Source organism: Elaeis guineensis, chromosome 4, assembly GCF_000442705.2.
Source record: "Elaeis guineensis isolate ETL-2024a chromosome 4, EG11, whole genome shotgun sequence".
NCBI lineage: Eukaryota > Viridiplantae > Streptophyta > Magnoliopsida > Arecales > Arecaceae > Elaeis > Elaeis guineensis.
The window spans coordinates 96,973,831-97,045,919 of NC_025996.2; positions in this window are offsets into that span (position 1 = coordinate 96,973,831).

Sequence of the window (72,089 nt, forward strand, 5' to 3'; positions counted from 1 at the left end):
ATGTGATGAAAAAGCTAAATAATTTTTATTAATAAAAAATTATATATATTTATAAAAGTGAGCATAATTATCAACAAGCTAATGATTGGCTTTGAGACATATTTTTTAATAACTCTTAATTGGACTAAAGCCAATCAGTACAGTATCATATACCCATCTTCAACTTGTGATCATCGAACTCTTTTTTTTTAAGGCTTTAGTAAATAGGTCAGCTAGGTTCTCCTTTCCGTCGATCTTCTAAAGGTCGATGTCACCTCAATCCATGATCTTTCAGATAAGGTGATAGTGGCATAGAATATGCTTAGTATGCTGATGGGACTTCAGCTCCTTGGCTTGAATAATGGTGCCAGTGCTGTTGCAATATAACAGAATGGGGCCATCAATGAAGGGTGCGACTTCGAGTCTGTTGATGAACTTTTGTAACTATACAGCTTTTTTTGCAGCATCGGATGCTGCAATATATTCTGCCTCGCAAACAGAGTCAGCCATAGTATGCTGCTTGAAACTTTTCTAACAGAGTGCTTCACCATTCAGGATAAAAATATAATCCGACACATTCTTGCTATCATCATGATCTGACTGAAAGTTGAAGTCAGTGAACTCCACTAGTTTCAAGTCAGTTTCACTATAAATAAGCCACTGGTCTTAAGTATTTCTTAAATACTTAAGAATGATCTTTACGACCTTTCAGTAGTTCTCTTCTAGATCAGATTGGTACCTACTCACTACCTCTAGTGAGTATGTCACTTTGGTCTTGTACATATCATGACGTACATTATAGAACCCACTTTGGTCTTAAAGAGTTGTCGGACAATCTCTCTTCGAGAGAGAAATTTCATGGCCTATTAGGATATAGCCTTTCCTAAAATTCTTCATGCTAAACCATTTTAGCATAGTGTCTATGTATGTGGACTGGGACAATCCAAGCAACCTTTTCCATCTATCTCTATAGATTTTCATCCTAAGGATGTAGGATACTTCTCTCAAGTCTTTCATAGAAAACTAAGATGATAACTCGACTTTAATTCCATATAATGCAAGGATGTTATTCTTGATTAAGAGAATATCATCCACATACAGAATGAAGAATACAACCACAGAGTCATTTACCTATTTGTAAATGCAAGATTCTTCTTCATTCCTAACAAAACTATACATTCTGATAACCTTATCAAAATGCATGTTTCAATTCCTAGATGATTGCTTCAATCCATAAATGGATCTCTGAAACTTGCACACTTTAGACTCATCTGTAGATATGAAATCTTCAGGCTGTATTATATACACCTCTTTTTCTAGCTCTCCATTTAGAAAAGCTATTTTCATATCCATTTGTCAGATTCATAGTCCATGCGTGCCATTATCGTAAGCATAATCCGAATGGACTTGAGCATTGCCATAGGAGAAAAAATCTCGTCATAGTCAATACCATAATACTGACGATAATCCTTGATAATCGAATAGGCCTTATAGGTCTCCACCTTCCTGTCTGTGCCCCTCTTCCTTTTGAAGACCCACTTACATCCTATGGATTTAACCTAATCCCTTCAAGTGGGTCAACTAATGTCTACACATCATTGACCTTCATGGACTCTATTTCAGATTTCATGGCTTCAAGCCATTTATCAGAGTCAGACCTCTGCATTACATCCATATAGGTGATGGGATCCTCACTATTCTCATCAAGTTCAACAAGATCTCCATCTCGAACCAAGAAACTATAGTATCTATCCAGTTGACGTGATACTGTATTGGATCTCCTTAATGCTGCCTCTAAAATAGGTTTCAGATTTGACATCATCAAATCCGATTCTGTGGGTTCACTAGACTATGTCAGTTTTATCTGTTGAACTGAATCAAGTTCAACCTTAGAGGCATTAATCCCTTCCTCAAGAAATTTTTTTTTTAAAAAGACTGTCCTAAGGTTGACAAATACTTTTTGTTCATCAGCAAGGTAGAAGTAATACCTCTTAGTTTCTTTAAAATATCCTATAAAATTATATTTATTAAACCTGGCTCTGAATTTGTTTGTTTTCAAATGTTTGACATAAATCGGACACCCTCAAATCCTAAGGTGAGAGAGCCCTAGCTTACGTCCCGTCCATATCTCATATGGTGTTTTACTTATAGATTTACTAGGAATCCTATTAAGTACATAACAAACTGACTCCAGTGCATATCCCTAAAAAGATATCGACAGACTAAAAAAGTCCATCATGGATCGAACCATATCCAATAGAGTTCGATTTCTCCTTTACGACACACTATTATGTTGTGGCATTTCAGAAGGAATCTATTGGATGTATGCTCTAGAAATCAATCTTGACTGACACATTTCATATCTCTAAGATATCATTTTATACTTATTAGATAATTATAGTACCATTCATATTTATGTATCCATGAATCATCCAAAGGATTAATAAGATAATGACATATATTCTCAAAGAGTTGAGAATTTGAGGCATGTGTCATTAATAGTTGATTACTAAATTGTTCCTGATCATAGGATCATCATGAAGATGGTAATTGATCCGGATAGACTAGTGCACAGATCACTTCCTTCAAACAGATGGATCTCGAGTCCGCAGTGTAGAGATGCTAGAGTAAGAGTGCATGTGGTTGTTAGAGAACAACTAGCACTAAGTGTGACCAACACGAGAAGTCATATAGATGTCAGCTCACCATTAGTGACTTTCTCAATGCTACAGTTATATGACTGGTCTTTTGACCTGAGATGACACTACTGCTCACAATGAGGCTGCTGGAGTTTGACTGACACATCAACATGGTTCTCAAGGAGTCCTTGTAGTAGATGTTGGTAATAGTTGGTCCACTGTAGGAGTGGGGTGTACATCAAGATGGGATCTATCGACCCTAGTAGAAAGAAGTAGTCCTATGAGATTTAAGAGGTTGAGTCCTTAAGTCTATGGCCATAGCAGTGTGATTGATGAAAAGAGTTTTCATAGAATCATATATGGACTCGAGCTGATTGAATCTATCATATGACCGATGTTGAGATTTGATGATTCATCCATGATCTGCCATCTAGTTGGGACTCATAATAGAGAGACTGTATCATGCGCTAACTGCACCTAGAGGTTCATATTTTATTCTATTGGGTTGCCACTATATACTGCTAGATGTCACTGATGGATTGTGAGACTCATGAGGATCATCATGATGATCAATGATCCTTGATGGGCAGAGTTGAAATTATTTTAATCCATTGAAAAGTGTTTCAATGATATTGTGATAGAGATCATAATATATCTAACTATCAGATAGAATGGAACCTATGGGGTCATATACAAAAGAGGCTTTTGACTGATCAGATGGTTGAATTACGATTATGAATCATAAAAAGAAATTGATTATCAATTTGATTGATAATTGATCTAATACAAATACTGCATTATATAACTTACTAAAAAGTTAGTGAGTTATAGAAGGATTAATTAGCAATAGAATTACTAATTGGCTTAATTTGATTGAGCAATGGGGCTTGTATCAAGTCCAATTTGATTGAATTTAATTTGACTCATTTTGGATTTGATTTAATCAATCCTATAGGATTATAGGATAACCCCAAAAAGATTGGATGATTAGTTTCAGTTGAATTAGGATTTAGGTTTGACCCGATTTCTAATTAGACTGGGATATATGTATTCCTAATTAGACTAGAAATCTTTATTTTCATGCTACACCAAATCCGAATAGGATTAGGATTGAAATTGAGCACCAAGAAAGAATCCAATAGGACTAGGATTCCTCTTTCAATTAGGAGACATCCAATCTAAATTAATTGAGCTCCAAATCAGATTTAGATTCTTATTTATTTGAGTCTAATCTGGTTCTAATTTGATTAGGATTCATTGAGATTTTATTTGACTTAAACAGCCACTTAATTGAGTCCCATATAACTTCCTATTCATGCACCAACAAGGAGTCCCATGGACCAGATTTTGTGTGCCCAAATAAAGCCATGCCAAAACATGTTTGATGCCCTTTTAACTCCCTTTTGTGCATGTAAGAAAGAAGGAATTTGATCCTTATTCAGCATGCAAAAATCTGGGTGAATTCCATGATGTGAGCGGCATCCAATTTTTGGTAGAGTCCTAAGCATTGAAGACTCTATCTCCTACTTATCTTAGGACATCCCTTTTAGCCTTTAAATACCCCATCATATGGGATGGTTTGGGTGTGAGGACCAGCAAGTTGGGATGTCCAAAAGAGTGGTTTTGGCATGGATAAAAAAAATTCAAGGGGAGATATACACGATGAAGAGGACCATGGCGCAAGGTAAGGTTGTTATGATCTCTTCTTTCTTGCAAACAACAAATTGTTGGTTGTTTGGACATCATCTTCTTTCTCTTTTGTCCATGTTTGGACATGGATGTATCCTCCTCTTTTTGTCCAAAAGTTAGACAAAATTATTACATCTCTATTATAGAGATTTGGTGCATGAATTTTAGGAAGAAAAGAGAAGAAAGGGTTTTTCTCATGATCTCTAGTATAGAGATCAAGATCCTCCTACATCTTCTTGTTCTCTAAGAGTGTCTTAGGAGAAAAAAAGATTTTCAACCATCAAGATGCAATCTCTGCAAGGGAGCTAGCACCTCGATAAGATCAAAAGGCTTTTGATCAGATCAGAGTCTCATGTGGATACCTGTGAGGCCGGATGCTTATGCGGCTATAAAGGATCTTCGAAAAACATCCATGATCATATGTTCGTGTTGAAGATTGATCCATGTCTAGGTATATTTTATATTTATTTTTTTCTATTTGATTTTTGTATCTGAATCTTATCTCACATATGATAATTTTGATTATGGTTTAAACATATAATCTTATGCATACTTAGATTAAATTAGATTTAATCTAAAAAATTTTAAAATTCTGCTGCGTACTTTTTGTAAAACATGCATGCATGAAATCATAAAACTCCAACAGAGTCTATTAAGAAAGAATCCCATTCTCCTCAAGGTATGTTAGAAATTCATCAGAAAGATATCCACCTCCTCGATCTGATTGAAGAGTTTTAATAATCTTTCTGATTTGTTTTTCTACCTCATTACAAAACCGTTTGAATATTTCAAATGATTTGGACTTATGTTTCATCAAGTAGAGGTATCCATACCTAAATAGGTCATCTATGAACATAGTGAAATAGTGGTATCCTCCTCTGATACTTATGCTCATGGGTCCACATACATCAGTATGTACTAGACCCAGAATATCACTGGCTCGTTCATCTTTTTCAGTAAAAGATGACTTGATCATCTTTTCAAGTAAGACTCACAAGTAGGCAACGATTCATAATCATTTTCATCAAGAATTTTTTTTTGAGCTAATCTATTCATCCTGTTCTTGTTGATATGACCTAGCCTACAATGCCAAAGGTAGGCATCTGTGACATCGACTATCCTAGAGCATTTATTAGAAGTGTACATTACATTAGGCTATGATGCAACATAGATCCCATTGTTCAACTGTCTACGCATTATAGTAACACCATTCAAAATGATATCATAAAAGCTTTTCTTTATTGAAATTTCATAATTCGATTTGGTCAAATAGCCTATAGAAATAACATTCAAAAAAAAACTTGGACAGTAATAAAATTTATTAAAAATAATAAAATAAAACTCGAATACAAGCTTGATAATTTTTAAAGCTAGAACTGAAACTGATCTTCTATCTTCAACATTCAGGAACTCTCACCATCTCCAAATCTCCTACTGACCTGAAGACCCTACAATAAATTAAAAATATTAATAGGGCTATCAGTATCCAATACTCCAATCACTGTATCAAAAATAGAGAAGCTACAAGGTATTATCATATAATTATTTTGTCCAGTAATCAATTGCTTCTTTTTTTTGGCCTATTTGGATCAAGAGAAGCTAAGTACTAAGGACAGTTCCTCTTCTAGTGACCCTACTTCTTACAATAGAAGTACTCTACCTGACTTTGATCGGCCTTGAACTTGGGCTTCTGGGTCTGACTCCCAACACTTTGCATCTTTTTACTTTTTTTTTCTTTTTCTTTCTTAAAGGTACAACGCCCACCTGAAGAAGATCCTCCCACTATATTCACTGTCCTCTTGTAGAGCTGGTGATCCTTCTCAAAAGTTTGTAGCAATCCCAACAGACCATGATAGTTGACTACAGGCTTTATCATTCTAAAATGATAGAAACGGCAGGTAAAATTTGGGCAAAGAGTTCAAGATCGCATCCTTCCCCAGCTATTCGTGTAAGGGGAAGTCGAGCTTGCTCAGTTGCTTGATCTATTCAATCATGTACAATACATGATCGGTGACCAACGCTCTCTCTCTCATTCGAGCATTGACAAAAGGCGTAACTAGTCTTGTGCCGCTCAACATCATCGGGAGTACCAAAGGACTCTCTCAACACCTTGAGCATGTCTTCTGACTGAACTTCTTCAAATTTTTGATTGAACTCATCATTCATTGTAGCCCACATTATACAAAACACTATGGTACGATCATTAAGCCACTTCAAATAAGCATCTCAAACTGTGCCATGGGCATTGGGAGCAGGCTCCTCAGATGCCGGATCTGTAATGACATACAAAATCCGCTCGTGCTTCATGATGATTTTAAGTTTTCAATACCAATTATCAAAATTGGTTCCCATCAACTTTTCACTGTCCAACAGTGATCGGAGCAATAAGTTTGAGACCATATCTGCACAAAAAAAAATCAAAACCTAATCAGTATATGAATTAATTATGCCTAAAGATATGGATTTTAGTCTAAAAGTTTTCTCACTATTTTGTATGAATTGGTAGCCTGTACCTCCAACTCGAGAAATTACTTTAATTTCTTAGCAGATACTAGAATTCACATAGACTGCACACAAGCCCGATTTTGGTCGGCTCACCCATGTACATCTATAGGTAGGTTCATTAACCAATTATTTCATCAAATAATTTTTAATATTTGGTTTAGCCTCAGATAACTTTTTAATTGACTTTGGTCTTCTCTGTAAGTCCTGGTTAGGTCTAACCATTAACATGATTATACTTGTGAATCTAACTATCAAATGATCAGGCCTAACTTTGGCTGGCTAACCTGAACACTAGCTAGAGAGACTAGACTAAGTCATCATATTATGAATGATAATTCTAATAGCAGATGAGTACCAGCCTTTGGGCCTCCAATGATCTTCATACTATTGGACCCATTATCACCCAATTTAATGAGAGGCTATGATTTAGTTATCATCATAACTATCTCATTTAAGGGAACTAATAATTTAGAGGATTTAATTTGTGAATTAAGAGAAGAGAAAAGAAAAGATCAACCAGTAAACTACAATCCTCCCACTAACTTTACCAAGTCATTGAATCGGATTAGGGTCATGCTAGTTGAAATGACACCTAAATCAGTTACATTGATCAACCATAATGGCTAGGGTTAACTCGAATCACTTAGCGATCTAATCAAGACATAATTCACCAAATTGACCAGGTAAGTGAGATCGGTGGGAGGGTCTGCTAAGCTTGCCTTAGACACCATCAAAATAACTAGGTAAGCTACTTCCAATTAAAAATCATCGATCAAAATACCAAACTTACCTAAGACACTAATTGATTAATTAGTTTCGATTCAATTTGACCAACCTAATGATTCGGATTCAACCACTGAGCCACAATCAAGGTCCATTTGATCTAATTATAGATATGGACTTGACCATTTACAACTATTGATTAAAAAAATTTTGATTTAATCTAATTTAATATTTGGTTAGACTTAATCAATTTCTCTACATGGTCAATTAATTCTTTAATTCTAACCTTAGGTCTAACCCAATTAAGAGAACATGATTTGAGCTAACCCAAGCCCCATATTTTATACAATATCATTAGATCTTAAATCATAATTCTAGATTTAATCAATTTAACACTTAATTCTTAATTAAGTTTAGCATCAATATGGTTTAGGTTTTGAAATAATTTCTCATGTAAACTTTTTACATTTAATGATAAATTTTTTTTAGATCATATCTAAATTTTTATGATTTTAAATTAAAATAATTTTGAATATGAAGATTAGATATAACTACTTTTCTATGTAACTTGCATCACATACAACAAATCCTAGGGTATCAAGATCTAGGATTTTGCAAGAAAGTAAGCTTTTTCTTTTCACTTTCTTCTCCACAAGACCTCACAGTAGCACCCCTGTACACCATGAAGAGCACCCCATTGAATGGGAGGAGAGGGTCATGTAACCCTACTTTCTCCTATGATCGGACGGCCTGGTGATTACCCAATCCAAGTACTTTGCCACTCAGATCATCTAATCTAACATATAAAAAATCAGATCTAAAAAATAAAATATATTTAGATATAATCTAAATAGTAAATAATCAGATCTAAAGATATATTATCAAATCTAAAAGTGTATTAAATCATATCATAAAGGAACATGACTCTAATACCAATGGAAGGAAACATAGGCAGTACTATGCATGCAATTTTAAAAATTTTGTTGCCCAGCTATGCAACCCAAGAGGGGGGGGGGTGAATTGAGTTTCTAAAAATTTTAGGCTTAATCAATTACTTATGATGAATGAGAACAAAGATTTTAAATCAAGATTAATTTCCTAAAGCAAGAATGCAAGGATATGATAAAGAAATAAAGCGAAACAATAAAGCACACCACAAACACAAGGATTTATAGTGGTCGTGCTAACCTTGCACCTACATCCACTCCCCAAGCTCCTACTTGGGAATTCTAATCCACTATACTTGTATTCAACCCGAATACAAATGTCGGAAACTCTGACACTAGCTATCACAAGCTAGTCTACTTGTTTCCCGGGTACAAGTCAACCCAAAACACTCCGATTTCAGGTTCGGATCAACCTTCCCTTATTTTGGAAATCCTCCAAAAACAAGAACAAATACTCACAAAGAGTAAAATAGCTTAGAGCACAAATTAATACAATAACAGCTCCTTAAATGAGCGAATATAACAATAAAAACACTTTATTCAAATGAAGAATCCCCTTTTTGGATTTTCTCAAGGTGGATGAACGCTTGAATGAACGCTTGAGAAGAAGATGATCTTTGATTCAAGACTTCTTGAAGACTTTGAAAGATCTCTTGATCAAGGTTGAACAATAAGCGTGAAAGATCCTCTCTTTGAATGCTCTTGCTTTTCTCTTTCACAATCTCTCTTGTATATTGTGGATCACCTGTCTCTCTCGTGTTGATTTTGGATCCTCTTTTCTTCTTCTCTCGAGTATCTCATTGATCACTTCGTATATTTTGGATCCTCTCAATTGTTTTATCTTGTGTATCTCGATCCTCTTTTTATATATGTTTGATCTACAATTTCTTTTCACCATTTGAAACCTTTTATAGCAATAAGAAACAAGAAAAACATATTAGGCAGATAAAGAGCCGTTAGAGCATTTTTAGGAAGCATAAAAGGCAATTAAAATGGGCAAAAAACTAGCCGTTGCGGACGATTTCAGTCGCAGGGGTCGACTCATGAGTCGACTCATGCTTCAGGGGTCGACTCATGAGTCGACCTCTGTTGCAAAGACCAGAGATTTGATTTCTGGAATTTTTTGGCTCAAATCAGCAGAGGTCGACTCATGAGTCGACTCATGCCTTGTGGGTTGACTCATGAGTCGACTCACAGGTCGTGCCAAGCCAAAAATCCAGCATGCCATGGGTAATTTTTGCGTGCCAATCAGCTCATAGTGTCATGAGTTGACTCATGAGTCGACTCATGCACTTCAAACCTTTATAACTTCAGAAATATAAGTCCAAAAATAATGAAATTTTTATCGATAGATTTCAAATCATTTGTTCTACCAAATGGTACTATCAAATCAGGATTTTAGCAAAATTATGATTTTACCCTTGAAGAGCATAAGGATTTTTTCAATTTAAAATTATTTGTATCCCTTCAATCTGCTTTGTAATCATCAAAATCAATCTAGGATCAACAATCTCTCCCTTTTTGATGATGACAAAATATTTGAACAAAAGCATTTATGTGAAACACTAATTTCAAAAGAATGCATTATAGGTGTATATGCTTGAAAAGAGTATGATTCTTTTGGCATGTAATATAAATGGTCATTTAAAAATAATTTATCCATTTGCTTAAAGATTTGATGATATGCTCATTGGATTATGTAATTTTGGTGTTAGAGCGAAAAACTTATTTTTGTTATTAGATTAAGCTATATTTTGAAAATTTCATTCTCATTTGATTTTAGTTTTAGCATCAGAGCAAAAAAATACTTATGTGCTTTAATTACTTTTTGATACAAAAAAAATAATTATGTGTGCCAAAGCATATTTAAGAGTTGATTTGGAAACTGTATTAGATCATTTTGAGTTTAAGATGTATCAAAGCAAGAGAAAAATAAATTTTGCAATGTATCAGAGCAAGAAAAATAATTTTACAAAGTTATCAGAAAAAATTTTACAATGTATCAGAGAAAATTTTATAATGTATCAGAGCAAAATTTTATAATGTATCAGAGCAAGTTTTTATAATGTATCAGAGCAAGTTAAAAAAAAATTTAAGATGTATCAGAGTAAGATAAATTTCTTAAGATGTATCAAGGTAAATAAAATTTCAAGAGATGTAACAGAGCAAGTTGTAATTTTAAAGTATATCAGAACATATTTAAATTTTTAATGCAAATCAGAGCATATATAAAGAAGTAATTTAAAAGTTACTTATTTGCATTGTACTTAGCATTGTATTTTTGATATTGTTCTTTAAATTTTCAATTCATTCATTAATTTCTCATAATTTGTGGTTTTGATTATTTTTTCTATAATTGCTCATAATTTATGGTTTTGCTTTTGATGGATGGCTTTTTGTTTAATTTCTGTCTGATATCAAATTTTTCTTTAATTTTTGTTTAATAATTTCTCCCCCTTTTTGACATCATCAAACATGGTTAACTTCTCCTTTTTCTGAAACATTTTTTAATTTCTTCCCCTTTAGGGTTTATCACAGATGTTTGCTCCCCCTTAATGCAGCAATTATTAACAGCAAATAACAACAAAGAGAAGACAATATTTCAACAAGGAGAATATATATATAACCAAAATATGATCGTCATCATTACAAAAGGTAGAAGTAAAAGTAAAAGATGATTCCATAAAACCATAATTGTTTCAATACATAGTTCATAATATAAAAATTAACCAGCTAATTGTCAATACATGGCCCCCAGATACAGATCCTAGAACAAGACACTAACACCTAGGATCTAGTAATGATCAAGACAAATCATGGATCGGAGTCATCAGATATGGTATGAGAAGCTGATGGATCAGAAGTGCGTCCTCTACCCCTTCTGCCTCTGACACGAGCAGGAGAGCGAGATGAACTGGGTGGCTGAGAACGCTGAGAGGCTAAGGACTGAACAGAAAGGGTGAGTCTGATGGAATCAAGTACGTTCAATGCTCTGGAAACTGATTGGAGTAGAGCAGTGAACTGAGTGGTAGCATGCTCACTCGATCCTCGGATTTCTTTCCTCAGTAACTCATATCCTCCCTCTAGTGCTCCTCTGAGCCTTCCAGCCTCTACAGTGAGGTCTGTGACCTCAATAGTAGACTCCTGTGGCTGAGGATGGGCCAATGCAAGGACTTGCCCCTGCAAGTCAAGAACTCTACCAGTCAATCTCCAGACAGTGTCTTCAAGTTGCTGAATCCGGATGGACTGATCTGACATCATCTGAATCATAGTGGATATGTGGGGAGTCATGGTCTGATCAGAAGAAGTAGCTCCAGGTGCAAAAGTAGTACTACTCCACTGGCTAGATAGCAAGGCAGCCACACGCTGTGAAATATGCTCTATCTGATCGTCAGCCAGTCTGAACTCTGAATGAGGTACTCTGCTCTCTGGCTGATACACTGGTGTGGGCATCCTAGTAAACTCTGAAGGGCCAGCCTCTGTATTAGGAAAGAACTGGATATCTGGTGATGCTGCCCTGAAGTCATGTACAGGAGAAGATGGACCTTCTTCTTCTACTCTGCCTTCAGTTCTGTCTTCAGCTCTTGTTTCAGCTCTATCTTCAGCTCTTTCTTCAGAGCCCTTGATCCAACCACCATCAGTCTTTGTAAATCCCATTCGGTGCAGGCTGTGTTGGTTGAAAGTGTCCACATGAGATAGCTTGGTAGGTGCCTCCCCCTCACAGCTAACTCCAAACCTCTTAAATACTCTAGTAAGGGCCATACCATAAGGCAAGTGTGCCTTGGATCTGTTCAAAGTTTCTCTCATGGCCTCTATCATAAGTGCAGGGAGGTTCAGGGAGGTCTGAGTGATGACATGAAACATGATACATACATCTCTGCCAGACAGTAGATCATGCCTACCACTCCTAGGAAAGAAGAGCTTTGTTACCATCTGATGTAGGATCCTCATCTCAATTGACAAAATCTTTGCTTCCAATTTATTTAAGCTTCCTGAATAATTTTCTCCTAAAATAATTCTGATCCCCTCTTCTTTTACTGGGAGTTCCATATAAGAATAACCTTCACTAGGCAAATGTAATATTTCTCCCAATATCCTAGAATCTAAGCAGATATCAATTCCCTTGACTGTTGAAGTCACTGACCCATTTTCATAATGTAGGTTCTGGTAGAATTCTCTAACTAGGTCAACATAGGTGACTTCCTTAAGGGAGCAGTAGAAATCCCATCCTTGGTTTTTAATCTTGGTAGAAAAAATAAAGCTCTCTTTCTCAAAGAACCGAAAATCTATATTCTTCCCGGTTTCTACTTTTCTATCAGAAAGAGGATTCACACTGGGGCTTATGGAGGATTGAGGGAGATCTTGAGCAGATTCTGAAGTGGGAGCAGTGGAAGACTGACTAGCTTGCCTTTTCTTTCGGACAATTTCTTCAGGCTCACGGATTGACTTTCTTCTTTGGGGAAGCTTCATCTTCGGAGCCATATTCACTTCAATAGCAGGGCAAGGAGACTTGGAGGTTCAAGTGAATGAGTGGAGGAGGGATCACAAGAGAGTGATGAGGGATTTTGGTGGAGAAAAGAAGTGGATTTGGGAAGAACGGTGGAGTGCTAGGGCACGTTCCAACCGTGCCAAACAATGCGAGAAAGCACAAAAAATTTCTTTCCAAGGTAGCGATTTTTGGTGGAGAGGAGGAGGGAGAAGTGCTTCGAATTGGATCCTTGGATTTGGAGCATAAGAATTGGAGAAGACGGCTTTTGGAAGGAGGACGATGAGAAGATGAGTCGTCTCACTAACAGGGACCCTTATAAAAATAATGAACCCGTTTGAAGTTGGTGGGATTTACAAGTTTGCCATTGAGTCGACTCATGGGGGTCGACTCATGAAGTTCAGAAAATCAGGAAAAATATGAATAAATTCCAGAAAAATTTGAAATTTTGGGAGAAGGAGTTTTGCTCAAAGATAAGTTTTTTTAGAATGATAAATTTGAGCTTTTGGGACCAGGATAGATGTTGAAAATTGAGCTCTAAGAGTTTTTGACATCAATTCTTTGGAAATTAAGAAATTTTAGGTATATGGATCTAGAATTCCTAGATTTATCCTAATTTCACAAAATCTATCCTCACTAAGGGCCTTTGTAAAGATATCAGCTAATTGATTTTCAGTGCAAACATATTCAAGAATTACATTTTTGTTTTGAACATGTTCTCTTATAAAATGATGTCTTATTTCAATATGTTTGGATCTTGAGTGTTGAATTAGATTTTTAGATAGATTTATGGCACTTGTGTTGTCACATCTTATTGGTGTTTCATTAAGTTTGATTCCAAAGTCTTCGAGTTGGTGCTTAATCCACAAGATTTGAGCACAACAACTTCCGGCTGCAATGTATTCGGCCTCAGCCGTAGACAGTGCCACCGAATTTTGTTTCTTGCTAAACCATGAGATTAGGTTAACTCCAAGAAATTGGCAAGTTCCACTTGTGCTTTTTCTATCTAATTTGCATCCAGCAAAATCAGCATCTGAATATCCTAATAAATTAATTTGTGAGTCCTTAGAGTACCATAACCCTAGAGTTTGAGTACCATTTAAGTATCTAAGGATTCTTTTAACGGCATTCAAATGAGATTCTTTAGGATTAGATTGATATCTAGCACATAAGCAAACACTAAACATGATATCAGGCCTACTTGCAGTTAAATATAATAATGAGCCAATCATACCTCTATAGTATTTTAAGTCTACACATTTATCTTCATCATCCTTGTCAAGCTTACATGAGGGACTCATTGGTGTGCCAATTGGTTTGCAGTTCTCCATTCCAAATCTTTTGAGTAGTTCTTTGGTGTACTTGCTTTGGGTGATGGAGATTCTCTCTTTTGATTGTTTGATTTGAAGTCCGAGGAAGAAGGTGAGTTCTCCCATCATGCTCATCTCGAACTCTCCCTGCATAAGCTTAGCAAAGTCTTGACAAAGAGATTCATTAGTAGACCCAAAAATTATGTCATCAACATAAATTTGTATAATTAGCATATCATTTTGATTTCTTTTAATAAATAGGGTTGTATCTACATTACCTCTTGTAAAACCATTATTTAGTAAAAATTTGCTTAGCCTTTCATACCATGCTCTAGGTGCTTGTTTTAATCCATATAAAGCTTTATTTAATCTAAAGACATAATTAGGAAAAGCATGATTTTCAAATCCAGGGGGTTGTTCTACATATACTTCTTCAGCAATATATCCATTTAAAAATGCACTTTTAACATCCATTTGAAATAACTTGAATTTCATAAAGCAAGCATATGCAAGTAGAAGTCTAATAGCTTCTAATCTAGCAACAGGTGCAAAGGTTTCATCAAAATCAATTCCTTCTTCTTGATTATATCCCTTAGCAACCAGTCTTGCTTTATTTCTAATTACATTTTCATGCTCATCTAATTTGTTTCTAAAGACCCATTTTGTGCCAATTATTGAATAATCTTTAGGTCTTGATACTAAGGTCCAAACATTATTTCTTTGAAATTGATTAAGTTCCTCTTGCATAGCATTAATCCAATTATGATCATTTTCAGCTTCTTCAAAAGTTTTAGGTTCAAGATGAGATACAAAAGCACAATGATTAACTACATCTCTAAGTGAAGAACGGATTTTTACCCCATGCATAGGATCACCAATAATTAACTCCTTAGGGTGGTTGTGAACATACCTTCATTCCTTGGGGAGGTCATTTGTACCTTGAGGTTGTTCTTGAAATTCTTCACCTCTCTCATCTTGTTTGTTTTCTTGATCCTTGTCTTCTGGAGTTGCAGAATCTTTCAGAGTGATCTCCTTCATACCTTCTATTAGTGGATCTGCATCATCAACACCCTCATTCTTCCTTGAAGGAAGATCGTTAGATTCATCAAAAACAACATGTATGGACTCCTCAACTACTAAAGTTCTTTTGTTGAAAACTCTAAATGCTTTACTAGTGGAGGAGTAACCTAGAAAGATTGCTTCATCTGATTTTGCATCAAATTTACGAAGTTTTTCTTTGCCATTATTTAATACAAAACATCGGCAACCAAAAATATGAAAATATGCAATATTTGGTTTTCTTCCTTTCCAAAGTTCATAGGGGGTTTTCTTTAAAAATTGTCTAATCAAAGCACGATTTAAAATGTAACATGCTGTGTTAATTGCTTCCGCCCAAAAATATCTTGGAAGGTTGCTTTCACAAAGCATGGTACGGGCCATTTCTTCTAAGGTTCTATTTTTTCTTTCAACTACCCCATTCTGTTGGGGTGTCCTAGGAGCAGAGAAGTTATGGCCAATTCCATTTTCATCACAAAAATTTTCAAAATCTTGATTTTCAAATTCAGTTCTATGATCACTTCTAATATTTTGAATTGAAAACCCTTTTTCATTAGTGACTTTTCGATGAAATTTAGTGAAAATATGAAAAGTTTCATTTTTGTGTGCCAAAAAGAAAACCCAAGTAAAACGAGAGTAATCATCTATAATTACAAAGCCATATCGTTTTCCTCCTAGACTAGTGGTTCTAGTTGGTCCAAATAAGTCCATATGCAAGAGCTCTAAAGGTCTAGAAGTTGAAACAGTATTTTTGGATTTAAATGAAACTCTAGTTTGTTTACCTAATTGGCATGCATTACAAATTCTATCCTTTTCAAAATTCAATTTTGGCAAATCAAGAACTAATTCCTTTTTAATTAATTTTGAAAGAGAATGCATGCTAATATGTGCAAGTCTACGATGCCACAGCCAACTAGTCTCATTAATTTTAGCATTCAAGGATACTAGGCATTGCATGTCTAATTTGGCTAAGTTATTCAAATCTACCAATAAACATTGCCATGCCTATGTCCTATAAATTTGATGCCATCGTTAATAGGACTAGTCACAATGCAAACAGATGATTCAAAAACTACTTTATATCCTTTATCACAGAATTGACTAATGCTAAGTAAGTTATGCTTTAAACCTTTAACTAATAAAACATTCTCAATGTATTTGGAGGGAGTGATACCAATGTTACCTATCCCGATGATCTTTCCTTTGCCATTATCTCCAAAGGTGACCATCCCTCCATCCTTAGCATCAAGCGTGATAAATTGTGATTCATCACCAGTCATGTGTCTCGAGCATCCACTGTCAAGATACCATTTCTTGTTTCCTCCTTGGGATGCTAGACACACCTGCAAGCAAAGGTCAAGTTTCTGTCTTAGGTACCCAAGCTTTCTTGGGTCCTTTTAGGTTAGTCAGAATGGTTCCTTTTGGAACCCATATTTTCTTTATAGTTGTGTTTGCAGATTTGAGGCATGTGTATGATTTATGTCCTATTCTACCACATTTGAAACAAGTAATATTTGCAGACTTGTTACTTGAATAATTTACATAAATATTCTTCAAAATTTTTGTTTCTTCAAGGGATTATATCCCAGTCCAGCCTTATCATATACAGCTTTTTGATTATCAAGAATCATATTTAATTTGTTTGAACTTAAGGTGAACTTATCTACTATAGGTTTCAGCTTGTTAATTTCATTCTTTAAGCTTTGATTTTCTTGAATCAAGATGGATTTTTCAATTGAAAGGTTTTCAGCTTGTTTCACTAAGGACTGATTTTCCAATTTCAGTTCTTTGTTTTTCATCCCTAGTTTCTTTAATTCATCAATCAAATCATAGAATGCTTCATGCAATTCTTCAAAAGTAAATTCACTAGTGGATTCAGAAGTTATCTCATTTTCGTGTGCCATCAGGCACAGGTTGGCTTGTTCTGTTGAGGTTTCCTCGTCGGAGCTTGAGTCATCACTCGCACTCCAAGTCGCCATCATTGCTTTCTTTTTGAACCTTTTTGGACCTTTCTTCAGTTGTGGACATTCGGATTTGAAATATCCCAGCTTCTTGCACTTGTAGCATATAAGGGGTTGATCTTTCTCTTTCTCTTTGCTTTGTTCCCCTTTTGTGAACTTCTTTCTTATCCCCTGTTTCCTTTTTCTTAGAAACTTCTTGAATCTCCGGGTGATGAGTGCCATTTCTTCATCCTGTTCTTCATCTTCAGTGTCATCCATTTCATAATCAGGCGATGCTGTGGATTTAAGGGCAATGGTTCTTTTCTTTTTGACTTCATCCTCTTGATGTTGTTTCATGTTGAGTTCATGAGTCATCAAGGATCCAAGAAGCTCTTCTAGAGGTAGAGTGTTCAAGTCCTTTGCTTCTTGGATGGCAGTCACCTTGGCTTCCCAAGTTCTTGGCAATGACCTGAGAATCTTCCTTACTAGTTCACTGTTAGTATAAGATTTGCCAAGACTCTTCAAACCATTAATTATATCAGTAAAACGAGTAAACATAGCAGTTATGGACTCATCATGCTCTATTTTGAACAATTCATATTTATGCACTAGCATATTTATTTTAGTCTCTTTTACTTGATTTGTTCCCTCATGGGTTACTTCTAACCTATCCCATATTTCTTTAGCAGACGCACAAGTAGAAATGCGATTAAATTCATTTGCATCTAGTGCACAATAAAGAACATTCATAGCTTTGGCATTTAATTGTGCCAATTTCTTATCAACCTCATCCCATTCTTTCTCGGGTTTGGTTGACTCCTCACCATCTATAATCTTGGTGGGTGTGTGAGGATCGTTCACTATGATACTTCACATATCATAGTCGAGTGCTTGTATGAATATCTTCATCTGAGCTTTCCAATAGGTGTAATTAGACCCATTGAAAAGTGGAGGTCGGTTTGTAGATTGCCCCTCGGCTAGAGAAGTACCGACATGGGTTGCCATAGATCTTTGGCTCTTTGATTGTTAGATCAAAGAAGGGCTAGAGCACCGGGCTCTGATACCACTTGTTGCCCAGCTATGCAACCCAAGAGGGGGGGGGGTGAATTGGGTTTCTAAAAATTTTAGGCTTAATCAATTACTTATGATGAATGAGAACAAAGATTTTAAATCAAGATTAATTTCCTAAAGCAAGAATGCAAGGATATGATAAAGAAATAAAGCGAAACAATAAAGCACACCACAAACACAAGGATTTATAGTGGTTCGGTGCTAACCTTGCACCTACATCCACTCCCCAAGCTCCTACTTGGGAATTCTAATCCACTATACTTGTATTCAACCCGAATACAAACATCGAAAACTCTGACACTAGCTATCACAAGCTAGTCTACTTGTTTCTCGGGTACAAGTCAACCCAAAACACTCCGATTTCAGGTTCGGATCAACCTTCCCTTGTTTTGGAAATCCTCCAAAAACAAGAACAAATACTCACAAAGAGTAAAATAGCTTAGAGCACAAATTAATATAATAACAGCTCCTTAAATGAGCGAATATAACAATAAAAATACTTTACTCAAATGAAGAATCCCCTTTTTGGATTTTTTCAAGGTGGATGAACGCTTGAATGAACGCTTGAGAAGAAGATGATCTTTGATTCAGGACTTCTTGAAGACTTTGAAAGATCTCTTGATCAAGGTTAAACAATAGGCGTGAAAGATCCTCTCTTTGAATGCTCTTGCTTTTCTCTTTCACAATCTCTCTTGTATATTGTGGATCACCTGTCTCTCTCGTGTTGATTTTGGATCCTCTTTTCTTCTTCTCTCGAGTATCTCGTTGATCACTTCGTGTATTTTGGATCCTCTCAATTGTTTTATCTTGTGTATCTCGATCCTCTTTTTATATATGTTTGATCTACAATTTTTTTCACCATTTGAAACCTTTTATAGCAATAAGAAACAAGAGAAAACATATTAGGCAGATAAAGAGCCGTTAGAGCATTTTTAGGAAGCATAAAAGGCAATTAAAAGGGCAAAAAACTAGCCGTTGCGGACGATTTCAGTCGCAGGGGTCGACTCATGAGTCGACTCATGCTTCAGGGGTCGACTCATGAGTCGACCTCTGTTGCAAAGACCAGAGATTTGGTTTCTGGAATTTTTTGGCTCAAATCAGCAGAGGTCGACTCATGAGTCGACTCATGCCTTGTGGGTCGACTCATGAGTCGACTCACAGGTCGTGCCAAGCCAAAAATCCAGCATGCCATGGGTAATTTTTGCGTGCCAATCAGCTCATAGTGTCATGAGTTGACTCATGAGTCGACTCATGCACTTCAAACCTTCATAACTTCAAAAATATAAGTCCAAAAATAATAAATTTTCACCGATAGATTTCAAATCATTTGTTCTACCAAATGGTACTATCAAATTAGGATTTTAGCAAAATTATGATTTTACCCTTGAAGAGCATAAGGACTTTTTCAATTTAAAATTATTTGTATCCCTTCAATCTGCTTTGTAATCATCAAAATCAATCTAGGAGCAACAAATTTATACAACAAAACTATTAGATTAAATGATTTAATCTAATTTACATGTATAAGATCTAATCTAGACTACCATATCAAGACCTATAATATGATTTAACATATATTTAAGATCAGAAAATAGAACTTGCATCGATCTAATCAGTGCTACAATCTAGATCTAACCCTTAAATCTATAAAAATGATCAAGTAAGTTCAGAAACAATTATCAAAGTATATGTTGATGATCTCTGCTGCTCCAATACTTGGATTGGTACCCCTTCAGATTACTCACAGCCACACAAAATCATCCAACCTTTACAGAATATCCACACGAAGACCAATGTAGATCAGGCTCCTTGGAAGTGCTAGCTTGCAAGGATCTTTGAGATTGATTTCTCCCTTCTTCTTCGAAAATCTTGGATGCTCTAAAGAAAGAGAATATCTGGAGAAGGAAGAGGAGAGGAGAAGGAGTTCTGAAAAAAAATAAAAATCAACAAGGAGAACATATGGGGCATCCACTATTGGAGCCCCCTTTATATAGAAAAGGGATTAGAATTTTGGTCAAAGGAAGGGTGCCAATAGAGTCCATGCCAAACACCAATTTGGTATCTCAAAAATTTTCAAAAATGAGAGTTGGCATGAGGAAGGAGATTTAGAGTCTCACACACCTAAAAACTCATCAAAGAAAATAAGGAAAAAATAATTAGCACCTCCCTTCTTTCCATGCTTGAAAAATCTCTTTCCTTCTTATCTCCTTATCTCTAATTCGGCTCGCATTCGAATTAGGTAGGAGATAAGATCATGACCAATCATGCTTTGCCACCCACCCTTACTGGGCCCTTTCTTATCATGCTAAAAATCTCAAGCCAAATCCAACTTGGCATTGAGAATAAGAGGTGGGACAAGGGTGGTGCAAGGATAAAGAGATAGAGTCCCTGTTGGCTTGGACTCTTCATTTTCAAATTAATTCTAAACCAAATCAAATCTGATTTGAACTCAATGATAGAAATGAATCTAATCTAATTATAAATCTAATTATTTCAATAAATTCCTAGCCTAATTAAGAATTAGCTGAGCCCAAGTCCTAATCAAATCAGGATCAAATTTTTCTTGTAATCAGGCTTGATCAAATCAAATCCAAACTAGGTCAAACTGAATCTAATTCAATTAGACTTGATCTAAATCTCTTTGCTAATTAAATTGAGTTAATTAAAAATCTAATTGCTAATTAATTTTCTATTAATAGTAGAATTTCAGTCCAGTAGGACTCTCCTCTAGAGTCTCAGTCCCAATAGGACTCTTCACCAAGTCACAATCCAATTGGAGTCTTCAGCCATCAGATCTGATCGAATCTTTTAATATGTATGACCCCATAGATTCGAACCTAAATCGATAGCATAAGAATAACTTTCTATACTAATCGATGTAACCATCTAGCAATGAAACTCAATATCCGGATAGGTTGAAAGATTGCAAAGTAACATTCTAGAACCTACTGGTGTATGGTTACCATATAATTCATCCCTTTGATCCTAATGCTCAAGGTGACCTAAAGTTTGACTATCAACCCTAAAATAGTTGACCACATTATATTTCAACCTTTCAAATCTATCACATGGATTATCCTGACCAAGATTTTACTAAATTAAAATACACTGATGCATATCTCCTACTAATTCAGAGGGGTTAATTCTATCTTGACTCACGCACCTACTTGATAAGTACATGACTACACCCAGTAACCTTCCATCATTGAATTAAAAATTTAGATAGTCTAGTACTAAAGTACAGTGAGTTACTTACTAGTCACTATAGTGATCTCAGGTCAGAGGGACACTTATACCCATACCCTTTATGAGCTACTCTTGACCACAGAGTACTCGGTAAATGATCACATTTGATGTGAATGTACTCCTACATTCTACCTACATGCCATACCAGTGTCTTCATACTCTTTGCTTAAGAGAACAACCAACTCATATGGCACACAACGACCTATACTCGATATTACTATCATCCTATTAACAACATATCATTTGATCGTGAACACATTTTAAAGACTAAATGACAAAACTTTCTTTGTTGATTAAATATAATCCTAAGGATGTCATCACAATGCAGGAGTTCAAATAAGATGGACAAAATATGATAAAAAAGCCAAATAATTTTTATTAATAAAAAATTATATACATTTACAAAAGCGAGCACAATCATCAACAGGCTGACAATTGACTTTGAGACACATTTTTCAACACATGTTATACACTTCAATATAGTGTCTAAGGCCAAGAAGAGGGTTGAGGAAAGGTGAAGTGACTCTTTTGAGTCGGCGATGCTGCAAAAGTTGCACGTGATCGTGGGCACCTAACCTCAGCAATTACCATTTTGAATTTAGTTCTCTAACATTTGTATGGTAATGCATATGTAAACATATTCGATCAAATAGTGAATGCCATTAGTTTTGAGAAATCTAGAAATCAAATAATCTGAAGTATATAGGTGGTTCCTTAGGTTAGGTTATATAAGAGAAGAAATGATTTACCGACTGAAGAAATATGAGTGTTTGGGCTCATTGACTGTTGAGTCATATCTAGTCTGTGAATCATCTCTTTGAAGATTAATGACCATACTGTCTTTTGTGGGATAAAGAGATAAAACCACTGAGATACTTATCCTAGTACACTTTGATATATGCAGCACATTTGATGAGTCATATGAGGAAGGTTAATATCTACTTCAATATCTTTATCGATAATCAGTCATGGTATAAGTATGTATATGAGATACAAATCTGAAGCCTTTGAAAAGTTCAAAAAATTCAGATATGAAGTAGAAAAATAAATCAAAAAAAATCTTAAAAGTACTTCGATCATATCGAGGATACAATATCAAATACAAAATTTTATGATTATCTCTAGAAAATAGCATAGTTTCATAATGAAATCCTTCTAGTACACCTCAGCTCAATGGGGTATCTGTGAGGAGGAATGACACTATATTAAACATAATCTGGTCCATTATGAACTTCACTGATTTAACCTTTATTTCTTTAAGAACAAGCTTTACTTTTTGAAATTTAAATTAAGTTCCCTCTAAAGTTGGTTCCATCACACCGTATGAGATATGATATAGCAGATAAGTTAGAGGATAGGTCATGAGAGCTCATTTATAGGATATCCTAAAAGATTTGGGATGCCACTTATTCTTTCCAATGGTTCACAATGTGATTGTGACAAATCATGTTATCTTTTTGAAAACAGTGAGAGGATGAACTCAAAGAGAGAGACTCTAAAGAACAACAAGTCATAGAACCTGCAGAACTTTTTCATGATGAGCTAGTACATGTAGTATCTCTTTTACCTTGTAGATTTAATAGGATCTTCCATCCTTCTGACAGAAACTTGGTATTCTTACAGAGGATTAAAAGAAAGTGTTTCTCAATGGAGATTGGAAACATAGAGATGATCTTGAAATCTACAATGAGATGATGTTGGACATCGATCTCGAGAAATAGATGTGTAAATAGCCCTACTAAATGGATATCTTGAGAAGGTATCTATATGCAGTGGCCTATAGATTTCATTTCCAGTGATAAAGATCACATTGCAAAAATCTATTTATGGATTTAAGCAAAATCTCAGAGTCAGATTAAGTTATTTTAATGATGTAATTAAATTATTTAATTTCATCAAAAATGAGGAGGAATCATGTGTTTACATGAAGGTCAGTGGGAGGGTCCCATACTGACATCAGTTATGATGTAATTGTATATAGAATTCTCATCAAAGACCTAGTACAAATGTCCTATATTCTGAGAATGAAGGTCTATAAAATAGATTTTAAAGGATATTTGATTTTTCATAGACAAGTACATAAAAGAGGTGCTAAAAGGGTTCAACATAGAAATCTCCAAGAGGGATCCATTATCCTCTAGGGCATAGGTGTATGCCATGTTATATACTCAATTTCATATTAGTTGTAAGAGTCACGAGCAGATATTTATCGAATCCAGACTGAAAGTATTGGATTGTTGTGAAAAACATCCCTAAGTTTTTGAGAAGTACTAAGGATTTATTTTTGATCTTTAGAGAAAGGTTAGAGCTAAGAGTTGGAGGATACATTGATGGTAGAATATTTACATCAGTCTGTATTCTTGAGTTATGTTAGATTAGCATGTTGGAAGGGTTCCAAGCAACTGATCAATAAAAGCTAAATATACTGTAGATGTGTAGGATGCATTCTGGTTCTTGTGATAGTTGCGGAACTCGATGTCATGACATCGGATGTCATAACACCGTACTGCAAAAATAATGGCCCATAGCCCTTACTAAGGGGCCAAGGTCTCATCAGAAGTCCAAGCACATAGAACAGGGATATATGCGATTGCCTTAAGTAGAAATATATAATGGTACAGAGAGTAGACTCCATATAGAATGTGGTGGGCCCAATTCACTTAGCCAACTAAATACCAAAGTCTGTCTTCAGAAAATGGGGCTCAGGTATATAGCACATTTGCTTTAGTGCAAGTAAGAGTTTGTTAGATGTGTGCCTTAGAAATCAATCTTGACTGATGCATACATTCTCTAGGGCATATTTTTTATACTTGTCGGGCAATTTTTTATTACTAATCATATTGTATGTGTTCATGATTTATCCTAAAAATTAACTAAGATGATTTTGTATATTCTCAAGGTGTTGAGAATTTGAGACATATATCATTAGTGGTTAATTTCTAAATACTCTCGATCATAGGATCGTCACGAAGGACAATGATCAATCTATTTAAGATCGATGCATAGATCATCTTCCTTTTAGACAGATGGGTCTTGAGTTCGTAATGTGGAGATACTGGGATAAGAGTGCAGATGGATATTAGAGAATAACTTGCACTGAGCTTGACCAACACGAGAAACCACTTGGATTCTACTCACTCGTCAGTTATTTTTTCGATACTGTAGTAGTGTGACTGGTCCTTTGACTTACGATTTGTTGGCTATTTATAGTGAGGCAATTTAGTTTGATTGTATATTTCTTTGATCTCTAGCCATTCGGATTCTTACTGTGTATATTGACTATTGTAGGTTCAGATTTGCTGTTTGGAGTAAGATGCACCTAGATAGAATCTATCGATCTTGGTAGAAAAAGAGTAATCCTATATGATTCATAGGACTGAGTTCAGAAGGTCTCTAGCCAAAGTAAGAGTGAATACTAGAAAAGAGTTTCTATAGGATTCACAAGTGAACTCGAGTTGAGCCAATCTTGCATATGACTGACGATGGAGTTTGATGAATTTTTTATGACCTCCGTCAAGTCAAAACTCATGATAGAAGGATTGAATCACATGATACTATTAGATGTCATACTTTCATTCTGCTGGATTGTCACTACATACTGTTAGATGTCATTGGTGGATTGTGGGACTCATCGAATGTCATCTTGATGATTGACAACCCTCGAAGGGCAGAGTTGAAATTTTTCAATCCATCGAAAGGAGTTTTGATGATATTGTGATGGAGATCATAATATATCTCACTATCAGATAGAATAGAACCTATGGGGTCACACACAAAAGAGGTTCTTATTGATCAGATGGCAGATCGATGATTATGAATCATTAAAAGGTAAATTTATCAATATGATTGATAATTAACGTTACGCAAATATTACAATTAAATAATTCACTAAGTGTTAGTGAATCATGGGAGGATTAATTAGCAATTAGATTGCTAATTGGCTCAATTAGATTGAGCATGGAGGTTTGGATTAGGTCTAATTGAATTGAATTCAGTTTGACTTGGATTGGGTTTGATTGGATCAAGCCTAATTATGAGAAAGATTAATTCTTAATTTGATCGAGACTTAGGTTCAGTTAATTTTTGATTAGATTGGGATTTAATTGAGAAGATTGGGTTTCTATTTTGGTTAGGTTCTCTTCTCCCCTTGGATCCAAACCAGATAAGATTTGGTTTGATACAAAATAGGAAACCTAGATCCCAAAATCCTAAGACTCCTCAATGATTTGGTTTGAGTCATGATCCTTATCCTTTCCTAAAATAAATATGATTCAAATCAAAAGGATAAGGTAGGTGGTTTCATGATGAGTCATGATCCTTATCCTTTCCTAATATAAATATGATTCAAATCAAAAGGATAAGGTAGGGTGTTTCTTGATAAATCATGATCCTTATCTCCTTCTTGTTTTGAATTTGATTCAAATCTAGATAAGGAGATAAGAAGAAAATCAATCAGGGATTTTATGGAAACTTTTGGTGGCACCCATTCCTCCAAACCCTAATCCCTAGCCCCTCTTGTAAAAAGGGTCCAATACTTGAATGCCTCAAGAAAAAGAGAAAAATAAGAAAAAAACTAGCCATCTTTCTTCCTCCTCCCATTCTCTCTAGTTCTCAAGAGAGTCTATGAGATCTATGAGAGAATAACCTTGCCATCAAAGAGAAGTCTTTTGCAAAGGAGCTAGTGCCCCGGTGAAAACACCTACCTCTGGTCGAATGAGTCCTCATGTGGATACCTATAAAAGTCGGGTGCGTGCATGGCTAAAGAAACCCATTCAGATCTACGATCATCGACTGTGGTGTAGGTCGATCTGCACAAAGATATTGAGATTCGATCTTAATTTTTTTTTTTTTTTTTTAGATTATGTGCATGTCATAAATCTAGAAGCTCGAATAGTATAGATTAGATCTATTGCATGTGGGGTTAAAGGGATTTAACCTAGATCTATTTTTTGCTATGATCAAAAATCTATTTTGAAATTCATACATGCAACCTACCCGATTTCTAACAACATCATCACTGAACAAGTGACTCATCTACAGAGTGCTTTGCTATCAAGGACTGCTTGCGAGAATATGGGCATAAGTGTCCCTCCAACCTGAGATTACCACGATGACTTACAAGTAACTCACAGTGCTTTGGTACCAAACTATCTGAATTTTTAATTCAGTAATAGAAGATTTCTAGGTACAGTCAAGTACTTATGGTAGTCGATGTGTGGATTAAGATGAGATTGACTCCTCACATTTCAGGAGTTGATATATTACTATATTTCAATTGAGTAAGACTTCAACCAGGGCAATCTATGTAATACGTCATATATAGGATTTGAAAAAGATTGAAATATAATGTGAATGACTAATCCTAGGTTGACAGCTAAACCCTAGGTCATCCTAAACATTTAGGGGCAAAGGGATAAATCATGCGGTAACCATATTTCATGGTTCTTAAGTGTTGCCTTGTAAATATTCTACCTATCCGGACATTGAAAATCATTGTTAGATGGTAACTTCGATTAGTATAGAAAATAGTTTTCTATGCTACCGGCTAAGTGTTCGAACTTATGGAGTCATGCACAAAAGTCAGACAAAATAGGAAAAAATTGACCTAAGTCTATGTGTTCAATTTAAAAGTATGTGATTTGATTGAGCAAATAGATTAGCTTAATTGAGAATTAAGTTAGAGGTCATACAGGATTAAACAGTTGACTATGTGTAGCTAGCACTGGACATGAGATTCAGGTTTAATTTTGAAAAAGATGATAATCTGATCCATGATCCAAAAAATTTATGAGAAATTGAATTTATGTCCTAATTAATTTTAGATTTGATCTAATTTAATTAAGACTTAATTGGGTTAAACATATAAGTTAGACTTGGACCAAAATCCAAATTAGATTGGGATTAACAACTTCTTCGAGTTTGGTTCAAATCTAGTTCGAATCAAATTTGAATTGGACTCAGATTAGATCAGAACCCAAAGAGTCCAAGATCACAGAGATTCTCTCTCATGTTTGGCTAACCAAATAAGGGAGGAGGCACTAAAAATTTTCCGCCCAAGAAGAGTTCACGTGAGAAAAAAATTGGGAGCTCTCCTTTCTCTTCTGCATTTCCTATTTGGATGTGGTTAAGTGTCCTAAATTAGTTAGGATTTTAGATCAAATATGGGGTGTCAGATATAAAAGGGAAGGACCTTTTTTTTTCACTGATGAAGAGGCTTTTATTTGTGCGACAAAAAGAATGAAACCACCATAAGAAAAAAGGGTGTGCGACAAAAGGATTATGGGTGCTGATTTTTTCTAGGACACCATCTTCTTTCTTGGCATGGAGTCTCCCATGTGATGGCGTGAAGACTCCTATCCAGACATCCCCTTGCTACAAGATGAGATCTCATTCCTTCCTTGCTTCTCTTCTAAAGATTAATCCCAAGAAGATCATCCCTCTTTCCCATGGAGCCTGACGTGTGTACGAAGTAGAAGGTCTGTATGTTTAGACCTCGTAAGACTTTGGATTCAAGTTTTTTTGGAGATTTTGATCCCTATTCTACTGCATTTCAAGAAAAAAAAATTATGGTAGAAAAATATAGAAAATTTTTTAAATGCATCCTGGTGATCCGATCAGATCGGATGAATTTTTCCTTCAATCTCGTCTTTATTTGGCTAGATCAAACTCTTGCAACAAAGTCATAGATCATAAAAATATTGTTGGTGTTATTTACTCATATAATACATATATATTAAAATAGATCAACTGCATTGGTGCATCTCCATTTGACATGTGGATAAAAGCTTTTGTGCCACGTGCCTCCTCATAATTCTCCAGCTTCCGTGATATTAAAAAAAAAACTCAAGAGAGAATCAAAGGTCAAACGAGCCAAATCCAGAACTGATCACGAGGCCAAAATCATCGATAGGGAAGTTTTGATGCCCATCGATGGTGGTTGATGGGGGAGATCGGAAGGTGGACAAAGAAGGTGGGGGGGCATGTGAGAGGGACCCACATGGTTCATAAGTAGCTTCCTTATTCGCCTTCGCCCAGTGCTTCGCCGAAGATGTGTCGCAGAAGTCTATGGAAGGAAGAGTCGAGGCCAATGGCAGAGGATAGGGGGAGGGTTTTGATGCTGCCACGGATGACGAGAACCCCGATGTCAGAGATGATGGGGAGAAAGGCAATGATGTAGAGTAGCGGGAGGTCCAAGAATGCGCTGGACCATGCACAGGTGTCACTGGTGCTCAAGAGGTTGGGAGAAGGGGTGGCCTCAGTGGCCGGGACATAGATGCCAGCATAGACTGATTGGTGGAATAGCCACGCATATTGCTCTGGGCACTGTCCTTCTATGTTCTCCACCCAAATGTATGCTGCTCTCGCCTGTCTGCCAACACCGATGATGAGGTAGGACTGTAGGGTTTCAGGGTGGACAGGCACAGTGGAAGCATAATGGATTTCAAAAATTTTTATTAAGAAATCTTAAATATTAAATCCATAAGCCAGCATCTCTTTAATGATTAACAATCCTATATAACATATATTCAAAATTAAATTCAAGCTATAGAAGAATACCTGCAGCGTTTAATCCAAATTCTGACAGAACCTCCACTAGGCGTCCAAGTGTTTGCCCTCCAATGGTGATCTATATAGGGCTATGACCAGGACACCAACTCCTTGAAATGATTCTTCCTCCAAAATTCTCACTCTAAAAATTTTTTTGAGCACTAAGATCTCGAGACCCTCTTCCTCTTCTTCTAGCCTTCCTATCCCTACCTTTCTTCTCTCTTTGTCTTCCTTAATTCTCTTCCTAGGCTCTTGTCCTAAAATCAGACTTGTCCTTACTATTTTTGAACTTATCCTAACAAGAGAAGAAAGAGATTAATTGGACAATAAGGAGAATGTATAAGAAAAAAGAGATAAAAGTAATTTTCTGAATGAATCAAATCTCCAACGCAGCCCCCTTTTTATATTTATGATGAGACCTTAATTCCTTCGCTTAAGCAACTGCTTTAGTATTGTCACAGTAAAGTGGTACTGGATTCTCAATCCTAGAAATGACACCCAATTCAGTGATGAACTTCTTCATCCAGACAGCTTCTTTAGCAGCTTCACTTGCAGCTATGTACTCTGCCTCAGTGGTTGAGTCAGCTACAAACTGCTGCTTAGAACTTTTTCAAGTAACAGCTCTACCATTAAGAGTAAAGATATACCCTGAAGTGGACTTGTTATCATCAAGATCTAATTGAAAACTAGAGTCAGAATAACTTTCTAGTTTTAGATCAGATCCTCCATATACCAGAAAAATATCTTTAGTCCTTCTCAAGTACTTAAGAATATTTCTCCATCTAGATCACCTTATCAAAAGGTGTTCTTCATGTCTAGTTGCCATACCTTTCACATTTTTGATGTTACTAAAAAATAATGATGCAAATTGATGCCACCTTTGCCATCAGGCTCATAGTCTAACCATTGAGGTTGGCTTTGTATATATCAAAGATACCATCAATTGATTTTGTAAACCTTCATGAAATGGAGAGGCTGAACACCTTCTGGATTTAGGACCAATGCCTGGATCTCATTTTTCATTAGTGTTACTATAACTTTTATCATGGTAGATTCCTATTCTGGACCCTCTTTGATTTCATCAAATGGAAATGGTTAGCTCTCTTGTAGAAGGTCTTTACCTCTCTGACCTCTTTCTCTCCTTTTAGACCTTCAAAGTGACAACTCCTTTTGGTGATGATATGCATCATTTCCCTTTAGCATACAGCTTTTCTTGGGTAAGTGACTCACTATTGCTCCTCCTTTTCCCATAATTTGGTCGTAAGGAAGATGCACCATCAAAAGGACTTAAAGGCCTCAAATTGATATGCTCTTCTTCACTTTTTTTCACTTTTTTTTACTTTGTTGAGCCTGCAAAATGGTTTAGTGCAGGCTGAGCATAGTAAAAAGAAATTTTATTTGAGATTTTAAACTGTGTTTTGATATTCACAAATGACCTTCCTTTATGGGGAATATGCTACAAATACATGCTTCTTAATTTTGTCTTCAAAATTTGTTTTCAATTGATCTGGAGTGTGAACAGAACATGTGGAACCAAATGCTTCAAAATAATCAATTAATGATTTCATTTTGAGTTTGGCTGAATTGGTCAGGACTTGTACAGGCTAGCTACCTTGTATGTACGATATTGGTACAGCACTGGCACTGCACCAACACATGATATGCTCAATCATGCTCACTGCTTTCCAATGATCCTCTCGGGGATCAGCCTGAAGTCTACTTATGCCTAAGGCATAGGCAACATCAGGTCAGGTACATAACATAGCATAGATGATCAACCCTACCGTCAAAGCATAGGGAATAGAACTCATTCTATTTCTCTCTTTTGGTGTTTTAGGAGACATCCTTTTAGAGAGATGTCTGTCTTGACTCATGGGTAAGTAACCTCTTTTACTCCCATCCATGGTAAAGCTTTTTATCACTAAGTCTATGTACCTAATTGGGACAAGCCTAATATCCTCTTAGATCTATCCCTATAGATCTTTATACCTAGTATATAGGATGCTTCACCCAAATTCTTCATGAAAAACATACTTGATAGCCATGTATTGATCGATTGTAACATTGGGACATCATTCTCAATGAGAAGAATGTCATCCATATATAAAACTAAGAAGATAATGATACTCCCACTAATCTTCTTATATACACAAGGTTCATCCACATTTTTCATAAAGCCAAACTCTTTAACTGTAACATCAAAGCAGATGTTCCAACTCCTCGAGGCCTGCTTTAATCCACAAATAGATTTCTTAAGCTTGCATACCTGATTTGCTCTTCATTTTGAGATAAATCCTTCTGGCTGAGACATATAAATCTCTTCCTCAAGATAACCATTAAGGAAGGTGGTCTTCACATTCATTTATCAAATTTCATAATCAGATATGCTGCTATTGCAAGCATAATCTGTATAGATTTGAACATGACAACAGGTGAAAATATTTCATCACAATTAATACTCTATTTTTGCCAGAAACTTTTAGCTACCAATCTAGATTTATAGGTTTCAACTTGGCCATCTGCTTCAATCTTTTTCTTATAGACCTATTTACACCCAATAAGGGTCACATCCTCTGGTGCATCAACTAAAGTCTACACTTGGTTGGAGTATATGGAGTCTATTTTGGATTTCATAGCCTCTAGCCATTTATATGAGTCCCTACTCATGATAGCTTCCGTATAGGTCAAAGGTTCATCATTCTCAATGATGTGGGTATTATTATTCTCAATAATGAATCCATACCTTATAGGTATATTCTGCACTCTATCTGACCTTCGGAGAGGAGGTATATTTTATGGTTATACTTCATTAATGGATATTTCTGGTTGAGGATCATCTTGTGTTTGCATTTGTAGGTCTTGAACTTCTTCAAGTTCAATTTTTTTCCCACTACCTCTTTATAGGATAAACTCTTTTTCCATAAAAGTGGCATATTTATTGACAAACATCTTTTGTTCAGTAGGATGGTAAAAAAGATATCCTTACTCTCTTTAAGATAACCTATAAATAAGTATTTATCTATTCTAGCACTCATCTTATGTCCAAAGTTTCTTTTAACATAAGCTGGACAACCTCATATCTTAAGATACCTAAGATTAGGCTTCTTTCCTCTTCATATCTCATATGGAGTGCTTGGCACAGATTTTGAAAGTACTTTATTCATTATATAGACAGCAGTTTCTAGGACATATCCCCAGAAGGAAATAGGCAAGTCTGTAAGGTACATCATGGACCGCACTATATCTAAAAAGTATGATTTTTTCTTTCTACTACACCATTTAATTGTGATGTATAGGGAGAGATCCATTCTGAGAAAATTTTATTTTCTTTAAGATAATCTAAAAACTCATTGGATAAGTATTCTCCTCCTCAATCAGATCGAAAGATTTTAATATTTTTTTTAGTTTATTTTTCGATCATACTTTGATACTCTTTAAATTTATCAAAGGCCTCAGATTTGTGTTTCATAAGATAAACATATCTAAACCTAGATAAATCATCAGTGAATATTATAAAATAAGAGTATTCTTCTCTAGCTTCTATTGTTATAGGACCACATACATCGGTATGTACAAGTCCTAATAACTCACTTGTTCTTTCTCCATATGCGCTAAATGGAGTCTTAGTCATTTTTTTTCATAAGATATGATTCACAAGTATCTAATGATTTATAATTATAGGGATCAAAAAATTCTTCTTTGTAAAACTTGTTAATCCTTGTCTCACTTATATGACCAAATCGACAATGCCAAAGCAAAGTATTATTCATCTCTTCTCTCTTTCGCTTTTTATTTTCATCAATATAAAAAATATTATCATTAGATAGAATTAGAAGACTATTGCTCTTTCTATTTATTTTATAACCTCGTTGCAATAGCAATGGTATAAAAATAATATTTTTAAAGATCTTAGGCATATAATAATAGTTTTCTAGCTCTAAGATCTTTTCAGAAGGTAACTTCAACATATATATCCCTATAGCCTCTACTTGGAAGGACTCTCCTCCAGCATCATAGAGCTCGAAGTCACCCTTCTTCAGCACTTTAATATTCTGCAGCTCCTTTAATGACTTGCAGATATGAGAATCGCAGACGGTATCCAATATCCAAGAGTTTGAATTGAAAGAACTTAATGATAAAATTGTATGTATCTCATACATACCTTTTGGTGCATCGCTTGCACCAGCCTTTACAGTTGCAAGATATAACTTACAATTTCTTTTCTAGTGTCCTGTCTTGCCGTAGTGAAAGCAGGTATCATATCCAAAGATTTTCTTCTCCTTCTTCTTTATCTTGCCACCCTTATGGTTTAGAGCTTTCTTTGAACCCTTAAAACCTGAGTTCTTCTTAGAGGTTTTACCCACAAGAAGAAGTGGAACCTTTTCTTTCTTTATATGGCTCTCAGCTATTTTGAACATATTTAACAACTCAGGCAAGGAGGTATTCAGTTTGTTCATGTGATAATTCATGACAAACTGAGCGAATGACTTGGAGAGAGATTGCAGGATCAAATTTTGACTTAATTCTCCATCCATCACAAAACCTAGTTGACCCAATCTGATGATCAGATTAATGACCTTCAGGATATGGTCTTGTACGGATGACCCCTCAGTTATTCTAGCATGGAATAACTGCTTAGATATCTCATATCTAGTAATCCTACTCTGTTCTCCATACAACTCTTTAAGATTGAGGAGTATGGCTTGAGTATCCATGCTCTCATGCTGCCTCTGCAATTTAATACTCATAGAGGCCAATATGATGCACTTGATAGTCAAACTGTCATTCTTCACATCCTGTATGTGGATACCTCCTCCTCTATGGCATCATCCCAATCTCTTGTAGTTCGAAAATATCAAGAATATAGAAGAGCTTCTCCCTAGTGAGTATAATTTTTAAATTTCTTAACTAGTCTACATAATTGGGACTGATCAACTTGTTGGAATCTAAAATTTCTCATAATGATAGTAAAGATACCATTTGTAGAATTTAATCTATAATAATTAAAGAACATTACATAAGAAAACAACTCATATTGACTCACACAATTAAATAAGGTCTTCAGATTTAATTATGTCTCTCACTATTTTATCGAATATCATAACCCTCTACTATGATGAATGATATATATTACATATTTATCTTAGTGAGATTGAGATCCTAATTTTTCATAATGATCTTGTGTTAGCACAACAAACCCTTATAAGTTTATAGGTAGGAAACGCTTTTCAATTGCATCTCATACAATTTTCAAAATCATATCTTGGCCTCTAAAATATTATTAGCCTTATGTTAACACAACAAGCTATAATATTTTAGTTAAATAAGACCCTTCATTTCAATACAATCAAATTCAAATATAACTGTCCTTGTGTTAACACAACAAAGCAGTACATCCAAAATTGCCATAAGCATCTTCTATGCATCAAGATTATGTTATATCAATCCTTATGATAAGCCTTATGTTAATACAATAAACTAGCCATAGTTCATGATGTAACATTAACCTAGCACGAAGGAAGGCCCTCAGTAGTGTTTTCAATATTAGGATTTTTCAATATCAAGATCGCTTAATCAAATTAGCCAGGTAAGTAAGGTGGGGTCCCCCCGTTGCTTTCTTTAGATACCAATAAATTGATCAGATCAGATAATAGAACCAATTAAAGAACCACCTATAGTATTTTTCTAGACACCAATTGATCAAGAATTGGTTAACTCCTAGTTGCAAATTACTACAACTTAATATAATTTTTAATGAGGACTTTTATTTGGTCTCATGCATATTCTAACTACATAATACTAATTTATGCTAATATATATCAGTACTAAAATATTCTATATGTGCATGTATAACATATGGACTTTCATCATTCTAAAACAACCTTACAGCATAACCCCGTTATGCTAGGACAACCTTATGTCAAGATGATGAAGTGGTGGATCATATATGCATCATTTCATATCATCGTATGAAAGTATAATTACATAGCATAATTCATCTTATAGCATGAATCATAATATACATCACATAAATATTATGTATATATGATTGAACCAAACAAGGCCAGCTCTGATACCACTATAGGGTTTCAGGGTGGACATGCACAACGGAAGCATAATGGATTTCAAAAATTTTAATTAAAAAATTTTAAATATTAAACTCATAAATCAGTATCTTTTTGATGATTAACAATCATATATAATATATATTTAAAATTAAATTCAAGCTATAAAAGAATACCTGTAGTGCTTAATCCAAATTTCGGCAGAACCTCCACCAGGTGTCCAAGTGTTCACCCTCCAACGGTGATCCACACAGGACTATGACTAGGACACCAACTCCTTGGAATGATTCCTCTAATTCTTACTCTAAGAATTTTTTCAAGCACCAGGATCTCAAGACCCTCTTCCTCTTCTCCTAGCCTTCCTATCCCTACCTTTCTTCTCTCTTTGTCTTCCTTAATTGTCTTCCTAGACTCTTATCCTAAAATCGAACTTGTCCTTACTATTTTTGAACTTATTCTAATAAGAGAAAGAAAATACTTGGATAATAGAGAGAACGTGTAAGAAAGAAGAGATAAGAGCAATTTTCTGAATGAATCAAATCTCCGATGCTGCCCCCTTTAAATAGTTAGCGACAGGGTACCTTCGGGAATGATTCGCACCCTCCTCCACGTGCCATCTTGCATCCATCAAAAAATCTCATACCCCCTGATGAATTCTTATGCCCATCTGGAAGGTTTTGACACATGGTAATCATCAGAAAAAAATTCAAGAGATGCTTCACGCAGAAGGACTCTTCGCAATATTTTTCTCGATGATTCTCTGATGCATCGCGTAGCTTCACATGGAGCAATTTTTCTCTACCACTCATCAGTGACTTTTGGCCGTCCAATGAACCAAAATGAAGTTGCTAACTTGCTGATGGTGTGAAAAAAATCTGAAAATAAGATGAGGTGTGACACATAGATTAGAGTTCTTCACAAGTTGGACTCTTATCAGGTGCATGGATCAAACTGGCAGGATTTCCAACTTCAACCAAATTCTACGATTAAACCAGAAGGTGTTTTAACCTTAGAAGGATTTTTTGCACTCAAAATTAAGTCAAGAATTATAAAAAAAATTTCTTCATCATGGAACATTCGATAAGCTCAAGGAAGGGGCATCCCATCTCATGGGATGCGAAACCTATTTTTGTGCACAAAGACTGCACCCATGCGTAAGAAAAATTCTTGATGCATGGGGACCTAGTTTCTTGACTCCAAATTTTTGATACATGCATCTAAGGGCTCAGTCAACTCAAATCCAAAATTAGTTTGAATTAATTTAGCTTTAATTATCCCAATCTGGAATCAATTTCGAACCTGATTCGAAATAGGGTGCTAGTTTTTGCAATATGTGCTATAGCATATCTATTTTGCAAACATAATCTAATCCAATTAGACTCCTGATCAATTTTCTTTCTATGTGACCCATTGAGTTCCATATCTAACTAGTAGTGGGCCTAAGTCTAAGTCAATCTGATTTGATTAGAATTTAATCTAACCAATCTAGATGCAATCGAGCTAATTCGATTTCAGCAATTAGAACTCTTTCTAATTGGCGATCGAATTAAACTCTTTAATTTGATAAAACTCACAAGATAAGATTTATGTCTAGCAATGTATCATATCTACCTAGAAGATATAAAATTTTAATAAAAATATCAAAAATATCTTTCAGTGGAAAGTTATCATACAATTCAATCCTTCGATCTCCCTGCATCCCGAATATGACTCTGGATATAAAATGATGTCAAATCTAATATCATATTTATATTTCTCTCAATCTTAAATGATGATTCGATTAATAAAGCATTAAAAACTCATTCTAATTTTTATTCTACTTTGATCAAAGGCTTTCTGAATCATCAATCAATCAGAGCAAGTAGGATGCGATCTCCTCTTATCAAGAGTGATCGATTCCATGTTGACCTACTCATAACCTCCATACACATTCCATCATATCCAAAATACTCTGTACATGACTAAGTCATGAATGATTATGAACCAAAAATATAGATTCATGTATACAAAATTCTATGACAGTCTTAGGTTAAAAGATTACATGCATAACTTCCACTATAAGAAAACATCTTTTGATGGATAAGTAAATTTCATAAGATGTTTCTTAAGTCGGATCAATTTAGTGAACTTATTTTCTAATGAGCACCCACTTTCTTGTATTAATATTTTACACAAGTGACTTATGAGATCAGTCACCCTCTCCATCGAGCATACATAGGAAGTGATAGTCTATCCAAAATATTGATCTCCTACTCAATGCTCTTATGACTAAAAATATTCTAAATCAGAGTTTTCAGGATTTTAGATCTCATAGGTATGATCTCATCATAATCCTAAACCCATTATCCTGATTTATGAAGTTCATCATAATCATTACAAAAGTAAGATGCAGCATATGATGAAAAATACCTTTTTATTATTTATAAAGAGTCAATACGTGAATCTGAAAGATTACAAAAAAAATTCATCAAAATACAAATTTTGATTGGCTTGTAGGGCATATTTCTTTCAATCTTCCATTTGCACTAAAGCCAATCATCCTTATATTTTATCTCCATACAATCGAGGTAGCGATCGAACTGCTACTGTGGTAGAGCCTTAGTGAATGGGTCTGCTATGTTGTTCTTTATTTTTACTTGTTCAATGACAATATCTTATCTTTCGATTATTTCACAAACAAGATGGAAGCATCTTAAAATATTTTTATATTTATGATGAGACCTTGATTCCTTCGCTTAAGCAACTGCTTTAGTATTGTCACAGTAAAGTGGTCCTGGATTCTCAATCCCAGAAACGACACCCAATTCAGTGATGAACTTCTTCATCCAGACAGCTTCCTTAGCGGCTTCACTTGCAGCTATGTACTCTGCCTCAGTGGTTGAGTCAGCTACAGACTGGTGCTTAGAACTTTTTCAACTAACAGCTCTACCATTAAGAGTAAAGACATACCCTGAAGTGGACTTGCTATCATCAAGATCTGATTGGAAACTAGAGTCAGAATAACTTTTAGTTTTAGATCAGATCCTCCATATACCAGAAAAATATCTTTAGTCCTCAAGTACTTAAGAATATTTTTCTCTACTTTTCAATGATCCTTTCCTGGATCAGCCTGAAATCTACTAACAATACCTAAGGCATTGGCAACATCAGGCCAGGTACATAGCATAGCATATATGATCGACCCAACCACCGAAGCATAGGGAATAGAACTCATTCTATTTCTCTCTTCTAGTATTTTAGGAGACATCCTTTTAAAGAGATGTATACCTTGACTCATAGGTAAGTAACCTCTTTTACTCTCATCCATGCTCAACCATTTTAGCACTAAGTTTATGTACCTAAATTGGGACAAGCCTAACATCCTCTTAGATCTCACCCTATAGATCTTTATACCTAGTATATAGGATGCTTTGCCCAAATCCTTCATGAAAAACTTACTTGACAGCCATGTCTTGATCGATTGTAACATTAGGACATCATTTTCAATGAGAAGTATGTCATCCAAATATAAAACTAAGAAGATAATGACACTTCCACTAGTCTTTTTGTATACACAAGATTCATCCATATTTTTGATAAAGTCAAACTCTTTGACTGTAACATCAAAATAGATGTTCCAACTCCTCGAGGCCTACTTTAATCTATAAATAAATTTCTTAAGCCTGCATACCTAATTTGCTCTCCCTTTTGAGATAAATCCTTCTGGCTTAGATATGTAAATCTCTTCCTCAAGATAACCATTAAGGAAGGCGATCTTCACATTCATTTGCCAAATCTCATAATCATGATATGCTGCTATTGCAAGCATAATCTATATAGATTTGAACATGACAATAGGTAAAAATATTTCATCATAATCAATATCCTATTTTTGCCTGAAATCTTTAGCTACCAATCTGGCTTTATAGGTTTCAACTTGGCCATCTGCTCCAATCTTTTTCTTATAGACCCATTTGCACCTAATAGGAGTCACACCCTCTAGTGCATCAACCAAAGTCCACACTTAGTTGGAGTATATATAGTCCATTTCAGATTTCATAGCCTCTAGGCATTTGTCTGAGTCCCTACACATGATGGCTTCCATATAGGTTCATCATTCTCATTGATGTGGGCTTTATTATTCTCAATAATGAACCCATATCTTATAGGTACATTCTGCACTCTATTTGACCTTCAGAGAGGAGGTGTATTTTGTGGTTATACTTCATTAATGGATATTTTTGATTGAGAATCATCTTGTGCTTGTATTTGTAAGTCATAAACTTCTCCAAGTTCAATTTTCTTCCCACTACTTCTTTCTAGGATAAACTCTTTTTCCATAAAAGTGGTATATTTATTGACAAACACCTTTTGTTCAGTAGGATGGTAAAAAAGATATCCTTACTCTCTTTAGGATAATCTATAAATAAGCATTTATCTGCCCTAGTACTCAGTTTATGTCCAAAGTTTCTTTTAACATAAGCTGGACAACATCATAACTTAAGATACTTAAGATTAGGCTTCTTTCCTCTCCATATTTCATACGGAGTGCTTAACATAGATTTTGAATGTACTCTGTTCATTATATAAACAGTAGTTTCTAGGACATATCCCCAGAAGAAAATAGGCAAGTTTGTAAGGTACATCATGGACCGCATCATATCTAATAAAGTATGATTCCTTCTTTCTACTATACCATTTAATTGTGGTTAATAAGGAGGGATCCATTCTGAGAGAATTTTATTTTCTTTAAGATGATCTAGAAACTCATTGGATAACTATTCTCCTCCTCAATCGAATCGAAAGATTTTAATATTTTTTTCAGTTTATTTCTCAATCATACTTTGATACTCTTTAAATTTTTCAAAGGCCTCTAATTTGTGTTTCATAAGATATATATATCCAAACCTAAATAAATCATCAGTGAATGTTATAAAATAAGAGTATCCTCCTCTGGCTTTTATTGTCATTGGACCACATACATCAGTATGTACAAGTCCTAATAACTCACTTATCCTTTCTCCATATCCACTAAATGAAGTCACAGTCATTTTTTCATAAGACAAGATTCACAAGTACCTAATGATTTATAATTATAGGGATCAAAGAACTCTTCTTTGTATAACTTGTTAATCCTTGTCTCACTTATATGACCAAATCGATAACGCCAAAGTAAAGTATTATTCATTGCTTCTCTCTTTCGCTTTTTACTTTCATCAATATGAAAAATATTGTCATTAGATAGAATTAGAAGACCATTATTAACAATACCATGATAAAAAATTTTATTAAAAAAAAATTGAGCAACTATTGCTCTTTCTATTTATTTCATAACCTCATTACAATAGCAATGGTATAGAAATAATGTTTCTAATGATCTGAAGTATTTAATAATAGTTTTCTAGCTCTGAGATCTTTTCAAAAAGTAACTTCAACATATATGTCCCTACAGCCTCTGCTTGGATGGACTCTCCTCTAGCACCGTAGAGCTCGAAGTCACCCTTCTTCAGCACTCTAATATTCTGCAGCCTGTTCAATGACTTGCAGATATGAGAACTGCAGACGGTATCCAATATTCAAGAGTCTGAATTTAAAGAACTTAATGACAAAATTGTATGTATCTCATATATACCTTTTGGTGCATCGCTTGCACCAGCCTTTACAGTTGCAAAATATAACTTACAATTTCTTTTCCAGTGTCCTGCCTTGCTACAATGAAAGCAGGTACCCTATCCGAAGATTTTCTTCTCCTTCTTCTTCATCTTGCCATCCTTATGGTTTAGAGCTTTCTTTGAACCCTTAAAACTTGACTTCTTCTTAGAGGTTTTACCCACAAGAAGAAGTGGAGCCTTTTCTTTCTTTATGTGGCTCTCAACTATTTTGAGCATGTTTAACAACTCAGGCAAGGAGATATTCAGTTTGTTCATGTGATAATTCATGACAAACTGAACGAATGACTCGGAGAGAGATTGTAGGATCAAATTCTGACTTAATTCTCCATCCATCATAAAATCTAGTTGACCTAATTTGGTGATCAGATTAATGACCTTCCAGACATAGTCTTGTACGGATGAACCCTCAGTCATTCTAGTATAAAATAACTACTTAGATATCTCATATCTAGCAATCCTACTCTGTTCTCCATACAACTCTTTAAAATTAAGGAGTATGGCTTGAGTATCCATACTCTCATGCTGCCTCTGCAATTCATTACTCATAGAGGCCAGTATGATGCACTTGACAATCAAACTATCATTTTTTCACATCTTGTATGTAGATACCTCCTCCTCTATAGCATCATCCTAACCTCTTGTGGTTCGGAGACATCAATAATATAGGAGAGCTTCTCCTAAGTGAGTATGATTTTTAAATTTCTCAATCAGTCTACATAATTGAGACAGATCAACTTGTTGGAATCCAAAATTTTTCACAATGATAGTAAAGATGCCATTTGTAGAATTTAAACTATAATAATTAAAGAACATTACATAAGCAAACAACTTATATTGACTCACACAATTAAATAAGTTTTTTAGATTTAATTGTGCCTCTCACTATTTTGTCGAACATCATAACCTTCTACTATGATGAACGAGATATATTATACATTTATCTTAGTGAGATTGAGACCCTAATTTCTCATAATGATCTTGTGTTAGCGCAACAAACCCTTATGAGTTTATAGGTAGGAAATCCTTTTCAATTACATCTCATGCAATTCCTAATATCATATCTTGGCGACTAAAATATTATTAGCCTTGTGTTAACACAACAAGCTATAATATTTTAGTTAAGTTCGATTCTTCATTTCAATATAGTCAAATTCAAATATAACTGTCCTTGTATTAACGCAATAAAGCAGTACATCCAAAATTACCATAAACATCTTCTATGCACCAAGATTATGTTATATCAAACTTTATGATAAACCTTATGTTAACACAACAAACTAACCATAGTTCATAATGTAATATTAACCTAGCATGAAGGAAGGCCCTTAGTAGTGTTTTCAACATTAGGATTTTTCAATATCAAGCCACTTAATCAAATTGGCCAGATAAGTAAGGTAGGGGTCTCCCCATTGCTTTCTTTAGACATCAATAAATTGTTCAGGTTAGACAACGAAACCAATTAAAGAACCACTTGTAGTACTTTTCGAGACACCAATTGATCAATTGATCAAGAATTGGTTAACCCCTAGTTGCAAATCACTACAACTTAATATAATTTTTAATGATGGCTTTTATGTGGTCTCATGCACATTGTAACTATATAATGCTAATTTATGCTAATATATATCAGTATTAAAATATTTTATATGTGCATGTGTAACATATGGACTTTCATCATCCTAGGACAACCTTGCAGCATAACCCCATTATGCTAGGACAACCTTACATTAGGATGATGAAGTGGTGGATCATATATGCATCATTTCATATTATCATATGAAAGTATAATTACATAGCATAATTTATCTTATAGCATAAATCATAATATGTATCACATAAATATTATGTATATATGATTGAACCAAACAAGGTCTACTCTGATACCACTGTAGGGTTTCAGGATGGACATGCACAATGGAAGCATAACGGATTTCAAAAATTTCAATTAAGAAATATTAAATATTAAATCCATAAACTAGCATCTCCTTGATGATTAACAATCATATATAACATATTTTCAAAATTAAATTCAAGCTATAGAAGAATACCTACAGCGCTTAATCCAAATTCTGGCAGAACCTCCACCAGGTGTCCAAGTGTTCGCCCTCTAACGGTGATCCACACAGGGCTATGACTAGGATACCAACTCCTTGGAATGATTCCTATAAATTCTTACTTTAAAAATTTTTTCAAGCACCAGGATCTCAAGACCCTCTTCCTCTTCTCCTAGCCTTCCTATCCCTACCTTTCTTCTCCCTTTGTCTTCCTTAATTCTCTTTCTAAGCTTTTGTCCTAAAATCGGACTTGTCCTTACTATTTTTGGACTTATCCTAATAAGAGAAGGAAGAGACTAATTGGATAATAGGGAGAGCATGTAAGAAAGAAGAGATAAGAGTAATTTTCTGAATGAATCAAATCTCCGACGCAGCCCCCTTTAAATAGTTAGCGACGGGGTGCCTTCAGGAATGATTCGCACCCCCCTCCACATGCCATCTCGCATCCATCAAAAAATCTCACACCCCCTGATGAATTCTCACACCCATCTGGAAGGTTTTGACACATGGCATGTTGGGAATAGTGTCCCAAAGCCAATCGTCAGTCTGTTGACGGTTGTGCTCATTTTTGTATATGTACATGAATTATGAATTAATAAAAATTATTTTGATATTTTTCATCACAAAATGTTTCATCTTCTAATGAACTCCTATGTTGTGGTGAAGTCCTTAGGACTATTTAGACTTGACAAAGGAGGATTTATCATTTAGTCCATAAATCTGTTCGTGACCAAATGATATGTTGTTACCAAGGACGACAACATTTATCAAGCATAGATCATTGTGTGCCATATAGGTTGGTTGTCCTCTTAACCAATGAGTGTGGAGACACTGGTATGGCATATAGGTGAGATGTAAGGGTACATCTGCATTGAACGTGACCGACTCCAGAGCTATTTCTGCTATCAAGATTTGCTCCGATGAAATATGGGTATAAATATCTCTCCGACCTGAGACCGCCATGGTGACTTGCAAGCAACTCACTGCACTTAGGCACTGGACTACCTGAATTTCTAATTCAGTGATGGAAGGCTGCTGGGTGTAGTCAAGTACTTGACTTGTCGGTGCATGTGTCAAGATGGGATTGACCACTCCAGTTTAGGAGCTGTGTACAGTCGTGTTTCAATTTAGCAAAACCTTGGCCAGGGTAGTCTTTGTGAGGAGTCACAGGACTGCTTGAGTTGAGCACGATTCGGATGATCTAATCAAGGTTGACAGTTTAACTCTGAGTCATCCTAAACACAAGGATCAAAAGGATGAATTATACAGTAACCATATTCACATAGGTTCTGAGTATTGCGATTGCGACCATTCGACCTATCCGATTATCGGGTACCATTGCTAGATGGTCACTTTGATTAGTACAGGAATTGGTTCCTGTGCTACCGGCTTAGGTTCGAACCTGTGGGGTCACACACATTAGAGGTTCCTATCTAATCTGATAGCTGGTGAAGAGTCCTTCATGTCTGAAATTCTGTGATCGAGAATTAGGATTCTCTGATCATGAATTCCACACATTTTAGATATCGGGGTCAAGAGTCCCACTGGTTTAGAACTCTTCGATCAGGGTTACATATCGATGAATTCTGATGCCCGATTATCCATCGGATTTAGACTCAATATTTATGAGAGATTTAATTAGTGATTTGATCACTAATTAACTCAATTTGATTGAGTAATTAATTTTGGATCAAGTCCAATTGAATTGGATTCAGTTGGGTTCGACCAGATTAGGTTAAGAGTTGACCTAATCGTCGAGATGGTTTGGTCCCTGATATGATCAGGGGTTGGGCTTAATCAATTTTTGATTTGATTAAGATTTTATTGAGCCTAATTAAGTCTAATTAAGTTAGATTTAAATTAGTCTAATTGGGCCTAACTTATTTGGTTCAATTAGGTTGGTTTAAATAATGAAACCACCTTGACCCATTCTCCCTGCGCCACCTCACTTCCACTGCACCCATTTGAATTCACGAGAAGGAAGTTCTAATGAATTTTTTTCTCACGCAAAGCCCTCCTCATGCCCTACTTTAAAGCACCAAATGAGTGGATAAGGATGATTAGTTGGCCATTCAAATTCAAAACAAAAGTTTGAATTTGAATGAGCAACCAATCTTAGCGCCTTGACCTTATCCTCTTTTAACACCCCATTTATTACACGAGAAAATATTTCTCATGAAATCACTCATCCACAAATTAAGCCACACCCTCCTCTTCTCATGCCCTTAGTGGATAGGGATTAATTGGTTTCCATTTGAATTCAATGTACAATTACTCATCTTTATCCTTTCATGTGGATAAGACGTTTGACATTATTTTAAAAGGAGGAGAAGAGTGGGGCATGTGTAAAAAAAAATTTAGAGAGAAAATCTGGGCATGAGGAATCCTTGTGCAAGGTGACGGTCATTATCCTTCTGAGAGAAAAAGAAAGAAAAAGTGTGCGTAGGGTTTCAGTGAGTTCTTCAGGGTTTCAGCCTGGAGTTTGGAAAGTGAGAAGGTGAGCTACAAGTGTCATGAGCCCATCAAATTTTAGGAAGATCTTCAACATCCTCTCAAGCATGTCTGCTGATGATCCAGAGTATCCAAAAAATTGGCAGACATCGATTGAAAAAGTTCGATCAGCATCGACCGTCGAAAGGGCTCTACAACGAGCTAGCACTCGTGAGGAGTTGATCAGATCGGAAGCTTTGTGTGGATGATCCACAGAAGCCAGACACACTGTGTGGCTATATCACGATGATCAGATACTTTCGACGGTGATCAGATTGCGGCAACTACTATCCGTACAAAGATATTATGTTCTGAACACATTACAGTAAAGTATTTACTGTTCAAATTCGAATTTCAAATTTAAATGCATGCATGCTATATATCATATTTAGATCCTAGTGTAGGATAAATTTTTATTAATTAATTAGATTAATTAATAATTTTTACTGTAAAATAGTGATTTTGAAAAAGTTTTAAAATTATCATTTTACCCCTGTACTGATTTTTTCCACAAATGGTATTAGAGTGGGTTCTTAGATATGATATATATATTTGCATACATAGATTAAGTTGTAATCTAATAGTTTACAATTTGAAATTTGAAATTAAAAATTAAAAATTTGAATTTTGAAAGTTGTTCAAAATTCAAAATTCAAAAATTTGAAATTTAAATTTTAAAAGTTATTCAAAATTCAAAATTTAAAATTTGAAATTCAAAATTTAAAATTTAAATTTTCAAATTTGAAATTCAAAATTTAAAATTCAAATTTGAAATTCAAAATTTAAAATTGAAATTTGAAATTCAAAATTTAAAATTCAAAAAATTTGAAATTTGAAATTTATTTAAAATTTGAAATTTATTTGAAATTTAAAATTTAAAATTTAAAATTTAAAATTTGAAATTTGAAATTTAAATTTTGAAATTGGTATATTTAGATATACTTGATCCAAGTAGCAAGTAATCGAATTGGATTGGTTGCCATGGCCATCCGGTCATAGGAGAAAAGTAGGGTTTAAAGGCCCTCTCTTTCTATTCGATAGGGTCTCCTATGGTGGTAGGGGTGCCGATGTAATTATATCCCATGCAGATGAAGTAGCGAAAGGAATATTCATGATTTATTTTGATTGAGTTATTTTCTGTTATGTAATTAGCAATAGGATTGCTATTTATGAAATGTGCTGATCTATTTATGTAATGAGTCAACATATTTGGTGAACAAAAAATAATTTAACCTTTCAAATATGAAAATTATTTTCAAATGCCAAACCCTGACCTATCAGTCCAAATACTTAATTAAAAGAATTAAGTGTTGTCTAGTAGGTCTAGAATTATGAATTAAGACCTAAGACAATTGCATAAACTTGTGGGTCAATGGGTTCGATGGATTAGGTCCATAATTGGGTTAGACCTAAGGTTAGCTTAAAGAAATAGACTAAATTAGAGTAATTGATCAAATCTAATCAAAAGTTGAATTAGATTAGGTCAAGGATACTCTAGACTCAACTCCAATAGTTGTAGTTGAATGGGTCCATGTCTTTAATTAGACCAAGATGGACTTAATTCATGGCTACACGGTGGAACCCTATTTACTAAGTTGATCAAATTAAAACTAATGAACCGATTGGTGTCTAAGGTAAGTTTGGTAGTTTGACCAGTGATTTTTAAGTGGGAGCTATTCGCAGTGATTCGATCTCTAATGAGTTAATGGCTTATCCCCACCACTGATCTCACTTACTTGGCCAACCTGGTGAATTAGGTTTTGATTAGATCACTTGGTGATTAGGGCTCACCCATGTCATTAGGTAAATCAGTTTGACTGATTTAGGTGCTCCTAATGCCAGCTTTAAGTAAATCCTTTTTAATCTGACTTGGTGAAGTCAGTGGGAGGATTGAAATTGGCTGGATATTTTCTTCTCATCTATTCTTTAATAAAATCCTCAAAAATTATTAGGTCCTAAAAATGATTAAGTTATAGTGATAACTAAGTCATAGCCTCCCATTAAGTGAGTGATAATGAGTCCATTAGTTTAATAATCATTGGAGGCCCAAAGGCCTAGTGCTTATTGACTAATGGAATTATCATTCATAATATGATAATTTGGTTTGAGTCTTTCTGATGGTGGTCAGGTTGGCCAACCAAAGTCGGGCTTGATCATTTATTGGTCCGATTCACCAAATCAAATCATGTTAATGGTTGGACCTAACCAGATTTTTTCAGTGGAGGCCAAAGCCTACTGATTAGATTCTGGGGCAAAATTAATTACTAGAAGTTGTTTAGAGAAATAACTGGTTATGAACCTACCCATAAATGCACATGGGTTGACCAACCAAAGTTGGGCTCGTGTGTAGTCTGTGTGGATTCTAGTACCCACTAAGGAATTAAAGTAATTCATCGAATTGGAGGTTGAGGCTACCAATTTGTAAAAATACTGAGAGAAACTTTAGACTAAAGTCCAAGTCTTTAGTATTTATAATTTATGTACTAATATAGGTCTAGTTTTCCTTTATGCAGCTATGGCCACTACCTTTTCGCTCCGGTCATTATTAGATAATGACAAGCTCATGGGACCTAATTTTGATAGCTGGTATCAAAAATTAAAAATTATCCTTGAGCATGAGCGGATCCTTTATGTAGTAACGGATTCGGCACCTAAGGAGCCAGCCCCGAATGAAAGAGGGGTGGTCCGAGACACTTACCAGAAGTGGCTCAACGACCGCACCACCGTTCGGTGCATTATGCTGGCGGCAATAAATGATGAGTTCAGTTGCAGGTTCGAGAATGCCCAACCACAGGAGATGCTTCAAATGTTGAACGACTCTTTTGGCATGCCTGACGATGTTGAAAGGCACAAAACTAGTTATGCCATTTTCAATGCTCGGATGAGAGATGGAGCCTCAGTCACTGATCATGTACTGTACATAATCGAAATGATTGAGCGCCTAAGTAAATTGAGCTTTTCCCTGCACGAGCAGCTCGGTAAGGATGCGATCCTTAATTCTCTGCCCAAGTCCTACCTTCCCTTCCTTACTCATTTTCGAATGACAAAGCCTGCAGTGAACTACCACGGCTTGTTGGGGTTGTTGCAGAACTTTGAGAAGGACCACCAGCTCCATAAGGAGTCGATAAATATTGTCAGAGGGTCTTCTTCTGGTCGTCGACCTTTTAAGAAAGGAAAGAAGAACAAGAAGAAAAAGAATAAGAAGGTGCAGCCGCATGCTGGGATGTCTGCACAAGATCAGACCAAGAAGCACAAGCCCGACCAGAGTCAGGCGGAGTGCTTCTTTTGCAAGAAGCAGTGGCACTAGAAGAGAAACTGTCCTCTATACATTGCCTCACTGGACCTGAACAGGCCGAAGAAGAAGCAAGGTACTTATATGATAACACCTTGCAACTTTTCCATTTGTGATACTACTGCCTGGGTATTGGATACCGAAAGCCCTTATCATATTTGCAATTCGATGCAGGGTCTGCAGGTCAGTAGGAGATTTGATGAAGGTGAGAGATTTCTGAACGTTGGAGATGGAAGCAAAGTTTCAGTTCTAGCATTAGGAATCATGAACCTTGTAATCAATTCTCAAAATATAATTCTGAGTGAATGTCACTATTGTCCAAGCTTTTTATTAAATATTATTTCTGTAGGCCTTTTGGCCATGAATGATTATCAATTTTTAATAAAAGGAAACATTTGCAATATCATTTTGAATGGTGTTACAATATTTGTTAGACAACTTAATAATAGAATTTATTTTCTATCACAACCTGTTAATGTGGTTCCAACCTCTCGTAAATGTCCTAGAATAGATAATGTGTCAGAAGTCTACCTTTGGCACTGTAGGCTAGGTCATATCAATAAGAACAGGATAAACAGGTTGGCTCAAGAAGGAATTCTTGAAGTAGGTGATTATGAATCACTTCCAACCTGTGAGTCCTATCTTCTTGGTAAAATGACCAAGTCACCTTTTACTGAAAAAGGTGAGCGAGCCAGTGAACTCTTGGCTTTGGTACATTCTGATGTATGTGGACCCATGAGCTTAAGTGCAAGAGATGGATATTTTTACTTCATAACCTTCAGAAATGACCTATCGAGGTATGGGTATGTCTATTTAATGAAGCATAAGTCAGAGTCGTTTGAAATATTCAAACTATTCCGAAATAAGATAGAAAAATAAACTAAAAATTATATTAAAACTCTTCGATCTGATCGAAGAGGTAAATACCTTTCCAATGATTTTCTGACATATCTTGGGAAGAATGGGATTCTCTCTCAGTGGACACCTCCTGGAACACCACAGCATAATGGTGTGTCTAAAAGGAGAAATCGGACCTTGTTGGACATGGTTCGATCCATGATGGGGTTTGCTGGTCTGTCGATCTTCCTTTGGAGATATGCACTCGAATCGGCTTGTTACCTTCTAAATAGGGTTCCGAGTAAGCCTGTAACCAAAATGTCATATGAGATATGGATAGGACGTAAGCCAATACTCTTGCACCTTAGGGTTTGGGGGTGTCTGACTTATGTTAAACGTTTAATTACGAACAAGCTTGGACCTAGGTTTGACAAGTGTAATTTTAAAGGGTACCCAAAAGAGACCAAAGGGTATTACTTCTACCTAGCTGATAAGCAAAAAGTGTTTGTCAGCTTTAAGGCAATCTTTTTGGAAAGGAAGTTTCTTGGTGAAGAGACTGCTGCCTCTAAGGTCGAACTTGACGAAATTTGATAGGAGAAAAATCTGATGCAAGTTGCTAAATCGGATTTGATTAGATCAGGTCCGGAGCCCATTGATCAAGCACCCTTAAGGTGATCTGGTAGAGTACCACGTCAACCGAACAGATACTATGGTTTCTTGATCCGGAATGACGATCCTATCGAACTTGATGAAAACGATGAGGATCCGATTGTTGGGAATAGTGTCCCAAAGCCAATCGTCAGTCTATTGATGGTTGTACTCTTTTTGTATTAGTACATGAATTATAAATAAATAAAAATTATTTTGATTTTTTTTCATCACAAATGTTTCATCTTCTAATGAACTCCTGTGTTGTGGTGAAGTCCTTAGGACTATTTAGACTCGACAAAGGAGGATTTATCGCTTAGTCCTTAAACCTGTTCGCGACCAAATGATACATTGTTACTAAGGACGATAACATTTATCGAGCATAGGTCGTTGTGTGCCATATGGATTGGTTATCCTCATAACCAAGGAGTGTGGAGACACTGGTATGGCATACAAGTGAGATGTAATGGTACATCTGCACTGAACATGATCGACTTCGGAGCTATTTCTGCTGTCAAGATTTGCTCCGATGGGATATGGGTATAAATGTCCCTCCGACCTGAGACCACCACGGTGACTTGCAAGCAACTCACTACACTTAGATATTGGACTATCTGAATTTTTAATTCAGTGACGGAAGGCTGCTGGGTGTAGTCAAGTACTTGACTTGTCGGTGTATGTGTCAAGATGGGATTGACCACTCCAGTTTAGGAGCTGTGTACAGTCGTGTTTCAATTTAGCAAAACCCTGGCCAGGGTAGTCCTAGTGAGGAGTCACAGGACTAATTGAGTTGAGCACGATTCGGATGATCTCATCAGGGTTAACAGTTTAACCCTGAGTCATCCTAAACACAGGGGTCAAAAGGGATGAATTATACGGTAACCATATTCACGTAGGTTCTGAATATTGCGATTGCGACTATTCGACCTATCCGGTCATCGGGTACCATTGCTAGATGGTCACTTTGATTAGTACAGGAATTGGTTCCTGTGCTACCGGCTTAGGTTCGAATCTGCGGGGTCACACATATTAGAGGTTCCTTTCTGATCTAATGGCTGATTATGAGTCTTATGTGTCTGAGACTCTATGATTGAGAATTAGGATTCTCTAATCATGAGTTCCACACATTTTGGATACCGGGGTCAAAATTTTGAATTTCAAATTTTGAATTTGAAATTTGAACTCTTTGATCAGGGTTTCATATCGATGGTCTCTGATGCCTAATTGCCCATCGGATTTGGACTCAATATTTATGAGAGATTTAATTAATGATTTGATCACTAATTAACTCAATTTGATTGAGTAATTATTTTTAGATCAAGTCCAATTGAATTGGATTCAGTTTGGATTGACCCGATTAGGTTAAGTGTTGATCTAATCGCTAAGGTGGTTTAGTCCCTGATTTGATCAGGGGTTAGGTTTAGTTAATTCCTGATTTGATTAAAATTTTATTAAGCCTAATTAAGCCTAATTGTGTTGGGTTTAATCTGGTCTAATTATGCTTAATTTATTTTAATTAGGTTGGCTCAATTTGAATCAAACCACCTTGTTTTAAATTCCCTGCGCCACCCAACTTCCTTGCGCCCATTTGAATTCACGAGAAAAAATTTTCTCATGAATTTTCTTCCATGCAAAGCTCTCTCACGCCCATGTTTCTGTGCATCAATTATTTGGATTAACTTGGTTTGTTACCTGTTGGTGCAAAAATCCGCCTGCGTCGGAGAAGTTGGAGTCGAGGGAGTCGCGGTCACCGTCGGGACCTGCAAAAGAAGTCTAAACCGGAGTTGGGGTTGCTCCAGCAAGACCCTCCGATGCTCAAGTTAGTTCTCTGCCTCAACAAGAATGGAGTGCTTGAATAAAAATTTTAGCAGAATTTTGGGATAGAAATTAGAGCTTAGAGAATAACGTATCTGGGGTCCCCCCTTTTATAGGTGGAGGGCGCAACGGACTGATAGCGATGTTTGTAGTCGTCTGGCCGTGGGCCGCTCAGGGTCAGGAGGAGTTTGTTGTGAAGAGTAATGGAGTGGAATCGTGGCCATCATCGGGACCTGCCACGTGGAGTCTGTTGCGGGGAGTGGAGTGGCATCTGTTCTCGCGACTTGCCAGAGGGTGGAGGAACCGCGCGGTATCTGTCGCAGAAAGTGGAGCAGAATCATGGCCATTATTATGGTCTGTCAGGGAGTGATGGAGCCACACAGAATCCATTGCAGGAAGTGGAGCAGAGTCATGGCCGTTACTGCGGCCTGCTAGGTGGTGATGGAGCCGCGCAGAATCCATTGCAGGAAGTGGAGCAGAGTCGTGGCCGTTACTGTGGCCTGCCGGGGGTCCAGGCCTGTCGGTCGAAGCTCAGTTAGGATGTCTGGTGGAGAGAGGTGGCTAGCTACCCGTCTGAGAGGAGCTCGGATGCTACAAATCCTGTTGGGTGCCTTGGGCGTTAAGGCGGCAGGCGAGGACCACTTGCCGTAAGAGCTCGGCCAGAGGCTTCCCGCAGGCGTAGCCTGGTTTCGCACAGACTTTGGCAGAGGGCCGACCGGCCCTAAACGTCGGATGGTGCTGGAGAGGTTCGTCTGTCGGAGGGGTCCAGCTACTGGATTCTGTAAGCACGGCATTTGCCCGCTTATAGAAGTTCGGTCAGAGTTCAGTCTCCGTAGAAGCCCGGATGGGGATCATTTGTCGAGGAGTCTCGGCCAAGGCCTGTCTGCAACAGAAATTCGAAAGGAATTCATCCATAATAGAAGCTCGGGTGAAGGCTTACGGTGGGAATCTGGCACGGACCGCTCGTGGTAGGAATTTGAAGTAGATCGTTTGCAGTGGAAACTCGGGGTGGGTCGCTTGCAGTAGGAGCTCGGAGCCTGGCTCCCGTAGGAGTCCGGACGAAGCCTTCTTGTAGCTAAAGTCGAGGGCGAAGTCTGGCTCCCGTAGGAGTCCGTGCGAAGTCTACTTGAAATTGAAGTCGGGGGCGAAGTCTAGCTCCCGTAGGAGTCCGGACGAAGTCTACCTGCAATTGAAGTCGGGGGCGAAGTCTGGCTCCCGTAGGAGTCCGGGCGAAGTCTACCTGCAATTGAAGTCGGGGGCGAAGTTCGGCTCCCGTAGGAGTCCGGATGAAGTCTACCTGCAATTGAAGTCGGGGTCGAAGTCTAGCTCCCGTAGGAGTCCGGGCGAAGTCTACCTGCAATTGAAGTCGAGGGCGAGGTCCGGCTCCCCTTGGAGTCCGGGTGAAGTCTACCTGAAATTGAAGTCGGGGGCGAAGTCCGGCCCCCGTAGGAGTCCAGATGGAGTCTTCCTGCAGCTGGAGTCGGGGACGAAGCCCGGCTCCCATAGGAGTCCGGGTGAAGTCCACCTGTAATTGAAGTCGGGGGCGAGGTCCGGCTCCCATAGGAGTCCGAGCGAAGTCTACCTGCAATTGAAGTCGGGGGCGAAGTCCGGCTCCCGTAGAAGTCCGGGCGAAGTCTACCTGCAGTTGAAGTCCGGGGCGAAGTTCGAGCGAAGTCTACCTGAAATTAAAGTCGGGGGCGAAGTCCGGCTCCCGTAGGAGTCCGGACGGAGTCTTCCTGTAGTCGGAGTCGGGGATGAAGCCCGGCTCCCATAGGAGTCTGGGCGAAGTCCACCTGCAATTGAAGCCAGGGGCGAAGTCCGGCTCCCGTAGGAGTCCGGACGAAGTCTACCTGCAATTGAAGTCGGGGGCAAGGTCTGGCTCCCGTAGGAGTCCGGACGAAGTCTACCCGCAATTGAAGTCGGGGGCGAGGTCCGGCTCCTGTAGGAGTCCGGGCAAAGTCTACCTGCAATTGAAGTCGGGGGTAAAGTCTGGCTCCCGTAGGAGTCTGGGCGAAGTCTACTTGCAGTTGAAGTCGGGGGCGAAGTTCAGGCGAAGTCTACCTGAAATTGAAGTCGGGGGCAAAGTCCGGCCCCCGTAGGAGTCCGGACGGAGTCTTCCTGCAGCCGGAGTCGGGGACGAAGCCCGGCTCCCGTAGGAGTCCGAGCGAAGTCCACCTACAATTGAACCCAGGGGTGAAGTCCGGCTCTCGTAGGAGTTCAGACGAAGTCTACCTGCAATTGAAGTCGGGGGTGAGGTCCGACTCCCGTAGGAGTCCGGGCGAAGTCTACCTGCAATTGAAGTCGGGGGCGAGGTCCGGCTCCCGTAGGAGTCCGGGCGAAGTCTACCTATAATTGAAGTCGGGGGTGAAGTCCGGCTCCCGTAGGAGTCCGGGCGAAGTCTACCTGCAATTGAAGTCGAGGGCGAAGTCTGGCTCCCGTAGGAGTCCGGGCGAAGTCTACCTGTAGTTGAAGTCAGGGGTGAAGTCCGGGCGAAGTCTACCTGAAATTGAAGTCGGGGGCGAAGTCCGGCTCCCGTAGGAGTCCGGACGGAGTCTTCCTGCAGTCGAAATCGGGGATGAAGTCCGGCTCTTATAGGAGTCCGGGTGAAGTCCACCTGCAATTGAAGTCGGGGGCGAAGTCCGGCTCCTGTAGGAGTCCGGACGAAGTCTACCTGCAGTTGAAGTCGGGGGCGAAGTTCGGCTCCCGTAGGAGTTTGGATGAAGTCTAGAAAGTGATCGATCACTGTGGAAACTTGGGTGGAGTCCGTCCATCATGAAGAATCCGGTCGACGCTGGTGGGGGCTTATCCGTCGGCAAAACTTGGGAGTGTTGCAAAGGCTCGGCCACCAGAGGAGTTCGGAGAGATGTCGCCGAAGGTCGGAAGTCGATAGAATCCCCGGAGGGTCACTCCTGCCATGAACTTCGGCTGGGGGATATTTTATACCCAACACCAATCCCCCTACTTCTGAGTTTGAGTTTCGAATGAAGGAAGTACAGAGAAATTTTCACAGCCGAAGTTGTCCCCTTGAATCCTGTGCACGATCGCCCTCAGATATTTTGGCATTTAATGCGCGCGTGCTGGAGTCTTTTCAAATCGGGGCGATCCGAAGGGACCTTTCAAAATTTCCGCTGGAGCGTTGGCTCAGGTACAGCACAGTAATGGCTCTGTCAGCTGTCAGCCACTTTTAGCCACCTGCGATGGCGAGTTGGACACATGACGAGCGTGGGTCGGCCTGGAGAGATCCACGATCATTATAGTGCCGGATCCCAGGGTCTATTTAAACCCGCCTTTCCGCCTTCAGGAGTCTCATTCCGTCTGAGAGTTCTGTCGGTGTCTGCCTTCTCTCCGAGAGCTCTGACCCTCTTTGGCGTCCACCTTGACCCTAAGCATTCTTCGAGTCATCCCTGTCCTCGCCCCTCTGCATCATTCGAAGCGATCTAGGTTAGTCCCGGAACTCTCGTTTCTCTTCTTGCCATCTAGGTGCCCTTTCTCCTCCATTTTTCTTCTGCCGCATTCCTCTGGTTTGGTCCCCCGCAAACCTTTCACCTCTTGCCCACCTGATTTCTCCAGGATCTTTAGGGTCATTGTTTGAAATATCCTCCGGCACCTCCGCCTCTAGTGGTTCCAGGAGTTCGTCCGCCTCAGCCCCCCAGAACCCCCACACTGCTGACGAACCCACATCTAGGGCTGGGCCTCGCCCGATTTTTGCGTCGGGTGCCATTCCTTGTTCTCTGACTCCGGAGGAACTTTTACTGATAAGGGTTCAGTATGGAGTTACTCCGGAGTATGATCTGGAGCTTCCTGATCCCGTCGATCGGGCTAGCACCCCCCCACCTGGCCGTTTCTGCCTATATCAGGAGGCCTTCCATGCTGAGCTCCGACTTCCGCTTTCGCCCTTCGTCGTCGTCCCTTTTCATTTTTTAGACATTTTCTTTGCTTCAGTCGCACCGAATTCCTTTAGGTTTCTGATAGGGTTCCTCTCCCTTTGCCATGTAGTCGAAGTTCAGCCATCTCTCTTTTTGTTTAGGCATTTTTACACCTTCAAGCGTCACCCCTCGACAAAGGACTGGTGGTATTTCTCCTTCCAGTTTGGCAAGAAGGGGTTGCTAAAAGGTGCTCCCTCTTCAATCCATAACTGAAAGGGGAAGTACCTTTTTGTCCACTGCCCGACCTTGAGGCTGGGATTGCCCCCTTGGGGCTCTCTAAGGGACTCTGTCCGTCGGGCTCCCAGCCTGGGGGAGGACGACCTTCAGGCCGCCCAGAGGCTTCTTGGTTATTTGACTCCTTCCCTTCCCAACCTTCTGAAGGAGCAGTTTTTGTTCAACATCGGCTTGAGTCCCCTGGATCCTGTGAGTATCCCATCTTTCCTTTCCTCTTCTTTTCTCCTGCTCTTCTTTTTCTTTCTTCTTTTTTTTTTTGCATGTCACTTCTTCCTTTTTCACCCCATCACTGATCTCTTCTCTTTTTTTTTTTTTTTTAGGAATGGATGCCGAAGCAGCACAGATGCTCGCCAGGGGTCTCAAGGCCCACAAAAGAAAAGGCGTCGCAACCTCTGAATCGACAAAGAAAGCCAGAACGGAGGAGACGAGCTCGGCCATGCCCGCCCAGATGGCCCCCGCAGTCGACGTTCCTTCAGACGCCGAACCTCCGGCTCCCCGGGCCTCTTCAAGGAGTTCCCCCGCTGAGGTTATCGCTTCGGGGGTCCGCTTCGAGGAGGCACCAAGGGTTGAGAGGGGGAGGAGAAGGAAGTCGGTGGCCCGCAGGGTGAGTAGCCGCCGAGCCACCATCGAAGAGTCTCTTGGTTCCGAAGGAAAGCCGGGGGAGATTCCCTTTAACGACAGGGATCTGATAAAGCGATTGATCGATGGTCGCATCCTGCCCGAAGTCATCCAGAGGATTGATCGCGCCGATCTCGAACAGCGGGTTTGAGACTCCCTAGGTCCTTTCTCGAGGTAAATAGATTTACTTTCCCTTCGCACCTTCATTTAATTAGCTTCCCAACCTTCGTTCTGACCTCCTAGCCGCTCTTGCAGATCGGGCACCAGCTCCTTGCCAATATCGAGGCGACGAACCGGGCGAGGAGGGATGCCATCCAGGCGGAGGAGAGTCGCCGGACCAAAGTTGCTCGTTTCAAAGAAAAGGCAGCCGAGGTAGTCATCCTCCAAGAGGCTCTGGAGAAGGAAAAGCAGGCCTTGGAGAAAGAAAAGCAGACCTCGGAGGAGACGGTGAGGAAGGTGGAGGCCGAGGTCACAAATTTGGCGGATCAGATCCCGATCTTGGTCTCAAAGGCCAGGGTTCTAGCGGTGGAGGAGTTCAAGGCCTCTGCAGAGATGAGGGACCTGAACGTCAAGTTCGGCCAAGAAACATTCATCAAAGGATTCGAGCTCTGTCAAGAGAAGGTGGTCAAGAAGTTTCCCGAGCTCGACCTCAGCTTCTTGGGCGAAGCATCTGAAGACGAAGCCGGTCCCTCTCCCACTGCTACTGCCACCGTAGCCCCCCTTCCGGGGACACCGAGCTCCCCAACTCCTATTTCAGAGGTCTGAGACCTCTGACTTTGTATTTTTCTTTTATTGCAATTTTTCTTTTCCCTCTTGTCTTTGAGAAACATTCAATCAATAAAATTGGGTTTCTCCTTTTGGAGGGCTTCTCCACTCTGCTCCCCCTTTTTTTTTTATTTTGCTTTCTGCAATGAGATGCGCCTTGACGCTTTTATCTCCCGATGGCAGTGTCCTGCCGAAGCGCTCCCTCTGCCACAGGGGATTCTGCTGAAGTCCACGATCCAGTGTCTGAAGAAGAAAGTTTGTCATTTAACAAAAGGGGCGAAGGAGATGGAGGGCGAACTTCGCAAGTTGAGGGAGAGCCACTCTGAGGCCACCACCTACTTTCGAAACCTCCACGTGAAGGGGGTCATGGAGTACAGCCGCAGGAAAGTGAACTTCGAGAAGGAGCTCGAGGAGCATAAGAAGCGCGCCAGCGACCGGTCTTGGGCCCAAGCTGCCAAATCAGCTCTCTCAAAGTGGAGCTGTCGGCTGCACAGGAGAGGATTAGCCAGTTGGAAGGAAGCTCATCCCGGCTTTTGACTCGGGCCGACAGCGATCGGGAATGGTCGAAGAAGGTCTCCAACCTTCAGCAACAGCTCCAGGATGTCGAGGCGAGCTATAACGCATACCATGCCAGTGGTGCAAGCAGGTGGATGACTATAGGGAGAAGCTCAGGATGGCGACCGATGAGGTTGCCCGCCTTCAAAGGCAGCTAGCTGGAGGAGCTCAGTTTGCTCCCGTTCAGGACCCCGACGAACTCCAATCCCTGAGAAGAACCGTAGAAGAGCTATCTGTCGCCCTTGGGGAGGGGGAAGGTCGAACTACAGCAATTGAAGATCCAGCTGGTATATGAGCAGCAGGCAGTCAAGGATGCAGAGGCAGAATCTGAGGTCCTGAGAAAAAGATACCGAGGGGCGAAAATGAAAGCCAGCGGCTTCATCGGAGATATATGGAAATGCTAATGAGAGAGAAGGAATTGGAAGGAGAAGTTGAGAGCTTAAGGCACTCCCTGATGAGGGTTGAAGCCAAAAGTTCAAAGTCGGAGGAAGTCGGGCCCCTTTAGGGCTCTTTTTGTCCTTCATCCCTCTAAGTGTCTTCTTTTGCCGCTTGTTTGTTTGTTGTCGCCGTTGTTGTTGTTGTTATTGTTTTTGTTGTTGTTGTTTTTTTTTTTCTTTTTCGGTCTTTCAGGCTCTGTAATGCACATTTTGCTAATGAAATGAAAAAGTTTTTGTTTCCTTACCCGTACGTCGTGTTGAATTATCGTGCACCGGACTTCTTTCATTTTTGTCCCATGCAATGTCGATGTTGTTCGAAGGTTCCTTGTTCATCTTTGTAACAGGTCATCATTATCGAGTTTCTTGTGCTTTTGATTGGTTCGGTGTCGATGCCGCTTGGAGGTTTCTAGCCAACGCCGTATCGATTTGCCTTTTATTCGCGACCCTAGATCTTACTTTCTCTTCCTCCCTCTTCATAGAGATGAGGTCCTTTGTGCTTTTAGTGTAGTTCGGCCTCCATTTTTCATCGGGGTAGCCCGCTGCTATTCCTTCACATTTCCCTCTTTCTTCTCTTTTTTTTTTTTTGTCGGGTCTCGAATGGTCGGACCTTAATTGGTGTCGAGATGAGGTTCTTCTCCTATTTCTGATGTGATAGGTTTCAGCTCAGATTAGGATGGGGTTCTCCTTCTGTTCCTAACGGGGCTGTAGGGGCACATATGGGCGCTGCGTGGCCTCTCCCCCCATCCGGTCTACAAACAATCGGGCCTTCGACCTTGCTCATGTTAGGGCGAGGTTCTCCTCCTGTCCCTAACATGGCTGTGGGGGCGTATATGGGCGCTGTAAGGCCTCTCCCTCCATCTGGTCTACAAATAATCGGGCCTTCGACCTTGCTCATGTTAGGGCGAGGTTCTCCTCCTGTCCCTAACATGGCTGTGGGGGCGCATATGGGTGCTGTATGGCCTCTCCCCCCATCCGGTCTATAAATAACCGGGCCTTCGACCTTGCTCATGTTAGGGCGAGGTTCTCCTCCTGTCCCTAACATGGCTGTGGGGGCGCATATGGGCGCTGTAAGGCCTCTCCCCCCATCCGATCTACAAATAATCGGGCCTTCGACCTTGCTCACGTTAGGACAAGGTTCTCCTCCTGTCCCTAACATGGCTGTGGGGGTGCATATGGACGCTGTATGGCCTCTCCCCCCATCCGGTCTACAAATAATCGGGCCTTCGACCTTGCTCATGTTAGGGCGAGGTTCTCCTCCTGTCCCTAACATGGCTGTGGGGGCGCATATGGGCACTGTAAGGCCTCTCCCCCCATCCGATCTACAAATAACCGGGCCTTCGACCTTGCTCACGTTAGGGCGAGGTTCTCCTCCTGTCCCTAACATGGCTGTGGGGGCGCATATGGGCGCTGTATGGCCTCTCCCCCCATCCGGTCTACAAATAATCGGGTCTTCGACCTTGTCCATGTTGGGGTTTGTTTTTGTTGTCCGATGGGGTCGTCCCCTATCGTTACAAGTCTATGCCAAAAAGGGAAAGATGTGCAAGTCTGAAAGAAATCTTGATTTAAAGCGGGATCATTCGCAATACATTTACAAGTTTTCAAATCCTAGGGCTGTGGAAGGTCTGCTTCCTGTCAAGGTCCTCCAGAGATGGAGTTGATGATTCCAATTGGAGGCTGATCTCTGGGCTGCTCTTCCCTCCTTGGCGGCTCAGGCTGCGGCAGGATCCTTGGCCGATCTTCTCTACCCTCAGGCTGGCGTTGAATGAATCTATCGAGTCGACCTCATCGGATGAGCTCCTCGATCTCGTCTCGAAGCTGGAGGCATTCCTCCATGTCGTGGCCGTGGTCACGATGGTAGAGGCAGAACTTGTTAGGATTGTACTTCCAGGGTGCGTGCGCATCCTCTCTGGCCTTGGGAGCTGCTCTCTGACCTCCATCAGCACCTGAGTTTTCGATGTGTTGAGGGGGGCATAGTTGCGAAATCTTTTTGGGGGAGAGCTCCACCGAGCCCGGCGCTCCGGGCTTCCCTGCCTGCGTGCTCGAGGAGGAGTCTGGACGCGCTTGTGCCCGGGAGGGGTTCGAGAACATGGCCGAGCTTCTCCCGACCCTTTTTCGACTGCGGGCTTACTCAAGTCTCCCACCTGCCGCTCTCTCGCAGTCTCCTCATCCTTCATTTTGAAGGCTTCTTCCGCTCGGGCGTACCCTTCGGCCCGAGCCAACAGGTCAGCAAAATTCTTGGGGTACTTCTTTTCTAGAGAGAATAAAAGGTCATTCTTCTGAAGGCCACCTTTCAGGGTGGCCATCGCTACTGATTGGTCCAAGTTCCGGACCTCCAATGCGGCGACATTGAAACGGTTGATGTAGGCCTGAATGGACTCCCCCTCTCTCTGCTTGATGTTGATGAGGGACTCCGAACCCTTCCGGGGACGTCGGCTGCTAACAAAATGAGCCACAAACTGGTGGCTCATCTGATCAAAGGAAAAGATGGTACCCAGCTTCAGCATCGAGTACCAGTTTCTCACCGCTCCCTTCAAGGTGGATGGGAAGGCTCGGCATAGAATGACGTTGGGCGCGCCATGAAGCAGCATCATGGTCCGGAAGGCCTCCAGGTGGTCAACCAGATCCGAAGTCCCGTCGTAGCTTTCAAATTGAGGGAGTTTGAAGTTCGGCGGGATCGGTTCTGCATGATCATTTGAGAAAAGGGAGGGTCAGTACAAATATCCTCACCATAAGTGGGGGGGGTGTGGCGGAGTTCTTTGATCCGCCAGTTCATCTCTTGGAGCCTCCGATCTAGGAATCCTCTTGACTACGGGTCTCAAGGGTCCTCTAGCAGAATGGAGGTAGGGATCTTCCAGGGGTGGAATCATGATCTGACTGAGGGCTCTCCACCCTCGAATTCACCTTTCTGGGAAAGACGGGGCGGCTGGCCCAAGTGGCCCATCCTACCACCGAATTTTGGAGTTCTGGTGATGCTCTCTCCAGTCGCACTAATGCCTGCGGCTGCGCTGCTATTGTATGGCCTACACAGCTTCAGTGAGGCCTCTGACCTGCTGCACCAGTAGGTCGAATTGCTCCGCGCCAACTGTCATTGCCGGAGGAGGGGGAGGAGGTTGGGAAACTGGAGGTGAGGCCAGAGCCTGAGATCTGGCCGAGGAGGCCATGGATCGCCGCATGGATGCTTTGCGGGGAGGCATCGAGCGAAGACCTAGTGGGGGAAGGAGGAGAGGATGTCAGAAAAGATGATCGGAGGTGGTCCCGTTGAGCGCTCCTTTAAGAACAAGGGTACTGCGAAGGTTCACCTCCTTTCTCTAGCACCAATCCTGTTGGTGTAAAAATCCATCTGCGTCGGAGAAGCTAGAGTCGAGGGAGTCACGGTCGCCGTCGGGACCTGCAAAAGAAGTCTAAACCAGAGTTGGGGTTGCTCTGGCAAGACCCTCCGACGCTCAAGTCAGTTCTCTGCCTCAACAAGAATGGAGTGCTCGAACGGAAATTTTAGCAGAATTTCGGGATAGAAATTAGAGCTTAGAGAATAACGTATCTGGGGTCCCTCCTTTTATAGGCGGAGGGTGCAACAGACTGATAGCGATATTTGCAGTCCTCTGGCCGTGGGCCGCTCAGGGTCAGGAGGAGTTTGTTGTGAAGAGTAGTGGAGTAGAATCGTGGCCATCACCGGGACCTGCCACATGGAGTCTGTTGCAGGGAGTGGAGTGGCGTCCGTTGTCGCGACTTGCCAGAGGGTGGAGGGATCGCGCGGTATCCGTCGCAGGAAGTGGAGCAAAATCATGGCCATTATTGTGGTCTGCCAGGGAGTGATGGAGCCGCACGAAATCCATTGTAGGAAGTGGAGCAGAGTCGTGGCCGTTACTGCAGCCTGCCAGGGGGTGATGGAGCCGCACGAAATCCGTTGCAGGAAGTGGAGCAGAGTCGTGGCCGTTACTGTGGCCTGCCACGGGGTCCAGGCCTGTCGGTCGAAGCTCGGTTGGGGTGTCTAGCGGAGAGAGGTGGCTAGCTACCCATCTGAGAGGAGCTCGGATGCTGCAAATCCTGTTGGGTGCCTTGGGCATTAAGGCGGCAGGCGAGGACCACTTGCCGTAGGAGCTCGGCCAGAGGCTTCCAGCAGGCATAGCCTGGTTTCGCGCAGACTTTGGCAGAGGGCCGACCGGCGGTGGATGTTGGATGGTGCTGGAGAGGTTCGTCCACTGGAGGGGTCCAGCTACTGGATTCTATGAGCACGGCATTTTCTCGCTTATAGAAGTTCGGTCGGAGTCTGATCTCCGTAGAAGCCCGGATGGGGATCATTTGTCGAGGAGTCTCGGCCATGGCCTATCTGCAATAGAAATCTGAAAGGAATTCGTCCATAATGGAAGCTCGGGTGAAGGCTTACGGTGGGAATCCGGCACGGACCGCTCGTGGTAGGAATTTGAAGTAGATCGTTTGCAGCAAAAACTCGGGGTGGGTCGCTTGCAGTAGGAGCTCGGAGCCCGGCTCCCGTAGGAGTCCGGACGAAGTCTACCTGCAATTGAAGTCAGGGGTGAAGTCCGGCTCCCGTAGGAGTTCGGGCGAAGTCTACCTGCAATTGAAGTCGGGGGCGAAGTCCGGCTCCCGTAGGAGTCCGGACGAAGTCTACCTGCAATTGAAGTCGGGGGCGAAGTTCGGCTCCCGTAGGAGTCTGGACGAAGTCTACCTGCAATTGAAGTCGGGGTCGAAGTCCGGCTCCCGTAGGAGTCCGGGTGAAGTCTACCTGCAATTGAAGTCAGGGGCGAGGTCCGGCTCCCGTAGGAGTCCAGGCGAAGTCTACCTAAAATTGAAGTCGGGGGTGAAGTCCGGCCCCCGTAGGAGTCCGGACGGAGTCTTCCTGCAGCCGGAGTCGGGGACGAATCCCGACTCCCGTAGGAGTCCGGGCGAAGTCCACCTGCAATTGAAGTCGGGGGCGAGGTCCGGCTCCAGTAGGAGTCCGGATGAAGTCTATCTGCAATTGAAGTCGGGGGGAAGTCTGGCTCCCGTAGGAGTTTGGACGAAGTCTATCTGTAGTTGAAGTCGGGGGCGAAGTCTACCTGAAATTGAACTCAGGGGCGAAGTCTGGCTCCCGTAGGAGTCCGGACGGAGTCTTCCTGCAGTCGGAGTCGGGGATGAAGCTCGACTCCCGTAGGAGTCCGGGCGAAGTCCAACTGCAATTGAAGTCGGGGGTGAAGTCCGGCTCCCGTAGGAGTCCGGACGAAGTCTACCTGCAATTGAAGTCGGGGGCAAAGTCCGACTCCCGTAGGAGTCCGGACGAAGTCTACCTGCAGTTGAAGTCGGGGGCGAAGTCCGGGCGAAGTCTACCTGAAATTGAAGTCGAGGGCGAAGTCCGACCCCCGTAAGAGTCCGGACGGAGTCTTCCTGCAGCCGGAGTCGGGGACAAAGCCCGGCTCCCATAGGAGTCCGGGTGAAGTCCACCTGCAATTGAAGCCGGGGGGAAGTTCGGCTCCCGTAGGAGTCCGGACGAAGTCTACCTGCAATTGAAGTCGAGGGCGAGGTCAGGCTCCCGTAGGAGTCCGGGCGAAGTCTACCTGCAATTGAAGTCAAGGGCGAGGTCCGGCTCCCATAGGAGTCCAGGCGAAGTCTACCTGCAATTGAAGTCGGGGGCGAAGCCCGGCTCCCGTAGGAGTCCGAGCAAAGTCTACCTGCAATTAAAGTCGGGGGTGAAGTCCGCTCCCGTAGAAGTCCAGGCGAAGTCTACCAGCAATTGAAGTCGGAGGTGAAGTCCGGGCGAAGTCTACCTGAAATTGAAGTCGGGGGCGAAGTCCGACTCCCGTAGGAGTCCGGACGGAGTCTTCCTGCAGCCGGAGTCGGGGATGAAGCCCGACTCCCGTAGGAGTCCAGGCGAAGTCCACCTGCAATTGAAGTCAAGGGCGAAGTCCGGCTCCCGTATGAGTCCGGACGAAGTCTACCTGCAGTTGAAATCAAGGGTGAAGTCTGACTCCCATAGGAGTTTGGGTAAAGTCTAGAAGGTGGTCGATCACTGTGGAAACTTGGGTGGAGTCCGTCCATCGTGAAGAATCCGGTCGATGCTGGTGGGGGCTTATCCATCAGCAAAACTTGGGAGTGTTGCGGAGGCTCGGCCGCCAGAGGGGTTCGGAGAGATGTCGTCGAAGGTCGAAAGTTGGTAGAATCTCCGGAGGGTCACTCCTGTCATGAACTTCGACTGGGGGGTATTTTATACCCGACATTACCCATCCAAATTCAAAGGGGTTTTGAATTTGAATGGATAACCAAATAACCATGCGCCAGCTTATCCTCTTTTGTGCACCCCATATTCCACACAAGAAATGGTTTCTCGTGAAAGTCTCCATGCACAAAAAAAAAGGCCATGCCATCTCTTCTTTCTCGCACAAATGGATGAGGATAAGATTGGTTGACACTTGAATTCAAATTTGATTTGAATTTAAGTGAGCAACTACCTCTTCTTATCCACTCACACGCTTTCAACATCTCTTGCGATGTTTTATAAAATGAGAAAGGGAGGGGGCGTGGGCAAAGAAAGAAAGAAGAGATAAGGGGCGTGGGGAGGTTCTAGAAAAATTTTGAAGTGTTCAAAATTTACCAAAAGGAGAGAAAAAGGAGAGAGAAGTGGGCACAAATTTTTTGGTGTGTACCCTAGGGTTTCTACCTAGGATTTGGGAAGTGAGATTAGTGTGCCACGAGTGTCGTGAGTCCACCAAATTTCAGGGAGAGATCCATCAGCCTCTCAACCAATCGTGCAGATAATTCAGAGCATCCGAGGAGTCGGCTCACATTGATCAAAGGAGTTCGATCAACATCAGCCATCAAAAGGGTGAAATCACGAACTAGCATTCTGAGGAGCCGATCAGATGGGAGCTTCGTGTGGACGATCCGCAGAGGTTAGATGCTAGTGTGGCTACGACGTGACGATCAGAGCCCCCCGACAGTGATCAGATTGCAGTGATCGACTATCCGTAAAAGGTGATGTGTTCTGAACACAGTACAGTAAAAAGTTTACTGTTTCAAATTTGAATTTTAAATTTAAATACATGCTATTGTATCATATTTAGATCCTAGTGTAGGATTAATTAGTATTAATTAATGAGATTAATTAATAATTCCACTGTAAAATAGTAATTTTGAAAAAGTTTTAAAATTACCATTTTGCCCCTGCACTGAATTTTTACTTAAAAATGGTATCAGAGCATGGTTCTAGAATATGATATACATATGCATGCATGGATTAAGGTGTAATCTATATGTTTAAATTTGAAATTCAAAATTTAAAATTTAAAATTTGAAATTTGTTAGAAGTTTCAAATTTGAAATTCAAAATTTGAATTTTGAATTTTGAAATTTGAATTTTAAAATTTGAAATTTGAAATTTGTTTGAAATTTTAAATTTGAAATTTGAAATTTAAAATTCAAAATTTAAAATTCAAAGATTGAAAATTTAAAATTTGAAATTTGGTTGAAATCTCAAATTTGAAATTTGAAATTTGAAATTTAAAATTTAAATTTTAAAATTGGTATATTTAGATATACTTGATCCAAGTAGCAAGTAATCTAATTGGATTGGTTGCCATGGCCGTCCGGTCATAGGACAAAAGTAGGGTTTAAAGGCCCTCTCTTTCCATTCGATGGGGTCTCCTATGGCGGTAGGGGTGCCGATGCAATTATATCCCATACTGATGAAGCAACGAAAGGATTTAATTATAAAATTTATCATGAATGTATTAGATTAGATCTAAAAAAAATTCATGATTTATTTTGAGTTATTTTCTATTATGAAATGAGCAATAGGATTGCTGTTTATGAAATGTGCTGACCCATTTGTGAAATGAGTCAACACATTTCGTGAACAGAAAATAAAATCTTTCAAAATTTAAAAATTATTTTTGAAATGCCAAACCCTGACCCATCAGTTCAAGTACTTAATTAAAAGAATTAAGTGTTCTCTAGTAGGTCTAAAATTGTGAATTAAGACCTAAGATAATTGCATAAACTTATGGGTTAATGGGTTAGATGAATTAGGTCCATAATTGGGTTAGACCTAAGGTTAACTTAAAAAATGGACTAAATGGAGTAATTGGTCAAATCTAATCAAAAGTTGAATTAGATTAGGTCAAGGATACTCTAGACTCAACTTCAATAGTTGTAGTTGAATGGGTCCATGTCTTTAACTAGACTAAGATGGATTTAATTCATGGCTATGCGGTGGAGCCCTATTTACTAAGTTGATCAAAATTAAAACTAATGAACCGATTGGTGTCTAAGGTAAGTTCGGCAGTTTTGACCAGTGGTTCTTAAGCGGGAGCTACTCGCATTGATTCGATCATTGACGAGTTAATGGCAAATCCACACCACTGATCTCACTTACCTGGCCAATCTGGTAAGTTAGATTTTGATTAGATCACTTAGTGATTAGAGCTCACCCATGTCATTAGATAAATCAGTGTGACTGATTTAGGTGCTCCTAATGCCAGCTTTAATTAAATCCTTTTTAATCTGACTTGGTGAAGTCAGTGGGAGGATTGAAATTGGCTGGATGATTTCTTCTCTACTATCCTTTAATAAAATCCTCAAAAATTATTAGGTCCCTAAAATGATTAAGTTATAATGATAACTAAGTCAATGCCTCCCATTAAGTGAGTGATAATGAGTCCATTAGTTCAATGATCATTGGAGGCCCAAAGGCCTGGTGCTCATTGGCTAATGGAATTATCATTCATAATATGATAATTTAGTTGAGTCTTTCTGATGGTGGTTAGGTTGGCCGGCCAAAGATGGGCCAGATCATTTATTGGTCTGATTCACCAAATTAAGTCATGTTAATGGTTGGACCTAACCAGATCTTTTTAGTGGAGGTCAAAGCCTACTGATTAGGTTCTGGGGCAAAATCAATTACTAGAAGTTGTTTAGAGAAACAACTGGTTAAGAACCTACCCATAGATGCACATGGGTTGACCAACCAAAGTTGGGCTCGTGTGTAGTCTGTGTGGATTCTAGTACCCATTAAGGAATTAAAGTAATTCCTCGAATTGGAGGTTGAGGCTACCAGTTCGTAAAAATATTGGAAAAAACTTTAGACTAAAGTCCAAGTCTTTAGTATTAATTTATGTACTAATAGAGGTCTAATTTTCCTTTATACAGCTATGGCCACTACCCTGTCACTCCGGTCATTATTAGATAATGACAAGCTCATGGGACCTAATTTCGATAGCTGGTATCAAAAATTAAAAATCATCCTTGAGCATGAGCGGATCCTTTATGTAGTAACGGATCCAGCACCTGAGGAGCCAGCTCCGAATGCTAGTAAGGCGATCCGAGATACTTACCAGAAGTGGCTCAATGACCGCACTACCGTCCGATGTATTATGCTGGCAGCAATGAATGACGAGTTCAGCCGTAGGTTTGAGAACGCCCAGCCACAGGAGATGCTTCAAATGTTGAACGACTCCTTTGGCACGTCTGACGATGTTGAAAGGCACAAAACTAGTTGTGCCATTTTCAATGCTCGAATGAGGGATGGGGCCTCAGTCACTGATCATGTACTGTACATGATCGAGATGATTAAGCACCTAAGCAAATTGGGTTTTCTTCTACACGAGCAGCTCGGTAAGGATGCGATCCTTAATTCCTTGCCCAAGTCCTTCCTCCCATTCCTTACTCATTTTTGAATGACAAAGCCTGCAGTAAACTACTACGGGTTGTTAGGGTTGCTGCAGAACTTTGAGAAGGATCACCAGCTCCATAAGGAGTCGGTGAATGTAGTGGGAGGGTCTTCTTCTAGTCATCGACCCTTTGGGAAAGGGAAGAAGAACAAGAAGAAGAAGAACAAGAAGGTGCAGCCTCATGCTGGGACGGTTGCACAGGGTCAGACCAAGAAGTGCAAGCCCGACCAGAGCCAGGCGGAGTGCTTCTTTTGCAAGAAGCAGGGGCATTAGAAGAGGAACTGTCTTCAATACATTGCCTCCCTGGATCCGAACAGGCCGAAGTAGAAGCAAGATAATTATATGATAACTCCTTGCAACTTTTTTATTTGTGATACTACTGCCTGGGTATTGGATACCAGAAGCCCTTATCATATTTGTAATTCGATGCAGGGTCTGCAGGTCAGTAGGAGATTTGATGAAGGCGAGAGGTTCCTGAACGTTGGAGATGGAAGCAGAGTTCCAGTTCTAGCTTTAGGAATCATGAGTCTTATAATCAATTCTCGTAATATAATTCTAAGTGAATATCACTATTATCCAAGCTTTTTATTAAATATTATTTTTGAATGGTGTTACAATATTTGTTGGACAATTAAATAATGAATTTACTTACTATCACAACCTGTTAATGTGGTTCAAAACTTCGGTAAACACCCTAGAATAGATAATGTGTCAGAAGTCTACCTTTGGCACTGTAGGCTAGGTCATATCAATAAGAACAGGATAAACATGTTAGCTCAAGAAGGAATTCTTGAACTTGGTAATTGTAAATCACTTCCAACCTGTGAGTCTTGTCTTCTTGGAAAGATGACCAAGTCACCTTTTACTGAAAAAGGTGAGAGAGCCAGTGAACTCTTGGGTCTGGTACATTCTGATGTATATGGACCCATGAGCTCAAGTGCAAGAGGTAGATATTTCTACTTCATAACCTTCACAGATAACCTATCGAGGTATGGGTATGTCTATTTAATGAAGCATAAGTCGGAATCATTTGAAATGTTCAAACTATTCCGAAATGAGGTAGAAAAATAAACTGGGAAGTGTATTAAAATTCTTCGATCTGATCGAGGAGGTGAATACCTTTCCAATGAGTTTCTGACATATCTAGGGGAGAATGGGATTCTCTCTCAGTGGACTCCTCCTGGAACACCACAGCATAATGGTGTGTCTGAAAGGAGGAATCGGACCTTATTGGATATGGTTCGATCCATAATGGGGTTTGCTGGTCTACCGATCTTCCTCTGGGGATATGCGCTCGAATCGGCTAGTTACCTTCTAAATAGAGTTCGAGTAAGTCTGTAGCCAAAATGCCATATGAGATATGGATAGGATGTAAGCCAGTACTCTCACACCTTAGGGTTTGGGGGTGTCCGTCTCATGTTAAATGTTTAATTACAAACAAGCTTGGACCTAGGTCTGACAAGTGTAATTTTATAGGGTACCTAAAAGAGACCAAAGGATATTATTTCTACCTTGCTGATGAGCAAAAGGTGTTTGTCAGCCTTAAGGCAATCTTTTTAGAAAGGGAGCTCCTTAGTGAAGGAACTGTTGCCTCTAAGGTCGAACTTGACAAAGTTCGACAGGTGGAAAAACCGACACATATTACTGATCCTGAACCGGATTTGATTAGATCAGATCCGGAGCCCATTGATTATGCACCCTTAAGGCGGTCTGGTAGAGTACCACATCAACCGGACAGATACTATGGTTTCTTGGTCCGAGATGACGATCCTGTCGAACTTGATGAAAATAATGAAGATCCGATCACCTACATGGATGCAATGCAGAGACCTAACTCTGAGAAATGGCTAGAGGCCATGAAATCCGAAATGGAGTCCATGAAGGTCAACGATGTGTGGACATTGGTTGACTCATCTGAAGGAGTGAAACCCATAGGGTGTAAGTGGGTCTTCAAGAGGAAGAGGGGCACAGACGGAAAGGTGGAGACCTATAAAGCCCATCTGGTTGCCAAGGGATATCGTCAACATTATGGTATAGACTATGACGAGACATTTTCTTGTGACAATGCTCAAATCCATTCGGATTATGCTTGCGATAGCTGCCCATCTAGACTATGAAATCTGGCAGATGGATGTGAAGATAGCTTTTCTAAATGGAGAGCTGGACGAAGAGGTGTATATGATACAACCTGAAGGGTTCACATCCACAGATGAGTCTAAGGTATGCAAGCTACAAAGGTCCATTTATGGACTTAAGCAGGCATCTCGAAGTTGGAACATACGTTTTGATAGGATGATCAAAACGTATGGCTTCGTTAAGAACAGAGAAGAGCCCTGCATTTATAAGTGGGCTAATGGTCCAGTAGTAGTATTTCTTGTATTGTATGTGGATGACATTCTCTTAATCGGGAATGATATCCCTGCATTACAGGGAATAAAGATTTGGCTATCGTCACAGTTCTCCATGAAGGATCTGGGAGAAGCTTCCTACATCCTAGGGATGAGGATCTATAGGGATAGATCCAAAAGGTTGCTTGGCTTATCCCAGTCCACGTACATTGATACTATGCTGAAAAGGTTCAGCATGGAGAATTCCAAGAAAGGCTATCTACCGATAGGCCATAGAATTTTTCTCTCGAAAAGAGATTGTCTGACAACACCTCAAGAGAGAGAGCGTATGGGTAGGATTCCATATGCTTCGACAGTGGGATCTATCATGTACGCCATGACATGTACACGACCAGATGTAGCATACTCACTAGGGGTAGTGAGTAGATACCAATCTGATCCAGGGGAGAATCACTGGAAGGTTGTTAAAACCATCCTGAAGTATTTAAGAAATACTAAGGACCAGTGACTTATATATGGTGAATCGGACTTGAGACTTATAGGGTTTACAGACTCTAGTTTCCAGTCTGATCGTGATGACAGCAAGAGTGTGTCAGGATTTATTTTTACCCTTAATGGTAGGGCTGTCTACTGGAAGAGTTTCAAGCAGCACACAGTGGCTGATTCAGTATGCGAGGCGGAGTATATTGCTGCATCAGATGCTGCCAAAGCAGCGGTGTGGTTGAGAAAATTCATCACCGAGCTCGGAGTGGCACCCTCCCTTGTTGGTCCAGTTTTGCTCTACTGTGACAGCTCTGGAGCCATTGCTCAAGCGAAGGAACCGAAGGCACACCAGCGGACGAAGCATATTCTGTGCCGCTACCATCTCATCCGGAAGATCGTGGATCAAGGTGACGTCGACCTTTAGAAGATCGATGGAAAGGAGAACCTGGCCGACCCATTCACTAAAGCCATTGCGGTGAAGGAGTTCAACGACTACAAGTCGAAGATGGGTATTAGATACTGCACCGATTGGCTTTAAGCCAAGTGGGAGATTGTTGGGAATAGTATCCCAAAGCCAATCGTCAGCCTATTGACGGTTGTGCTTCTTTTGTATTAGTATATGAATTATAAATAAATAAAAATTATTTTGATATTTTTTGATCACAAATGTTTCATCTTCTAATGAACTCCTGTGTTGTGGTGAAGTCCTTAGGACTATTTAGACTCGACAAAAAAGGATTTGTCGCTTAGTCCTTAAACCTATTCATGATCAAATGATACGTTGTTACCAAGGATGACAATGTTTATCGAGCATAGGTCGTTGTGTGCCATATGGATTGGTTGTCCTCATAACCAAGGAGTGTGGAGACACTGGTATGGCATACCGGTGAGATGTAATGATACATCTGCACTGAACGTGACCGACTCTGGAGCTATTTCTGCTGTCAAGATTTGCTTCGATGGGATATGGGTATAAATATCTCTCCGACCTGAAACCGCCATGATGACTTGCAAGCAACTCACTGCACTTAGGCACTGGACTACCTGAATTTCTAATTCAGTGACGGAAGGCTGCT